Source organism: Pinus tabuliformis, chromosome 9, assembly GCF_031772625.1.
Source record: "Pinus tabuliformis cultivar Carrire ecotype Pingquan chromosome 9, CPIR1, whole genome shotgun sequence".
Classification (NCBI taxonomy): Eukaryota; Viridiplantae; Streptophyta; class Pinopsida; order Pinales; family Pinaceae; genus Pinus; species Pinus tabuliformis.
Window position 1 is genome coordinate 859,551,660 of NC_142307.1, and position 72,089 is coordinate 859,623,748.

The following is a 72,089-nucleotide window of genomic DNA, read 5'->3' on the forward strand; positions in this document are numbered from 1 at the left end:
CTGAAGAATACATAGTGGATCATCAAATCATAGCCATGAAAGAACACAATGGATCTATGTCTCAATATCATGTATAAGGTTGTCTGAACAATGATGTTGCATAATTGATCCTCCTAAAAGTACCAAGTCATATAAGTGGAGTAGTGGTATTGCATAAGCTTGGGTGCCAACATATAAGATGTTGCTGAGAAAGTCAGCAACATATAGAGCTGAGAGATGTCATTGGTAGAAAACTGAAGGATCTATCAAGTGAACCAAGATGCTAACACAACCTAAGGTCTTCACTGACAACAGATGGTACATTTCCACACCATGAGAATAAATGAGTTGAAGTCGACCATGTGAGAAATAGTTTGATTACCGGTCATTGATGTATGTCGTTAACAAACGTGAGACAAATCACTAATAATGATAATGAGTGTCAAGGTACCCCAGTATAATCTAACAAGTGTGAATAGATGCGTTGAAGTTGAACACTTAAAAGAATCTACCAATTAGGAGACATTGATGTATTCTCAATATTGATAATGAAGGAGTCTACCACTAATGACTGCAAACCCTAAGGTACTAAAAAAAGGACTCTAGATCTTGTTCCCAGAACAATGAGTTGGAGTATATGGGAAAAGATTTGCTGGAAGGAAGGAATAAAGGCATCCCAAATCAACTAGCATGAGCGTAACCCGTGGGACAATAATTTGGAAGAACTCAGACAAATAAAGGTGAAGTAACCATTCATAAGTAAATTTATGGTGTGCACAAAATGTAGGTAATGAACAAAAGAAATACTCTGAACCAACCAATAATGAAAGCTGACATGGAGGTGAGGAATCCACCAATAGGGTCAAATGGAAACCAAGGTATTGCATGAATCCCAATGTGTGATAATGTAATATGACGTCGAACACAAGGGAAACCACTCAATCAAAGACCCATGATACTAATCGATGCTAAGAACAAGGTTACATATTAATGATGTAAATAGGTCCAGGGTGCGACTCTAGGTCTACTCTCAGAGCAATTTGTCAAAGTTGATAAGAGCCAACCTGCCAGAAAGAAGTCAATGGGGACCTTCTTAACTGAAGTAAAGGACCATGTAATTGATGTGATACTGAGAATAACTTGACAGACTAGGTATGGCCAATAGAAATGAGTCAAGAGACACCATAAAATGACCGAAAATAGGTTGACTTCCCTTGAACAAAAGCACAACTTTGATATGACTTTATGGTAGTATAAAATAACTTTGTATAAGTTTGAGATGCAGAAGGCATAAAAAAACTCTCCATATTATTTGAAGAGTTAACCATCAGTGGAGGACTGACTCAAGAACAAGGTTTTGGCTTCTGCATAGTCAAGCTAAGTCCCATCTTGATGGAGGAAAGACTCATTTTTTAAGTTCTTTGTTCAAGTGCAGCATGAATGACACCTATTTCAATCAAATGATGAAGAAATTGTCCCTTCCCTGCTCTTTTTTGGGATATATATATATATATATATATATATATATATATATATATATATATATATATATATATATATATATATATATATATATATATATATATATATATGTATATATATATATATATATATATATTATTGTGTTTTTCATATTATAAAACCTAAAAAAGAATAAAAGAATGCCTAAATTACATTGGAGAGAACGAGTGTCAAGGGAAAGTTCACTAGTTCTTGGGTATGGAACATTCCTATGCTCAATTCAAGGTGGAAGATATTGGTCATCAACACTCGGGGACTGTTCCCTGCATGAAAAAATGGTTTTAAGTCACAAAGGCTAATGAATGCATGGCTTGAACTTGGAGAAAATGGACAAAAGTGGCTTATACATGAGTCCAATGAAGTTGACTTAAGGCTAAAATGGTTTCAAGTAGTCAATATGCAATGCAATAGTACAACTTAACACATGGGAGCCTCTAGGGTATAAATTCAGAATAAAAGCATAGGAGAAGAAGAATGTGGCTTCAATGCAAAGTCATGGTGAGACTAAAGAGGACTCCCGAGCCTACACAATTTTTGTAGCATGAACAACATATGCTAGTGAGGTTGTAACTAGGAAGCCCATGGAAGGAAAGGCTCTACCACTACGTTACGATTTTACAAAACAATGAGTGAGAGAGGTTAAAAAAATCATAACATAGTGGGGTCGACTCGATGGATAAGTATCGCAGTATGAGGTCAAGATGCAAAATGAAACAGAAAATGGTGTACCTTAACCTATATGCCATTTTAGAGTGCAATACCTGCCATGATAGGTTAGCAATTGTGGAATCGAAATAGCAGGAAAATATCACTAAGTGATACAAAAGTTTTCATTACCTTGGAAAAAGACCCTTCCCAACACTTCAAGCTAAGGTCAAAAAGTTCATAAAATTAAAATAATAAATTTAAATGAACTTTATAAAGGTTGGTTTTAGTTTTTAATTATAAAACAAAGTTTTGAACTTACTCAATTTCATTCTTACCATTTAAGTGTTGAGGAGAGAGCTTTTGGAGCAAATTTGAGCAAGTGAATCAACCCAATTTCACCAACGAATTCGGAAAACACGAACTCCAGGTAATTATTAACACCATTCCCTTTGTTTTGGATTCAAATTTTTTAATGATTGCATCAATTTTTTGAGTGATTATTTTAAATTTAGAACCGTCTTTGCATATATGCGTGTTTGGTTCTATCGGGCCATGTATAGAGATCTCTATATGTGGGTTATCAGAGGGAAATTTGTGTACATACATCACTGTCTTTTATAGAAGCCGCATACATGCAGAACCAAATTTGCAAACGAATTTCTAATGGTTTAAATTGCTCAAATTTTTTAGAATGTCAATCATTTGGAGAGAAAGGGAACACACTGATGTTGATAATCAAGTCCTGGAAGACCAAGAATCATTGGATGCACTTAAAAAATATGTTTTGCTAAATTTTTTCATGATGCCACATATGAGAACCTAAAATAGATTATTGGAAATGCTAATTAATTATTGGGACCTAGAGCAGGAGCAATTTTTCATAGACACAATGCCATTGAAAATTGAATTGGAAGACATCTAATTCATGATAAATATCTCCAGAAGGAGAGAAGCAGTCAATTTGAAAGGAAAGACTAATGTTTTTTTTTTTTTTGTTTTTTAAGGATAATCTCAAGAAATTAGTTTAATTTAATTACTTTATTTTTTTCATGAAACAAAAATCCTAACAATATATAATGATCATGATGTATATGTGGGACCAGTGAGACCTGAGGGTCTACCAAGGCATCAACATCATGTCAAAGATGCAAAAGTCACAACATCTAAGTCTGAGAGGGTACTTTGAGTAGTATAGAGGAACTCGGAGAGTTTGAATCACCGTGATCCAATGGCAATAGTAGAGGACCTCCTCGAGGCTATACAAATATGGGTGGTTAGAGTACCATGAGAGTGGGTGCGACTCTTTTGATGAGTGGAAAATGCCATCGTATTTTACCGAGATGCTCATCGAGGGCAAGGCCCTTAGCCTTAGATTTTTAGATAGATTGATATTTGTTTATAGAGACATGATCGAGCATAAGCCCTAATTTTGTAGGACATTTGTTCACATTTTGTAATATTTTTGAAACTTATCTATCAATATATACAAGATTTCAGGATGAATTTATCATATATATAGATGATTGTTTGATGTTTTGATTTAATGTGATGAATGATTGATATGCCAATCATATTCTTAGTTAGCTATAGAATTGGAAAATGAATTATATGATTGTGGAATGTGAATGAATGTGATAAATTTAAATGATCTTTGCAATAATATCACTCTTAGAAATTGGCAATGTAATGAAGGATCTCTCACATGATAAATATTATTTAATTGAGACACCACCAGTTGTGAGTCTAAGTACACTACTAATGATTTAATACCATAAGATATGTCCTCAGAAAGTAAATAAATAATGACACTATATTCAACCGTATTATTAGAAGTAGGACCAATACATATCCCTCTTATGACCAACAACTGACCAAATGGATAATGAATTACCCATGTTGCGGAAGCTAGATTCCTCATGTGTCTACTGGCATCGTCTATAATTCCTAAGTACACTAAATCACCCATCAAAACCTACCAAAGTAGATCAAAAACACCCTCATCACCACGATACTCATAGACATAAACTAAAACTATGTACAATATTTACAAAACAAAGAAAATGCTTAGGCAAGAGCCTAAGAATCTTGAGATAAAGCCCATTTCTAGGTTCTAATGACACATTCCCTTCAAAATCAACTAACTCATAAGAAATTTTCTTCAAGACCCTTTTGACAATGAAAGGACCATACGATATAGGTTTGCAAATTCTTGCCCCCAAGGTGTCTTTATCTTGGTCGTAGACTAAGACATGGTCACCTTTAGAGAAAAACCTTAGGCCACATGGAATTATCATATTGATCTTTAACTCTTTTCTTATTAGCCTCGTTCTCTGTGGCATCATCCCAATGTTGTTCATCAAGATGTTCCAAATGAAAAAGGTTCTCTTCTAAACTTGAGGTGTCTGGAAGAAGTTGGACTACCAACTTAAGAGATTGAATCTCACATTCTATATGAAAGATTGATTCCAAACCACAAACTAACTAAAAAGGGGTGAACCCCATGGAAGTCTTAACATACATTCGATATTCCCATAAAGAAGGATAAAGCATGATGTTCCAGTTGGACTTTGCTTGATTAATTTTCCTTTGTAGGTTGGTCTTAAGGGATTCATTAATGACTTCAACTTGTCCATTAGATTGAGGATAATAAGGAGACGAATGCTCGGACCTGCCGAAATCCCAGTTTCAAATCCAACTCAGGCTCCATCATATTATTTTTAAAGTGACTTCCATGGTCAGTGATAATCTCTTTAGGCATACCAAAACAAAATGTAACTTGATTAAAAATGAAAAGTGCGACTGTCTCACCATCATTATTGAAAGTGGGCATATCTTCGATCCACTTTGTAAAGTAGTCTACTACTACGATAATGTACTTGTTCCCCTTAGCCCAAGTGAGGTGACAAGTCGTAAAATAAATTCCCCACTTAGTGAATGGACTAACAGAGATGAAAGGAAATAATGGAGCTGGATGAGCATGCATTTTCCAAGTATATATTTGAACAGGGTGGCATTTTTTGACCAGGTCAATACAATCTTTGAAAATCGAAGGCCAAAAATACCCTGCACGTAATATTTTCTACGTTGTTGCAAGCCCAAACAGATGGCCACAACTATCCCCAGATTGACAGTTATTTAACACCGAATCAACATCTTCTAAGTTAAAACAAAGTTTAAGGATTGAATCAACCCCACGAAAATATAAGGTATCACCAATGGTCAAATAAATAGTAGCAAGGTGACCTAATTTTCAACGTTTGTCCTTAGAAAAAGATCGAGGGAGCTTCAAAGTCTGGAGATATTCAATGATGTCTTTGTACTAAGGATCTTGCAAGGAGACAATAAAAATATGTTCATCTGGAAATGATTCTTCATAAGGGACATCTCCCTCACAAGGAAATTTCGAAATTAATATTGCGAAAACCAAACATTTCTTTAATTTGGCTGACATGAACTCTAAATCGAACTCTTGTAAAATTAAAATCCATTTGTTATATATTCCTCCAATCACTCACCTACTTAGGACAAATTGAAATGGATTGATGTTAGCCACTATAAAGGTTTTCCTTAACAAAATGTAATGACAGAGTCGCTGAATAACATGAATTAATGCTAAATCCAATTGGTTAATGTGGGAATATCAAAGTTCAGGACTAACTAAGCCATGACTTAGATAATAAATCCCATGTTCTCTAAGGGCATCATCTTCCTGAAGTAGAACCATATTGATGGTTGATTATGCTACTGCAAGGTACTGAAGGAAATCTCTGCTATAATTAGGTGGACTCAAAAGGGGAGCATAGGTCAATGTTTTTTTCAAAACATCGAATGAGAGTTAAGTGAATTCATAAAAAACAAATGGCACTAATTTCTTAATTAAACACATAAATCATTTTGTAATCTCAGTGTAGTTCACGATAAACCTATTTAGGAAGTTAGCTTTTCCTTGGATACTTTGAAGTTTATGAATATTATAATGGGGAGGAAACTAAAGTATTTCCTCAACCTAGAAAGGATCAACCGAAATCCCTTCATCAGAAATGATGAACCCTAATAACCGACCAAATGTAACAACGAAAATGGATTTATTAGGGTTCAACTGGATTTTATAGTGACAACATGTTTCAAAAACTAAATGAAGATTCTTTGGAAATTTCATTCTCTTCTGAGATCATGCAGCTAAATCATCCATATAAGCCTTGATTATGTGCTTGATGTCACAGAAAGCATATTACATAGTCCGTTGAAAGGTAGCTCTAGAATTTTTAAGGCTGAAAGGAATTTTCCTATATGAAAATGTACCTTAGGGGAAAATAAACACATTTTATGTTGATCTTTAGTACAAATTTTTATTCTATTATACCCAGAGAATCTGTCCATGAAGGGAAAAATTTCATTTCTAGCACACTCATCGATTATCTAATCTATAAATGGAGTGGGGAAATTGTTGTTTGGATAGGCTTTATTTAAATCCATAAAAGTGATGAATACATAGATTTTTCCTTGTGCTTTGTCCACAGGGATTGAATTCGAAACCCATTCAGTAAGAGGAACAAGGTAGATCAAACCTACTTTAAGCAGTTTCTCAACTTTTGCTTTGATAGCCACAACTTTCCTATGGTTGATTGGTCGAAGATTTTCATGCATAGGCTTTGCATTTGCGTAAGTCTTGATATCATGCTAAAATATACTAGGATCAATCATAGGAATTCCCTCATAAGACCAAGAAAATACATCTCTAAACTCTTTGAAGAGGTTTGCATAAATTTTAATCTCTTCAGGGGAGAAATTACCTATGTTGAAGCTATTTTCAATGATGTTGGGATTCTTGGAAATTTTCACCAAAATAGTTTCTGAAATATTAGAAATATTACATTCAAAAAAGATATGTTCTTGAGCCAAAGGGTTTAAATTTTTATGAACACTTTCATGAGAAGGAGGACTAGACAAACTTGATTCGAATTTTTGCAAGTCAAGGACAAAATAGGACTGATGATGCAAGTCATCCCATGATCTCTCTACACCAGTCACCACTTCTAGAATTTCCTCATTAGAAGGTAAAACAATATCAAGGCAATCCATAGGAAAAGTGAATCAATTTTCCAGATAGGCACCACATCATCATCCACATCCTTTGATGAAACATGGATAATATCATAATATGAAGTATTAACAATGGCTTTATATGCAATTTTTGCTGCAGATATAGGATAAGTCAATCCACCAACTTTCCCATCTTGTAATGTGGCAGCAGGAGGGGCAAGGTCCAAGGATCTGAAAAATAATGTGTTCTAAAAGAAAATTTTCTAGGGACCACCCTAAAGGATGAGATGGCATTGATATAAGAAATAAGAGGTGGAATACCGAAAGTACCCATCAATGAGGAATACATTCCAACTCCTAAATTCTCAGTAGGTTTCTTGGTATTCTTGACTAAAGGGATAATGGAGTCAACAGATGCATTTGGGTCATTGGGAGAATAGGCTAATTGATCACTTGTAACAATTATCCCTTCATGAGGAAAACATAATATGTGAAACAAAGATGAAACTATGGCATCCATCGCATATACCCAGTTCTAACCCAATAAAATATTATAATCAAGATTGACATCGATTATCTCTACTTTGACATTAACAAACTTGCCCCCTACACAAATAGGGAAAGTAGAAAAAATCCCATGAGGCCTATGAGAATGACCATAGAATGAAGTTAAAAGAGTAGGATAGGGAACAAATTAGGGGACTCGATAAATTTCCAACATGAGATAGACATTACACATGTGGAGGCCCCTTCTTCAACTACGGTTCAAAAGATGGTCTTCTTACGAAACGTAGATTTAATTTGAAAATCCATGTGATGAGGGAGTCTCTTTTTGACATTTGACATATCAAATGTAATCACTAGAGAGTTTTTCTAGTGAACTGCTCAATTGCAGTGAGAAAAACACTCATTTGCGCAGGACATGATAGGAGTACCTCTAACACCAACATAGCATAGGGGCTTTGAGCTAGATCTTCAACAATGGAATAGTTCTGAGAAACCCTATTATTTGGATTATAAGTCAACCGTCTTAAGGATCCTTTTAGCATCTTAGGTATATTATCAACTGTGCGCCTCTCTACATTAAGAGGTTCTTGATTATTTGAAGTATCTTTAGCCTTAGAAGATTCTAATTCTCCATATTCATGAGCTCTAGTTGAAATATCAACATGAGACTTAACCATATACACATTCAATGTAGATTCCCCTTCCTAGTTTCCCCCTGTAGGGGATAGAGTATTAGCATTCACACCAAAAAGTAATTGTTTCCCTTGGGGAAAAGGGTTAGTAAGCACAACCTGGGAACTAGAAGAACCTTTCTAGGCTAACAGGGGTTGAGCATCTTGAATCTTGGAGAAAAGATGAGTAAGATGATCACTACTACATAACTTTCATGGGGATTTAACTTTCTTTTTAGACTCCTTTTTTCCCTCACCAATTTCTTCATTAGGGTTATTTGCATTCACCTTCCTCCCTTATCTTTATTTTTCCCACATTATTTCTTCTTCCCATTGGATTATTGATTTCCTTCGGAATTCGAGGACTGAACAACATTAAAAACTAAAGGTTGATAAGGGGGAGACATACATGGTGTAGTCTGCATCATAGAAAAAGATTGTAATGACAAATTTTATAATTGATTCACTAAAAAACTAGCCATATTAATCTCAATTGATCCTACAACTTCATGCAACATGAGGGTCTGGTTTCCATTTGGTGAGACAAATTTTAGATCTAGGAGCATCAGGAAGTATCTTATAGAGGACTCTAGACTAAGAATAAATCAGCTCTAACTGTTGGGCTCTAAAGATAGCTTGTTCTTCTGTGAACACTCTTGAAATGACATATTGTTAGATATTTCAGGCTGTAAATATTTCAAAAACCACTCGAGAAGAAATTCATTATGGATGTAAGCCTTGATTAACCTCTTCCTTTTGCACCAATCTTGAATGTGGTAAAAAATATGGGAGGCCTTGTCCTACTCAAAATGTAACCCTAGTGAAAAATTCTATGTAATAAAAGTTAATAAAGGAAAAATAATAACCATGGTTGATGGGACACTTATTCCAAGCTGAATATTGGGAGAACCATCCTAGTAGGTGTTCATTTAAGTTATTATGGCTAAGGAAATTGACAAAGGCAATGGATAAGGCTTTGGAAAAGAAAAATGGTATTTTTGGCACATTTATTTATGAAAATAATGGAAATTAGGAGAAATGGAAGGTGAAAGGTCATAGGCTGCAAGTGAGGAGGAAAAAGAAGGAAAATAATGAAAATTGAAGAAAATAGAGGCCTCATTGATAAAAAGGCTTATGAGGATTGGTTGGTACCTTTTGTTAGTTCAGTTTTGGAGCTCTCTCATTATTCTCTCTCTCTATCTCTCTCTCTCTCTCTCTCTCTCTCACTCTTGGACACTTAAAGTTTTCTTGGAGAACTTTGTCATTGGATCAAGAATGGTAAAGAAGGCAAGAGGAAGCAAGGAGCAAACGAGGAAGAGTAGGATCAAGCAGATGCAACATGATTCTTTGCAAGTATTGATTCACATGTGTGATTTCCTTGCTATATTTGGCATGCAAGGTATTGCATGTGGTTCTTTGTTGTTATGGCATGGATTTTTCTAGGTGTGACAATGTTTTCAACCTAGCCTTGCCATTTTAGGATAGCCATGGTGTGATGGGTTTCTTATGTTTTGGTTGAGTTGGATTGTCAGATGGATTTGAAGTTGAGTGAGGTGGATCTATGAATAAGAGAACACATGGCCTAGTAACCCCTAAACCAGATTGTGGTTTGTGGTAAAGCCAAATTTTGCGTTGCCTCGGTCGGCCTAGGAATCCTTGCCAGTGAATGGTGGGATATAGGGTAAATCCTAGAGGGTGGAGTCTCGTTTTAGGGCCTAGTGATCCCTATAGAAAACTGTGGATCACGGTAAAGCCTTAAAGACTAGGAGACAGGAAAATTGCTGATGGTGTAGCTGGAGAAATCCAGTGGAATCCATGCTTGTTTTGGCCTAGTGATCTAGTGGAGATCATGGTAAAACCTTCTATTACATGTTCATTTTTTTGGCCTAGTTATCTGGTGTGGATTGCAGTATAGGCTAGATTTTATTAATGAGGGTGATGTGGGTTAGCCTTTGGATTCCTTGGTTGGTTCTTTTGGTTTGAGTCCGACATTCATGCTTGGAATATGGCACAAGGGTGAATGGCTGAAGAGAGAATTGGCTCAACCATTATATGGTTGGGTGGAACGTGGTAGTCCCATCTCGGGTTGGCTTTTGCATTTATTAATAAGAGGTTCTTTCCTTGACATATTATGTGTAAATGTACAAGTGTATATGTGGATTATATGGATGATGTATCCTTGATATTTCTGTTGCTATTATGTTGGTTATAAGCATGTTTTATGACAATGGTGATGTATGGCTCTCCTCATGTTTTTATGTGTAAATGAATGAATAAGTTTTCTATGACCTAATAGATGATAATATAACTAATGATATAAGGGAACAATGCTTCTTAGCGATTCTGAGATAAGTATGAGACCCCTATGCTCAGATCTACTGTTTACACCTGTAGGTTACATATTTCTGACATGTTTGATGAAATGTATGTCATGGCCAGTAGGGGTCCAGTATATGCCTTGTCATTATTTATGCAAATGAGACTACACCTTGAAATATCATTTCAGAGAAGGCTTCACATATCGGATACCAACATCAGATGGGAGACACAAAATCTCGGGAGCCAAAATTAGAAGGAAGTTATATTAGAGCCCGATATCAGAAGGCTGGACATTGGAAATTTTTGGAGGAAATGACATCAGCGCGATGTCATTTTAGAGGTCAGATTTTTGGAGGAAAGAGATTTCATAACCACTGGGTTAAAACGTTTTATAAAAGTTTTGATCCAATGGAGGGGATCCTATGTCGATTAGCACTTGATCATGTAGACTCAAGGGAAAAAGGTCATGAACAGAGCGGAGCACCCAGGCACTAGGTTGAATATTAGAGGTTTGAAATTTCGGACCCCCATTGTAAAGTGTGTTTTGTAAAACTCTGATAGAAGGGCTTCAATATTATATGGCACTAGGTCATGACACTTGGTCCTATGGGGAAACAAAGATAAGAGGGCTAAGATTAAACTATCATGATAGTTTAAATATCGAGCATGTATGAGAGGGGATCATTGTCCATCTCATCCTAACTAGCCCTTGGAAGCATTTCAGGGGGGTAACCTGCACGGGTAATAGACTGGTGCTACCCTCTGGAGTTGAAAATTCAGAGGAGCAGGTCCACCGATCCAACAACCCAGATTGATTCTAGTGGGTAACCACTAGATCCAACCTCCTACTCTTTTACCCACTAGAGGATGGTGGGGACCACCCACCCCGTTACAGGTTCACTGACACCAGTTTCAAGCGATCATGAATTCAAAAGGTAAATGGTAACTTCTCCGACACTTCTCCCATCCGCTTGTCACCTGTCACTTCCAAATCCCATACCACTTGTCACCTGTCACTGATCAATCCCATTCCACCATGTATCCCCCTTATGACATCATCCCATGTTAGATAACCATTGTCCCCTCTCCAACTATAAAAATCCTTCTCACTCCAAATTTTTGAAACCTTGTCTCATTTTCCCTGTACAGTCTCCTTCTGTCATTCCTATGCTTTGAAACATTGTTCGAGTACTCAACTAGTTCAGAACTCCCTCCCAACGTTGTTTTCAGTTGTCGCCACGACTACTAGGTAACCATTCAGTCCCCGCCCCCTAAAAATTATTTGAATTTCTCATTAAAATATAAAAAGTTGACCCCCAAGACCCATAAAACCCAGGAAGCCAAATCTTCATCGAATGTTGATCCTCTCATGGAAACTCAGGTTCAAATTTCATACCCTCTTTGTTATTTCTACTTGTCGTACCTCCAGTTTGACTTGTATGGCCACCACATCTGAGGAGAGGACTCATTCCATGTAATTGACTCAGGGTTGTACTATTATATCGCCCCTTCTATACATCATTTCCTCGATTTCATGTCTTGGTTGAATATGACTTATCTTTAGGAGAAAAACTATTTTGTTTCCCCCACTGGGGCTAAAATCCTAGAGGTGACCTTAGAGCTAATCCAAAAGGTTCTACTTTACCAAAGTCCCCCTAAACCCAAGTAGTTTACAAAAACCATCCTAGTTTACAACTATGATACCCTCCCAACAGTTGAGCAATGATATTTTCTGCAAATGATTTTAGCCCTTGGCTTATAGTTCTTGCCCATTGTTGGTAGTTTCCCAATAAATATATTTTCTAACTTTGTGAAACCTATCTTATTTGTGATTTACCACCTGTTTGGAGATGACAACGCCAATATGACGAACAAATCACACCTAGGATTTCTCAGGAAGATGATGCAGCTAGGTCATCTATTTGATATACATGCTTACCCGAGTTAGTAAAATTCCAGTTGTCCCATTTTTCCACCACTTCCTACTTTAGGTATTATTTCCTGTTGTTCTATCTATTTGTATACACCCAATTGGAAAATTTTGAATGCTTGGGCCTTAGTCTGGTAGCCCCAGAAAAAAAGATGTTGTTGTACAACGAAACCAGAGGGTGATGGCTTCTCAGTGAGGATGATTTCCTAAAAGTTCATTCAGTTTGTAAATGAAAGGCCACTTAGTGGGTTGAGGCCCATAATGTGGTGGATAGAGTATTTGTTATCATGGAGATATCCAAAGTAGTCCACAACAAAAGATAAAGAATGCCTAAATATAGTGCTAAAGGATGTGGTTGAATTCAACTCTAAGTTTGATGAGAGAGTCAGGGAAGGGTTTCCTAGCTACTGGGATATTGTGGGAATGCTAATCCCATGGAAACAATACAATTAGATGTTAGTGGAGACCAAGAGCAAAGTGGATTCCTCTCATGAGAATATTACTTGCATTAAAGGAAAAAAAATGGTTGAGTCTCTCAGAAAGTAATTTCAGCTGTTAGAATCAGTGAAGACCCTATTTCTCCCTAGGTTGAACTAGATAAGGCTCATGAATCTCAAGATTAAATATTAGTGATTATTTCATGCTCCTCTACCAGCTCGAGCACTATGGAAAAGGTGTGAACAATTCTTCAATCCTCCTGTGCTCCATATCATCGACCCAACGACACTGTCTCTTGAGCCTACTTATCATAGCTAAAAATATTGTTGATTGTGTCAAATCATGACACTTTGATATTTTCTATTTCATGTAAATATTCTAGTTTGAAAGAATCAATACTAGTTAGTTAGGATCCGACTAATACAGTTGTGCCACTAGAGCATGCTGATATTTTGTTATGATGATTCACTAGAAAATCAAGAAAGAATATTTTGTAACGAGCTCTCCCTCTAAGGCCCTATAAAAATAGTTCATGATATAGAACCAAGCGTTGGGAATTTTTGTTTTCCAAGAGAGAAGCTCTGCAAGTTGTCAATGAAATTTATGTTCAATGGAAGATTAATGATTTTTTTTGTAATTCTAACTCATATAAATGTGCAGTATGTATTCCATATTTTTTTTTTGTTCCATATGTTCTCACTCTTCTTCTTAGATTACATTTAATATCAGTTTCTGGATATGTTTTCATGGATTTATGGATTCATCTAGGTGTAATGTTGATTAAATATGCCTATAACTAATATGAATTGTTATCCTTAAAATGTGCTCCATGTATATTAGCACTTCATTTAAATATCCTTCTCATACGTTTCATGCTGAACTTCGATGCACTGGATTCTTAAGTTTAAGCCCTGTGCATTGGTTTTCTTTCTTTCTTTATTTTTTTATCCAATATACTACAAATGACCTATAAAATTTCATGTGCATATGATGTTGGCCACTAGAGCCAAATATTAATGCTTCTATGAGTAATATTTGGCATCCGACTTTGTATTTCTCCTCTTAAGGAAGGTTCTGAATCAATTTCATCTCAAATATGCTAAACACAAAGTGTAATAGAAAATATTAGAAGATCCTTAAAACACTTAAGATGTTCTAGGCACTGGTCTCTCTTCAACCTAGTGGTTGTCTTTAGGAGCTACAATATCTTTTGGTGTTATTGTCGGGGACGAATCAAATTTTTTTCCTTAGGTACGACATTTATACACCCTTTAGTAAAGTGAGAAGAAAGGTATGTGGGTTTTATATCTCTCACCTTGATGCCTCCACAGTCTGAATTTCATTTTGAACGTCCTTGATTTCGAAAGGCCACACACTCGCTCTGATACTTCACAACAGAGAAATCCTCTTGTGTTTGACCTTGAAAAGATAATATCTAGGAGAGTTTGGAAAGAAAGAACTCATGTCACTCCAACTCCTATGAACTCTTTTCTAGAAGTATCATCCTCTAGCTCTCAAAAGGTTGTGATAAATTACTTTGAGTCTTCCTCCAAAGTTTTGGAATATCTTGAGGAACGTTGTGCACTGTTTGGCTCATTTTCCTCAAGAGTCAAAATTGAAGAAGCTTCTATTAGCTCTCCTCCCTTCACATTTCATACCTTCCCAGAACCTGAGGAAGTTAAATATATTCTCATAAACAGTCCAACCCAAAGCATCAACAATTTCCCAACTCAACTCTACCAAATGCAATTCATCCAACTCCACAACAAGGCCCTCTTATAAACATCCTCCCACCTCCTTTGCAAAAGATGGTTGTCCCTATTTTTCTTCTAAATAAATATGCTCCACTGGACTAGCCACAACCCCTAAATGGTATGCCATAAGACCACCTTAAACTATTTCCAAGATTCACAAGATAAAATGATATCTCAGCTTAGAGACAAATAGAAGTTTTCTATGCATTTGAAGAAAATATGAATGTAGAACAATTGGATGTAGTGGTAAGACTTTTTGTCCAATCCTTGGATGGGGAGGCAAGGAAATGGTTAAAATCCCTCCCAAACGCCTCAATCACTACTTGGGAAGAGATGGAGAATTCTTTTATGTAGAAATGGGGAGAGAAAAGGGACCATGGGTACATTCCTCGCCGAATTCCAGGGTAGGATTCCATCAAAATTTCCAAGTTTGAATAACTTGTATATACAAGTATAGATAACTATAGCTGTATCGATAGTCGAATAAATAGAAAAGGAACTAAAAATATATATGCATAAACAATATATGCAAAATTCCTATGTAAATAGGTAGCATCTCATCTCTTTTGTCCCTGATTTATGTTTAAGAATAAATGAATGCATATTGTGGAGACATGCTCAAGGTTTTCAAGTTTATCATTCTATTTATAAATATAGAGTTGTGGTCTAGTTAGAACAATATTTTTTTGCATGCTTTCTTGCTAACATACATGACCTTCTTGCTCTTATGCATGGTTTAGAGGTAAGCATCTTTGTTTTTGCACAATTTTTCATACTGGTTTTAATTATTGACATCTTTATTTTTGTAGGTCAGGAACAACTGTGGTGGCTACATTATAAGTTTGACTTCACATGACCCGATCTCCTTGTGATTAAATTAGGTTTTAGGTTTAGACTAGTTAGGGTTTGCTTTTTAGAATAATCATCCAGATATTTTTTTTGTTGTATTTCCATTATTGTAGAAAATTTTGTTCATTTCATAACATTATTCATTTATCTTACATTCATTTTCTCACATTAATCTTGAATGTATCACATGTAGGAATTGTTTGCATAAGCATTGCATGGCCATTTCAATTGCACTTAGTTGATTTTTCTTACATTGAATTACATTGCACCACCTTGTTTTTCCTATATTGAGTGTAGCTTTTTTCACTACATTGCATCATGCATTCATTTTGTTCTTAGCACCATCTTCTCCTTGCATTGCATTCACTTCTTGTTTACCTAACATTTCCTTTGTTCTCTATTCTTCATGGCACTACATTAGTTTTCACAGTTTCATTTAATCTTTGTTCCCTGCATGTTACTTAAAAAACTTTCATGTCGTGATGAGATTCTCTTATTCTTATTTGCACATGTTGAAACCCTATTCAAATGGTTGTGTGTTTCTATGATGACTACTCCAAGAGGAAACCTCTCATAGATCTAGTTATTAAAACTATGTCTTGAACATGCTTCCAATGAGTCTGACCCATTAATGAGGAAAATATGAATAGGTTCTTGTGGGTAACCCTAATCAATTAATATGACCTACACATGTAACCTGAACCCTATGTCTAATAGGGTCTTGAATACTTCAATGGTATGTTTTCATTGTCCACCTTTCAGTTGGAGATATGATGTAGAAATGTGTTGCATGAGGGAAAACCTAAGTCAAAAAATTCCTTTAGTTCCTAAAAACAAGAAAAAACCTCTCTTGCCCGTAAAATAAGTTAGGATCCATCATTTTCCTTTGAAAAATAAACACCCAATAAATCATTCCAATGTGCATGCAAAAGGAGATTAATTAAATAGAGGGTAAGGGATTGAGAAAGGCTTCCTACGTGGAGAGGTAATGCAAGCAACTTTGTTGGGGTATTGAAAAATCTTCCTGGTAGAGAAGTACTGCTTGTGATTTCTTGAGTAACTCCATTAAAGTACTAACAAGCATGTTGGTAGTCAAGTGACACTGAAAACTAACTTTAAATTTATGAATACAAAAAAACCTTTGTCATGTTCCCTACATTATTCTCAAAGACTGACATGTGTGAACTCCTAATTTGGTAATTAAAGGCTAATAGGACCTATCCAATGAGACATATGAATGACATATCTATAAAAGTTCAAGTAACCCAAGTGGTACCCATAATATCTAGTTCAACACCTCCTTTCATTATTACCAAGACTCAACATATTGTAGGGATGTAGGTAGAGATGTTGGATTCTACCAATGGTTTGCCAATTATTGTAGCCACTACAACAACACCCAAAATGTTTAGCCCATATATATAAATTTTAGGTTCTCCTATGCTTTTCAAGGTCTTAATAAGTACCCTTGTGGCTTGAACTAGTCCAAACTATTTATAACCTAGTTATCATTGAGACTACCAGTGCTCATATGTCTATGAGGCCTAAGCTTTCCTATCCCACTTCATCCTTGACATTAGGGCTTATGACATTTTATAAAGGATGTTTTAGTGTTGCCTCTCTATTTGTGTTTATGTAGGTTAAAGGAATTAGTTTTCTAAGAAGGTGTTGAAGCTGTACTCATTTGTGCCTTTTGTATGCCTAGATTTTGGACCAAATTACGATCAACTTAGAAGGCTTATTGCCACCAAAAGTAGTTCTTAATGGGAATTAGTTTCTCTTAAGGTTTGGTAACCAAAAAATTCCTCTTGATCCACTATTGAACAAGACATGAGGTGTATGACATGCATTCCTTCTTGGAACATTTGAAGATTTGTTGAATGGTTATAAAGTTGATGAACAATATTGTCTCGAAGAAGGCCAACATGATAATCCCTCATGCAATTGTTGGATTCATATGCTAAGGAAGCCATAAGAAGAGGAGAGTATGGTGTTCTAGGGTCTTGGGGGAATTTTTGGCTTCAAATGGTTGACATTGTCCCTATTCCAGATTATGGGTTTGATTGGGAATGAGATCTACCTCTGAAACTTCTCTAGAGGGTCCTTTTTATTTATGAAATGTGTGTTCGTGGTTTTATCACCCTGTTGTGCTATACAACAACCCTCCCCATTTCAAAATTTTCATCAAAAACTTTAACAAGAAAATGGGTCCCCTTTCTTTAGATTTAGTTAAAATCAATAATTCAATAATAATCGCAAACTTTGATTTAACTACATAACACATGAAAGTCTTTATGAAAAGGTTCGATTCGATATAGATATACACCAAGAAATTTTTGTAAAACAAATGTAAATAATGTGTTGCATCCTTTATTTAAAGGATAGACTTAAAAGGCTCCCATTGGCAATCTCCGATGCGATAATGCTATCAGAAAGCGCAAATCGCAAGTCATCAAAGAAGCATTCCAATAGTCCACTCAAATATCTCGATGCGATAATCCAATTGCAATCCGCCATCACTGAAGGCATGAGACACATAACTATCTATTGGCAATCGCCAATGCGATTTCATTAAAAGCACACTTTTTCGATAAAAGGTTGTTAAACGAATGTTTGTGGGTTTAAACCTTAAATCAATTATAAACGGAAAAAACAAAGGATTTATTGATTATCCTGCCTTCCCATGATAACTCAATTTTATCGCAATCGGAGCTATGTATGGAAACAACTTAAGATTAACCTTTGTGCCTCCCGATCTGCAATATGCAATTTTCGCTAATCGTTGATCGGGAAAGTCATGTGAAACACTTTAAAAGACTATTAGTAATATGTGTGATGCGACATATCATTATGACATTTAATTATCATGATTGGCAGTTATGGATTTCATTAATTGAGCAGTTAAGGTTGAATCCTTGGAGGATTTCATCCGTGGTAATATTTGAGATCGTATTGCTTATCACGCTTGAACTACCATTTGTTTTTTGTATTCTGCACTGGCTTTGAAAGGGTTTTTCTCTATTACGTTCTTTTGTTTCCTTTGCAAAGAAATTCTGAGTTGATGAATCCAGCTAAAATGACAAAGAAATCAAAGAAACCAAAGGCCCCCGTCGTAGCCAAAGAGGAACCAGTGAAGAAGGTCTTGATATCGGATACTACCTGCCTCAGTCTAGGCAAAGCTTCATGGGAGAGTATATACAATTTGCTGGAAGCTGAAGATCTGGAAGAAATTGAAGAAGTGGCAACAACTGATTCCACTGACAAGTTAGAGAATACTCTTAAGGGCTTGGTCAGATGGGTTATTGAAAGCATCAATATCACTGATAGAACTTTCTTTACGACCGAGGTGAGAATGTTCGGCTCATTCAGAGCAGAAGATATTAAAAGAATGTAACCTTTCTGAACCGCAGAAGCAATATAAAAAATCATTTTTGGAGGCTTTCACCAAAGAAAACACCATCGAATTGGACCCTATCAGACAATGGAGGTATTTTCTAACCAAACACAAGCATGAATCATTGGGTATGTACTCCGTAGACTCATTGGCATCTCCTTATTGTTATGTTGGTGCAATGATGTGCAGACTCTTTGGAGTCCATGATTCTGCCAAATTTTCTATAGAGATGGTGCCGTTAATGGAAGCTGTAGTTAATTCTTATATCATGGATTGGGCGACCATTTTTTCTGATAAAATGGCCAACCAAATACTTGATTATAGGAAAAACAGGTTCGTGACTACCCGAGTAATACCCCCATTTTATATGAGTGCTTATATTGTGGACACTATCTGTTTTAATTCTGAATATCCCATTCTAGGATGGAAATGGACTCCATAGGACTCGAACCCCCTTCATATTTATCATAAGGAGTTGTGGAAAGCCCATTACAAAAATCATCTTTATAGAATCTGTCATGGTTTCATCCTCCCCGTGTATTATGCCATATTCAATAAACCCGCTCCTAGGTTGTCTGAGGAGGCCTATGTGTAACTAATTACAATTGGTAGTTGGTTTGGTGAAGAAAATTTCACCTACATTAGACTTTTCGGCAGCACTACGGACCCACATGTCCTTCCCTTATACATCCCTGATAAGTTACTTGCCAAAGAGTTAGCATATCAGATAATAGTAGAAGGGATGTCTAGGAACCTAAAGGAGTCTAAAAAGCATATGCGGCCTTCATTTCCCCTCCGATGTGGAGATTTCATGCTGCACGACTTCAAACATGCAGAGAAGGAAGCTGAGAAAATAAAAATGTTAAAGTTAGAAGTCATCCCGAAAAGGCAGTATGATCCTAAATTTGTTGCCTACAATGTCACTTCTCAGGCCAAAATCACCAAGTTTGAACATGAGAAGGATAGTTATGATGATTTGTTTGCCTCAGTCGAGGTATTTTCTCAAGTGAAACAACTATAAAAAATCAAATTGGGAGTGGAGGGACTAGAGGAATTTTACAAGTTCAGGACACAGAGATTGGAAACACTACCTCTAGACTTGTTAAATACTACCTCTATGGTGCAACTAGAAGGTCACTTTGAAGAGAAAATTATTGAAAAGACTCCTGAAAAGGAAAAGACCCCAGAAAGGGAGCAGACATAGGAAGGAACTAGTGAGCCCCTTGATATGAATATTAATATTGATCCTAAGTTAATCAAGGAATGGGAGTAGTTCGACTTAATCATCAATAACTCGAATAAATCCCAAGAGCTCACTACACCAAAAATGCCTATAGTGCCAAAGCCAGAAGTTATTATAGTTTTGATTGAAGGAACAAGCGGCCTACCCAAAATTCAGCAGGACATAGAGATTATTCCCGAAAATCCTATTGAGGAGATTGTACTACAAAGTGAAGAAATACCACCTCTCAATGTCTTCTACAGTTCGAAGCACAGGGATGTAGTTAAAAGACAGAGGAAGAAGAGGAAAATTGATCAAAGTCCTCTTTTAATTCCTTAGGCAGAAATGATGAATGTGGTGTGGAAAGTAGAAGTCAATCCCTCCGAGGATTTAACAAAGCTATCTCAGTATGCAGGGGCCTACACAGCGATGAAAATGGATAAAGCCTTAGAGGTTAGTTATCTGATGAGGGAAAAGGATTAGACGATTACGCAACTTGAGGTGCAATCGGCAGAACAACAACAAAAGATAAATCAGCTTGAACAACAATTAATAGAGCAGAGGCAACAAAATGAGCGATTAAAAGAGCAATTGAAACTAGAAAAACAAAGGATTGATATGCAGAACCTCCATAAACAACAGGAGTTGTCCCAGGAATTGAGCAGGCTTCAGATGGTAAGTGAGCAAGAGAAGAAGGCAAAGGAAGACCAAATCACACAAATGCAAGAACATATAGAAAGGTACAAGGGTTATCCACAGGTTGGTGAATTCAGAACAGAAGCCTTGGAAATAACCAAATCCTTGTCCCGAAAATTGGATATTCTTTGCCGTAATATATCATTGGCCAATCCCTTATGTGATATCTCTGCATTAATGATTGAGAAGGCAGTAGACGCCAAACTTGAATTAGAAAAGGCAGATGAAAGGTTAACCAATTTTTTGTCTTGGAAAGATTCCAAAGAAGGAATGGCTACCAACCTGCCAAGAATACAAGAATCGCATAAGGAAATCCTGTTTTCCGAATGGGAGTCCCAGCTAATAAAAGCTGAAAGAGAAACCTCTAGATGCAGAAATGAAACAAATGGTCTGATCGAATTGATAAATAATAGTTTGCATATGTCTAATTTGATCACTGATTGCTCTCCAGGTAAACTCCCAAAAGCAAAGTCATTTGAACAACAATGGAAATAGGGGCTAGCACATAGGGAAAAATAGATTGGAGGAATCCAAAGTGTGACATGGGAAACATTCTGGTGTTTCTTAGTCAAGCCACATAGCTAGCAGATGGCCATGAAATGTCTTTCGGATGCAATCAACTGTATGATCTCCGAACTCTCCGATGCCACCTATACAGCCCAGCTACACTCCAGGATGAGCCAGCCTCTAGAAATCTAGACTATGCTCGCAATATTCCAGCTGCAATCATAGGAAAAGAAGTCGATACAATGAATTCATTCAACCGCTGCTGCACCGCTATTTTCATAATGAATCCCAGATTTTCATGTCTATAGTTAGACCAACGCATAGAGATTTTTATTGATAGTTTGTTTTTATTTTTAGTATTTAAAGACCCTTTCATGTATTTAGCAAGCATCCTCAATTTGTATTAAAAAATTGACTTGGGAGTTTCACTACTGTACTTCTTATATTTTTTTATCAAAAGCTCGACCAAAGTTCTGCATTTTTGTGGAAGAGGCTTTTATAAGATTTGCACTTTTGCATCTTTTGAAGGTGTTCTCAAATAGGAAAGAAGAATCTGAATGTTGTTTACATCAGGAGAATTCAAATGCATACAGTACTATTATCACTGTTTTTGTCTTATTTCTCTATGCAAATGAACATTTCTCAACATTGCTATTATTGATATATATATATATATATATATATATATATATATATATATATATATATATATATATATATTTCAAGCAATTCTTTAACTTGTCATTTTTGAATGTTTTAGAACTGTTATCATTTGGATATATATGTCAGTGATATATATTATGATCAATGCGATAATGTTTTTATTATTACTTTGTTTAACTACTTAAACAAAGATCATCATATGAATGCATATTTCTATTTTATGAATAAGTCATGTTTATGGTTATTTTTTTAATAGAAACAATAAAAAATTGTGTTGTTAAAAGAATACCTGAGATAGATTAGTTATATTTGTATATTTTCGCATTGTAGGATAAAACACATATCATCTTAATTATACACTACAAACCAATCACCCATCAACTCATATATCACTAGGAAACTGGTCCCATTATATCCAGTCGGAGCCACCACACCAAACGGAAAAGGAGCTGCACTAAGGTCCAGACTGGGTGGTTTTCCCCAATGTTGATGCAACAATTTTAGAGGCATCAATATTTTTGGCACTAGAAGGAGGGCATGAACTGTGAATGGCGAGAAAATCCAAATCCATAGCCCATTCTGAGAGTAAATCTCCCTCACCATCTCCTCCAACTTCTCCCTCACATTCTAAATCTCCAATTTTCAAGCGAGAAGTTGAAAAGACAACAACCACTGCTGAAAACTTGAACATATCGGACAAATCCACCCTTGAACCCCCTGAAGTTCAGTCTTTAATTCATAAACTTCAAGGGTTAATTCAATATCTAAAGAAAAGTTTGAGTTATCTCAAGGCAGTGTGACTTCGCAATACATTCCTTCTCATCCTCTTACAAGATTACAGAGTGAAAAGCTTGGTATTGAACCAACAGAATTTCCTCTGCCTAAAAGGAAAAGAGCTAGGAAGACACCTGAAGAGTCTGACAGTGAGACTCTTTCATCATCATCATCCATTTCATCCAATCCATTGCAAAGTCAACCATCCACTCCCCAACTTCATATCATTGTCCAACAGGGTACAAGTACTCCGACATCCTCTACCCAACCACTTGTAACTACATCCTCACTTTCTTCTGCTGTTAGCGCAACAATGGCACACAATCAACCACAACCAAGGCCATGGAAAAATCCAGGGGCAGTCGCAATGCCTACACCCTTGAGTCAATTACCGGCCCACCCTGAAAAGTGGTTGCCAAAGTTTAATCTAGATATCGGCATATTAGCAGAAGAACACATAAATAACTTTATGTTGTCAATAAACCTAAATGGAGTGATTGAAGAAGATGTTGTTGTAAGGTTTTTCCCATATACCTTACAAGGAGCAGCTGGATCATGGTATTTTTCGCTACCACCAGGATCCATTAATAGTTGGAATGCTTTCCAAGAGCAGTTTTTGACTAAGTTCAGAGATGATAGGTCCACAGTGACATTAATCAATGATCTCTCCAATCTTAAAACTGAATCGAAAGAACCTATTAAAGATTTCAACTCGCAATTTAATAAGCTCTTAAATAAAATTCCTGCTACGTCTAAGCCCAGTGAAGAGGTTCGAAGCGAATGGTATATTTCTGCCTTACCTTCGAATATAGCAATCTTTGTTGATAGAGCTGCAAAGCCTACCTTAGCAGAGAATATGAAAGAAGCGATCACCGTTGAGAAACGTATTATCGCTTTAGAAAAGAAAACTGCTCTTGAGGAGAGAAAGTCCAAAAAAGTTACTTTTAAAGATGATTCGAAGAAGAAAGTGGCTAAAGATCCATATGATATGGAGGGTTTGCAAAAAGTTTTAAAGACTATGTCTAATGAAATGGTAGAGATAAAGAAACAAGTAGCAGAAACCTCCACTAAAAAGCCATTTAGGAACTTCAAAAGAGCTGAATCAAAACCACCTAATGCCATATCTAATGCAGAATCAGATCCAGATAATGATGAGGATGAAGACACAGTCTTGTCATCTGAGGAAACAGAAGAAGATGAGGTTGTTGAATGTCATGGTATGTGGGACTTCATTTTGCCCAATTCTGATACTGAAAGCGAACAGGAAGCTCTCCCAGTAAGTACCAGAAGTAAAGTCGCTGTAGATCTTGTTCAACCAACTCAAAAGAAGAAAAATGCAAGCCCTATTGCCAAAGATAAGGCTCCCATGAAGAAATCTACAGGGTTTCCTACTCAAAATCAGCCATCATCTTCAAATCCACCCTCATCATCCAAGACATTGGTAGTCTTTGACTCTATGGATTACAACATTATAGAAGACATGAAGAAGACTAGAGCAAATATCTATTTGTTTGAGCTAAGCAAGCTCAAACATCAACATAAATTGTTGCTCAAAGAGTTAAATGCAGTACCTTCTTCTCCTCTTCCAAATGTTGTATTGTCTAAGGTGGCTAAAGGAACAGGTAAGCCACTATCAGATAGAGTAGATGCTACTAATGTTGTTTTGGTTGGAGATAGATCGAATTCTCATACTCCTTTTCTCTTGACCTATGAAATCTACAATAGGAATCTACAAAACTACTTAATAGATTCAGGGGCTTCATCAAACATAATTCCAGCCTCGGTTTGCTCAAAATTGAACATTGAGCCCCAAAAATCTGCAGTGCATATTGTTCAGTTGGATCGAACTAAGGTTCAAGTCTTAGGAGAGATTAATTCAGTCACCATTAGGTTATCAGTTGATCCTAGAGTAGTCCATAGAATTGATATATTGATTGCTGAGATCCCTGAGTTCTATGGGTTAATTTTAAGTATGGATTGGTCTGAGAAACTCCACGGTTACATTTCTACTGATTGGTCTCATATGTGGCTTGAACCCTATAAAGAAAAACCAAATCAAATAAAGATCGATCGGGAAAAGCACATGAATCATACTGTAATGGAGTTTTAGCAGGAAAATCAACCCATAGCTTTCAATAATAACATTCTCAGAAATTACTCAGTCGAATCATTCTTTGGTAATTTTAACGCTCAATCATCACCTTTCTCTGTTAATAGTTTCACATCGCAGATAGAAAATTTTTCTTATACAGATACATCAAGATGTGTTACGATTGCTGAAGAAATTGTAAATAAAACTATAGATAAGCTTGTAATTTGGTCTTTATATTTCGATGGGTCAAAATCCAATGATGGTGCAGAAGCAAGATGTATTTTAGTTAGTCTTGAAGGGGAAAAACTATGCTTTCATGCAGACTAGAATTTGAGTGTACAAATAATACTGCTGAATATGAGGCATTGATCCAAGGGCTTTATAAATCGATAGGACTAAAGATTCAATATCTAAAAGTATTTGGTGATTCTGAGATTGTCATCAATCAGGTAAGGAATACTATCTATTTCCTTTCTGGACATCTTAAGCATTATTAGTCCTTGGTTCAAGACCTCATATCTCATTTTCTAGCATTTAATATTTCTCCCATCCCTAGATCTCAAAATGCAGTAGCTAATTTATTAGCCAATGTTGCCTCTAAGCTCCTTCCATTGGAGGATTATAGCCCTGATAGGTTTTCAGTCGAATTGATTTTCAGACCATCCATTCTAGACAATGTCACCAATTGCCAGGTATTTAATCATGACGAAGACATTTTGAATTTCTTAACTTCTGAGAAATCCTATGATGACTAGATTATTGATGAGAACGACCATGACCTTCAAATAAATCATAGATCAGAGGAGAACTCCATACCTAAATCCGTGGTCAAACTTGAATATCTTTATGATATCAAGGATAGGTTTAAACAAGTCACTTATTCAAAACTTCAAAGTTCTACTTTGAGATTTGAATTAATAAATCTTGGCACTGAGGCCAAACCACAAAACATTAATTTGGGACTAGGACTCACTCTAGAAAAAAGATTTGCCTTTATTAAATTGTTGAATAAATATAAAAAAAAAAAAATTCGCTTGGAATTATGATGATTTAAAAACGTATGATACTTCTATCATACAACACACAATTCCAATGATTTCTGAGGAGAAACCTGTGCAGCAGAAATTGAGGAAAATTCATCCAAATCTAGAGATTCAGATCAAAGAAGAGTTGAATAAACTCTTGAAAGCTAAGATAATTTTCCCAGTTAGACATTCTAAATGGGTTTCTAACTTAGTACATGTTAGGAAGAAAAACGGTGATATTAGGATCTGTATTGATTTCAGAAATATCAATAAGGTAAGCCAAAAGGATAATTTCCCACTGCCAACAATGGAACAGACTCTTCATTCAGTTGTTGGTTCCGAATTAATGTCTTTTCTGGATATAACCAGATATTGGTGCATCTAGATGACAGACTAAAGACTACCTTTAGAACCAAATGGGGAACATATGCCTATCAGAAAATGCCTTTCGGTTTTATTAATGCTGGAGCTACCTTCCAAAGAGCAATGGATATAGCATTTAAGGGTTTGATTAATAGGTCAATTGTTGTCTACTTAGACGACATAACTGTCTTCTCCAAGAAAAGAGCAAATCATTTACATGATTTGAAACAAATCTTTGAACACTGTAAAAGGTATGGTATTTCATTAAATCCCAAGAAATCATTCTTCGCTCTTGATGAAGGTAAACTCTTAGGGTTTATCGTATCTAAAAATGGCATTTATATTGATCCGAAAGAATCAAGGAGATTTCTGATATTCCTCTGCCATACAATAAAAAATCAATGCAATCATTTTTAGGTCAAATAAATTTTGTAAAAAGATTTGTTCCTGATCTTTCGCAGATTGTTTTACCATTACAAACCATGATTAAGAAAAATCCAGTGTTCAAATGGGGGCATAACGAAAAGGAATCCTTTGATTCAATCAAACAGGTGATCATTAATGCTCATGTATTGAATACCCCAAATTTTTCTAATCATTTTATTTTGTATACTTTAGCATCCAAAACTTCTTATGTAGCTGTGTTGACACAAATCAATGATCAACAAGTTGAAGCAACGATATCATTTTTCAGTTCTAATCTACAAGGTTCTGAACTTAATTATTCTGAAGCAGAAAAGCAAGCTTTCACTGTGTTCAAGTCTATTAAACACTTTAGGCCATTCCTCCTAAAGACTCATACAAAGGTAATAGTCCTATTCTCGACAGTGAGACAATTATTATTCCAAGGGGAAGTGGGAGAGAAGAGAGCCAACTGGGTTACAACATTACAAGAATATGATTTAGATATTAAACCAACGAAAATTGTTAGAGGTCAAGGTTTTTGCAGGTTGTTAGCAGGAGCTTCTAACATTCTAGAACATGAAGATTCAGACAATGCTCTTCAAATAAATGAGATAAGTATTATGAACTTTGAATCTCAATATGCAGATCTGTTCTTTATTTAAAAAATGGATATGCTCCTCCTAATCTCTCTTACAAAAACAAATGTGCCTTAAGATTGAAAGCAAAACACTTCGAAATCATTGATGATGTGTTATTTAGAAGGAATTATGATTCGGTTTTGTTAAGATGCCTTGAAAAAACTAAAGCACAAAAGGTGTTGTAGGAATTACATGATGGTCCAGCAGGTGGACATTTTGGAGGTGATACAACAACTCACAAGATAATACATGCTGGATATTATTGGCCCACTTTATTCAAAGACACCCATGACTATGTAAGGAAATGCAAAATTTGCCAAACTGCTAGTGGAAGACAAAGGAAACTAGCCTTTCCTTTGCAACCAATCAACATTGAACAACCATTCGAACAATGGGGATTGGATATCATAGGAGAGATTGTTCCACATTCTTCCAAGTAGCACAGATATATCCTTATAGCCACGGATTACTTCACAAAGTGGGTAGAAGCAATTCCTTTGAAGGTAGCCAACTCTGATGCAATCATTGAATTCATCGATCAATTCATCATTACCAGGTTTGGCGTACCTAATGCTCTCATTTTTGATAATGCATCTTATTTTTCTGGAAATACCATACTTGAATTTGCTCTCAAGAGAGGATTTAAATTGAAATATTCTACAAACTACTATCCTCAGGGTAATGGTTTAGCAGAATCAACCAACAAAAATATTATCAAAATTATTAAGAGAACTATTGACCAGAATCAAAAGAATTGGCACAAATATTTGATATTTGCATTATGGGTAGATCCCATAACACAGAAGGCCTCAATAGATACTTTTCCATTCAACTTAGTGTATGGGAAAGAAGCTATGATACCAACAAACTTAGCACTCCCATCTCTAGCCCTAGTGCAATTTATTGAAGAAAATCCCTCGTCTTCTATTCAATTAAGATATGATCAAATCCTTAAATTAGAAGAAGAAAGGGAAAAAGCCAGAATTACACATGCAAAACATCAACAGGTTATTAAATCTTCTTTTGATGCAAATTCTACCAGCCCAAAATTTTTACAAATTGGTGATCTTGTTTTGAAATGGGACAAAGTGCATGAAGACAAAGGAAAACATACTAAATTTCAAAAGATGTGGCTAGGACCGTTTCAAATCATTGAGAAGATAGGCTCATCAACATTCATATTGCAAGACCTATCAGGAAAGAGAGATTCTCTTCTTGTCAATGGGCTTATCTTGAAAAAATTCTTTACTTAAGGAGGTAACCCCTTCTTACTTGTAAATATTCATTATGAAGTTTTGTTTATTTTAAATTTTTATTTGTAAAAAATAAGGTTGTAAATAGTCTTCTATTGACCTTTTACTATTGGAAAGTTATTTAAGGAAATATTGTAAATACTTGCTTTTGATAGATGGAAATCTTTAAGGAAAAGACTTGAGTTCTAGAAATTTAGATGAAAATAAAACTCTGAGAACTTCTTTTAAATTTGTAAAATCTTAACAAGCCTTGAAAATACTGTGAATCATTCCAAGTTTAAAGAGCCAAGAGAGGTTATTTGTAAAAAAGTAAAGACTTTTCCAAACTTAGCATCTACAACTCTAAAATTGTCACCCATGAACTCTTAAGGAGAAAGTCATTCACCCCATCCATTAAGTTTATGATTTTTCAGAGTGTAATTCTAAAATATGTCTGATATAAAAGATAAGGGGTCTCATCATGAGCCTGCTTACCATGATCATAGGGAACTAATTAAACTAACATTACCAATACTGCATATCAAAACAGGGTAATGGCTTATAATCATAAGACAAGGGGTCTCATCACGAGCCAACTTGTTCAGTTTAATTACAACCAGTGAATGGAATTGTCAATAGCTGGCCACCAAACCAGGACAATGAATTTTTATCTTTTAAAGAAATTGAAAGAATAAAAAACACAAAAAGAGAAAAATATGTGTAAACATATCTTTTTGAATTTATCTTTCAAAATTTATACTCTTAGATGGATGGGACAATGAATGATTAAATGGTTAAAAGGTAACCCTGTCGAGACTATAAACATCTGCTGGCAGTAGAGGTACTACCTGTGACAATAGAGTAAACTTAAAAGCTAAATTGGAGAAGCCCCCTGCTTTATCTATATCAACCAATCAAAGCTTGAATAAACCCAGGATGTTTTTATTTTTAAGATTGGAAAAGGAATTACAATTTTTTTTATTATATTCAGAGTTAATCTTTATCTAACTATTCTTAGATTATTTTCTTTATCCTCAATGGTTTCCAAATTAAGAAAGTTATAGATATTGCATTACTTTCTCAAAGATAACTGTTTCTACTAGTGAATCGCCAATTGTTGTGCTATACAACAACCCTCCCCATTTCAAAATTTTCATCCAAAAATTTAACAAGAAAATGGGTCCCCTTTCCTTAGGCTTAGTTAAAATCAATAATTCAATAATAATCACAAACTTTGATTTAACTATATAACACATGAAAGTCTTTATGAAAAGGTTCGATCTGATATAGATATCAACCAAGACTTTTTTTTAAAACAAATGTAAATAATGCATCACATCCTTTATTTAAAGGATAAACTTAAAAGGCTCCCATTGACAATCTCTGATGTGATAATGCTATTGGAAAGTGAAAATTGCAAGTCATCAAAGAAGAATTCCAATAGTCCGCTCAAATCTCTCGATGCGATAATCCAATCGCAATTGGCCATCACTGAAGGCATGAGACACATAACTATCTATTAGCAATTGCCGATGCAATTTCATTAAAAGCACACTTTTTCGATAAAAGGTTGTTAAACAAATGTTTGTGTGTTTAAACCTTAAATCAATTATAAACAGTAAAAACAAAGGATTTATTGATTATCTCATCTTCCCATGATAACTCACTTTTACCGCAATCAGAGCTATGTATGGAAATAGCTTAAGCTTAACCTTTGTGCCTCTCGATTTGCGATATGTGATTTTCGCTAATTGCTGATCGGGAAAGTCATGAGATCCACTTTAAAAGACTATTAGTAATATGTGCGATGTGACATATCATTATGACATTTAATTATCACGATTGGAAGTTACATAAGTCATTAATTGAGCAGTTAAGGTTGAATCCTTCGAGGATTTCATCCGTGGTAATATTTGAGATCGTATTGCTTATCACGCTTGAATTACCATTAGTTTTTTATATTCTGCATTGGCTTTGAATGGGTTTTTCTCTGTTATGTTCTTTTGTTTCCTTTGCAGAGCAAGTGTGACTTGATGAATCCAGCTAAAATGACAAAGAAATCAAAGAAACCAAAGGCCCCCATCATAGCCAAAGAGGAACCAGTGAAGAAGGTCTTGATATCAGATAATACCTGCCTCGATCTAAGCAAAGCTTCATGGGAAAGTATATACAATTTGCTGGAAGTTGAAGATTTGGAAGAAATTGAAGAAGTGGAAACAGCCGATTCCACTGACAAGTCAGAGAATACTCTTAATGACTTGGCCAACTCCTTTCTTCATAGAATAGTAGCTTGCGCCAAGGTTTTACCCTATAATGACTTGGTCAGATGGGTTGGGAAGCATCAATATCACAGACAAAACTTTCTTTATGGCTGAGGGGAGAATGTTCAGGTCATCCAGAGTAGAAGATATTAAAAGAATGTACTATTTACCTGAACCACAGAAGTGATATAACAAAGCATTTTTGGAGGCTTTCGCCAAAGAAAACACCATCGAATCGGACCCTATCAGACAATGGAGGAATTTTTCGACCAAACACAAGCATGAATCATGGGGTATGTACTCGGTAGACTCATTGCCTCTCCTTATTGTTACGCTGGTGCAATGATGCGCAGACTCTTTGGAGTCCATGATTCTGCCAAATTTTCTATAGAGATGGTACCGTTAATGGAGGCTGTAGTTAATTCTTATGTCATGGATTGGGCGACCATTTTGTCTGATAAAATGGCCAACCAAATACTTGATTATAGGAAAAACAGGTTCGTGACTACTCGGGTAATACCCCAATTTTATATGAGTGCTTATATTGTGGACACTATCTGTTTTAATTCTGAATATCCCATTCTAGGATGGAAATGGACTCCACAGGACCTGAACCCCATTCATATTTATCATAAGGAGTTGTGGAAAGCCCATTACAAAAATCATCTTTATAGAATCTGTCATGGTTTCATCCTCCCTGTGTATTATGCCATATTCAATAAACCCGCTCCTAGGTTGTCCGAGGAAGCCTTTGTCTACCTAACTACAATTGGTAGTTGGTTTGGTGCAGAAACATTCACCTACATCAGACTTTTCGGTAGCACTACGGACCCACATGTCCTTCCCTTATACATCCATGATAAGTTACTTTCCAGAGAGTTAGCATATTAGATAACAGTAGAAGGGATGTCTAGGAACCTAAAGGAGTCTAAAAAGCATATGTGGCCTTCACTCCCCCTCCGATGTGGAGCTTTCATGTTGCATGACTTCAAACATGCAGAGAAGGATGCTGAGAAAATAAAAATGTTAAATTTAGCAGTCATCTCGAAAAGGCAATATGATCCTAAATCTATTGCCTACAATGTCACTTCTTAGGCCAAAATCGCCAAGTTTTAACATGAGAAGGATAGTTATGATGATTTGTTTGCCTTAGCCGAGGTATTTTCTCAAGTGAAACAACTATAAAAAATAAAATTGGGAGCAGAGGGACTAGAGGAATTTTACAAGTTCAGGACACAGAGATTGGAAAAGCTACCTCTGGACTTGTTAAATACTACCTCTCTGGTGCAACTAGAAGGCCACTTTCAAGATAAAATCATTGAAAAGACTCCTGAAAAGGAAAAGAACCTAGAAAGGGAGCAAACACAGGAAGGAACTAGTGAGCCCCTTGATACAAATATTAATATTGATCCTAAGTTAATAAAGTAATGGGATCAGTTCAACTTAATCATTAATAACCAGAATAAATCCCAAGAGCTCACTACGCAAAAAATGCCTACAGTGCAATGGCCAGAAGTTGTTACAATTCTGATTGAAGGAACAAGCGGTCTACCCAAAATTCAGCAGGACATAGAGATTATTCATGAAAATCCTATTGAGGAGTTTGTAGTACAAACTGAAGAAATACCACCTCTTGATGTCTTCTACAATCCGAAGCACATGGATATAGTTAAAAGACAGAGGAAGAAGAGGAAAATTGATAAAAGTCCTCTTTTAACTCAGGCAGAAATGATGAATGTGGTGCGGAAAGAAGAAGTCAATCCCTCCGAGGATTTAACAAAACTATCTCAGTATGCAGGAGCCTACACAGTGATGACAATGGATAAACCTCAGAGGTCAGTCATCTAATGAGGGAAAATGATCAGAAGATTACCCAACTTGGGGTGCAATCAGAAGAACAACAACAAAAGATAAATCAGCTTGAACAATAGTTAATAGAGCAGAGGCAGCAAAATGAGTGATTAAAAGAGCAGTTGAAACTAGAAAAACAGAGGATTGATATGTAGACCCTCCATAAACAACAGGAGTTGTCCGAGGAATTGAGCAGGCTTCAGATGGTAAGTGAGCAAGAGAAGAAGGCAAAGGAAGACCAAATCGCACAAATGCAAGAACAGATAGAAAGGTACAAGGGTTATCGATAGGTAGGTGAATTCAGAATAGAAGCCTTGGAAATAACCAAATCCTCGTCCCGACAATTGGATATTATTTGCCACAATATATCATTGGCCAATCCCTTATGCGATATCTTTGCATCAATGATTGAGAAGGCAATAGATGCCATACTTGAATTAGAAAAGTTAGATGAAAGGTTAACCAATTTTCTGTCCTGGCAAGATTCCAAAGAAGGAGTGGCTGCCAACTTGCCAAGAATAAAAAAATCGCATAAGAAAATCCTGTTTTCCAAATGGGAGTCCTAGCTAATGAAAGCTGAAAGAGCAACCTCTAGATGCAGAACTGCAACAAATGGTCTGATCGAATTGATAAATAACAGTTTGCATATGTCTAATTTGCTCACTGGTTGCTCTCCAGGTAAACTCCCAAAAGCAAAGTCATTGGAACAACAATGGAAACAAGAGCTAGCACATAGGGAAAAATAGATTGGAGGAATCCAAAGCCTGACATGGGAAACATTCTGGTGTTTCCTAGTCAACCCACATAGCCAGCAAATGGCCATGAAATGTCTTTCAGATGCAATCAACTGCATGATCTTCGAACTCTCTGATGCCACCTATACAACCCAGCTACACTCTAGGATGAGTTAGCCTCCAGAAATCCACACTATGCTCGCAATCTGCCAGCTGCAATCATAGGAAAAGAAGCCAATACAATGAATTCATTCAACCGCTATTGCATTGTTATTTTCATAACGAATCCCAGATTTTCATGTCTACAGGTAGACCAGCGCATAACGATTTTTATTGATAGTTTGTTTTTTATTTTTAGTATTTAAAGACCATTTCATGTATTTAGAAAAGGTCCTCAATTTGTATTAAAAACTTGACTTGGGATTTGCACTACTATACTTCTAATATTTTTTTATCAAAATCTAGACCAAAGTTCTGCATTTTTGTGGAAGAGGCTTTTATAAGATTTTCACTTTTGCATCTTTTGAAGGTGTTCTCAAATAGGAAAGCAGAATTTGAATGTTGATTACATCAGGAGAATTCAAATACATACAATACTATTACGACTATTTTTGTCTTATTTCTCTATGCGAATGAACATTTCTCAACATTGCCATTATATATATATGTGTGTGTGTGTGTGTGTGTTTCAAGCAATTATTTAACTTGTCATTTTTGAATGTTTTAGAACAGTTATCATTTGGATATATATGTCAGTGATATCTATTATGATCAATGCGATAATGTTTTTATTATTACTTTGTTTAACTACTTAAAAAAAGTAATCATCATATGAATGCATATTTCTATTTTATGAATAAGTCATCTTTATAGTTATTTGTTTAATAGAAACAATAAAAAATCGTGTTGTTAAAATAATACCTGGGGTAGATTAGTTATATTTGTATATTTTCGCATTGTAGGATAAAACACATATCATATTTGTTATACATTACAAACCAATTACCCATCAACTCATATATCACTAGGAAACTGGTCCCATTATATCTAGTCAGAGCCACCACACCAAATGGAAAAGGAGCTGCACTGAGGTCCGGACCAGGTGGTTATCCCCAATGTTGATGCAACTATTTTAGAGGCATCAACACAACCATAATTCAAGCAAGGTTAATTATCCAGGGACATATCTTTGCATGGTTGGGAAACTTGAACACTTGAAGGAATTTCGAGTCAATGCTGTTAAGGTTATCCCTTGTTAGAGGTTTAATGAATTGGAATACTACTCATATAATCCTATTTTTGGTGATTTCAAGATGAATTTTTCCAGGTTTTAGGAATTATGGATGAGATGCAATTCACGAAATGAAAATGTTTGTTAGAGAAACACAAAAGCATAGAATTGAGAAAATGAGATGGGTCCAACAATTTATTTTAGAGGTTTGTATAATGGTATCTATTACATGCTTGCACCTAAATATGAGTTCTATAATTATTCTGACCATGGAAAGACATTCAATTGCATTCTTATAGTGGATTACACTATGTTCCCAAGATATGAGGACCCTTGGGTATTTGGTTAGTGAAATTCATATTTATGGTTTCTTCATTGATTTTACTTCCATCATGACAAGAGCTTCAAGTTTTTGGGATGGAACCAATGTTTTGGAATTGACACAGAAATAGATTTCTTGACCACTGGAACCCCTCTATATGCACCTCCTGTAATTGATATGCACTTGCAATGAACATCGATATTACATATCAAACTTGTGACTATAAAGATGTTGTTTTTCTCATAAGTTGCATTTATAATGTGTAGTGAGACTCACTTAGCAAATTGCAACTCACTCCAAAAAGTGTGACTTCTTTGAACCTGTGACCCCCCTTCATATGCAATTATTATCTTTTGGACTCCTAATCTATTCATCTACCCTCACTCTACGTATCTATGCCCCCATATGTTATTCCTCTGTATCTTATTTTTACACAACAATGCCATACTCTCTCTCTTAACCATACCATTGTAAAGTCACTTGATTCACTTCTCGATTCCTAGATTTCACACCTGGGATCTCAATCTCTAACCCATCACTTGCTGATGTAGAAATCCCTTCCTCAAATTTAACCCACAGCCCCACAATTTCAATATCTTAACCACATGAAAGTCACACTCAGGAAATCATACAATTTTTTTGGGTGAAATCACAATCACATTGTGTTATTTTATATATATTCATGTTTGTGAAATTGTGTATGATCATAAGTTGAATTTCATTGGTTTATTGGGTGAGATCACAAAAATACATATGATTATGGTTGTGTCCTCCATTTGGTGTAGTAGTAGGTGTTGCGAGGTGGAATTCATGAGTTGAAATCCTAGTCAAATCACATGATTCATCGCAATGACACATTCCACTTGATCCTCATAACTAGAAAATAAAAAAGTAACTTATCCGAAGTTGCATGGTGTGATTATAATCCTATGTGCTTCCATATATCAAATTTGTGACCAAAAGGGGACACTATTACTCTCAAGTCACAAATTGCATTTGTAGCTTCTAGAAACTAGCAAAGGAAAATGCAAGGCGCTCCCAAAAAAGTGACTTTCTCCAAAAAAATGTGACTATAGCCTTTGACCTTCCAAGTATTTAAATATGCAACTAGAAGATCTCTCACTTGCCAAAATCACAAGTCACATCCCTTAGCTTCTCTGACATTAAAATCATAATTTGTGATTTTTTTATTGATATCAAATATGACTTGCGTTTTCAACATGAAAATGTGTTGGACCAGGCTAGAACTGCAACATATCAGTCACTTTATTCATACCTCTTGTTGATAAGTGTAGCAAGAAAGTCTCAATTTTTACTTTTCCTTGGTCAAATTGAGAAAATTTGAGTTTCCACATCAACGGACAACTTGGAGGTAGTTAACTGAGGTGACATGGTGCTTGTCACTCAGTTAGCTCAATAAATTTGAGTTAGAGGGCTTGGAGTTCAGTTAAGCATGTTTTATTGCAAATTTTAGTAATCCATTTCAACTATTTCTAGCTATATTGAGTTAAACTACTTCCAATTGTTGATAGAACTAATGGAAGGTTAGTTGTGCAGTGTGACAACAATATAACTCAGTGATCATCTAGTTAACTGATCAATCAACTCAAAATAGCTAGTTCATGCAAGAAATTTTATTTCCTGAGCTCTGGTCGGGATTCCAAGGTAGTGTACATTAAACTATATACTAGATCGAGTGTACAGTTTAGAGTATTGGCTAGGTGATTAATCCCGGAGAAGTGCGCAAGGAAATAGGACCAAGTGCAAAGATTACGAGTGGATGAAACACGAGTGCAAGCATGTAAGTGCAAGCTCAATATTTTCCAAAGTAGTCTTAGGAGGCTGGAGGAGGCAGAAATTGGCCAAGTGTTGGCCATAGGTCCTCGGTTAGTAGGGGGAACATTTTTACCTTAGCAGATGGTGCTCAGAGTTGGAGCATGCAATTGTAATAGTTTCTTTATTCATGTGAATAATGCAAAAAGGCTTAAGGGGTTTTTAGTAGTTTCTTTCCCCTAGAAATATATGTGTACATGTGTATTTGATGATGCATATTTTCGAATGTTTTTCTAAATTGTGAATTAATTTCGGCAGAGAAGTAGAGTAGAATTGTGTCTCTTGATTTAGATTAAATTTATTGAGCATTTATAATTCTATCACCATATTTCTACATGGTACCGGAGTAGGATACACATTAGAACAAGTATTCCGCATATGTATTATGTGTTGGATGTCTTTTAGTGGATGTCTAGTTTCCCTAAGTGTTGTGGACAAGTGGCGAACTTGTCACAACAAGTGGGTTATATTTTTATACCCTAAGGATTGACTTTTGGAGCAGCCAAGAGTAGTCAAGTGGGTTGGTTTTTCTTCCCTAATTCACTGGTTTGGTTTTTGAAAAATAAGAGATAAGAGGGCTCATTGCAGAAGTTGTAGACAAGCCAAGGAGTGAATGTATGTGGGCATATATGAAATCCATAAGAAGATTTATAGTAGCATCTGATATGAAACATAGATAGGGAAGATCTAGAAGGTTGATCACTATTCACAAACGTAGTTGTGAACAATTAATTTCATATGAAATATGCAACAACTTGAAGAAATCAAGTAAAATACACATGAAAGGAGCCATGCACTATTAAGAGGAAAATTGATGGAGCCCTAGTTCAAGGGAAATCCAGAAGACCCTATGTGCAAAATTGTTAATGGAGCTAGAAGGTTGCTAGTGGGAAGATCACTGAGCCAATATTTAGTGACACAAAAAGGAGTTTTAATCACTAATATTGGTAGATTGAGGAGCAGTGATATTTCCCATAGGGAGATCGAGACTTAGATGGAGTCTAGTTTCACAAGGAGAAGCCCTATGGAAGCTAATACTTCAGGATTTGGGGAGATCATAATCATTATTGCATTAGTTGCAATAGCATTGTGGAACCACCAACAAAATAGAAACAATATGAGTAGATCAAATTATTCCATGCATGCATTTATACCTCCAGGAGTAAGGTGGGCAGATGTTGATCCCTAACCCCAGAATTTAAGAAATTTGGGAAGGGTCCATTGACGTGTCCTTCTCATGGATCATTCCTTCCTACAGGAGCCCACAGTATTTAGTAGCAGACGGATCAATGTCAGTCGGTGCAGTCAGATCCTTAAGAGCATAGAGGAGTGTTGATAGCAGTGTAGGAGGCAAAGTGCATAATCAACAATAGTACCATTTTCCTAGTAGACAGTTGTAGAGGCACATGTGATTCAATATTTTGGTGACTCCTCAGTTTTAGTTGTTGCAGTAGTAATAACAAGAGTGAGAGGTAGTGTTATAGTGCATTCCAAAGGAGTTGGATAGGGGTGGTTCAAAATCCCTTTCTTGCTAAGAGAGAGCATTGAGAAGTGTAGAAAGAAAGTCTCAATTTGACTTTTTCTTGGTCAAATTGAGAAAAATCGAATTTCAACATCAACAGACAACTTGTAGGTACTAAACTAAGGTGGCATGGATGTTGTGACTCAGTGAGATCACTAAATTCGAGTTATAGGGATTGGAGTTCAGTTAAGCATGTGTGATTGATAAATTTTAGTAATCCATCTCAATTATTTCCAGTTGCATTCAGTTAAACTAGTTCCAACTAATGATAGAACTAGTGGAACATTAGTTGTGAAGTGGGACAACAATCCAACTGAATGATCATCTATTTAACTAATCAATCGACTCAAAATAGCTAGTGCATGTAAGAAATTCGAGTTCCTAAGATGTGGTGGAGATTCCAAGGTAGTGTACAAAGTAGATTGAGTGTATAGTTTAGAGTATTGTTCAGGTGATCAATCCTTGAGAATTACACAAGGAAATAAGAGAGAGTACAGGTAGCACGAGTGTGGACACACAAGTGCAGGATCAATATTGTCTAGAGTAGTTTCAAGGGGTTGAAGGAAGTAGATATTGGCCAAGTGTTGGCCTGAGGTCCTCATTTTGTAGGGAGAAATCTCTTACCTTTGCAGGTGGTGCTCAGAGTTGGAGCATAAAATTGTAATAGTTTCTCTATTCAACTGATTAATGCACAAAGTCTTAAGGGGGTTTTAGCAATTGCCTCCCCTAAAAGCATCTGTGTACCTGTGTATTTGATGATGCATGTTTGCAAATGTTGTTCTAAATTGTGAATTAATTTCCGCAGAGCAGCGGAGTAGAATTGTGTCTCTTGATTTAGATTAAATTTCTTTAGTAGTTGCAATTATATTACCATATTTCTACACCTCTGAAGTTGGATCTTAAAATAAAGGTGATGCATGGTTTTCAAATTTCGAGCTTGAAAGGTATTAATAAGTTTCACTGGTGGGATACAAAATCCAGAACTGTAGATGACACTATCAATACGTTAGTTGTTCAATGGCATTGTAATGCTGACAAATTATGTAATGAACTAAGATTGAATTTGATAACTTTACTTGGTGTTTATGAAGAAGTACACGAGCTATATTTCAATTATTGATGGCAGGAAAAGTTCCCTAAGGCAAGGGTTGAAATCCTCAATAGAGCATAATGAAACAAACAATAAAGAACACTCAATCAAGCATGCCAAATGTTCAAGTTATTAAAGTTGGACTTAGAGACGTACCCAAGGGTCCTACGTTTGAGGATGTTCCCATAGGGTCCAATCCTCTGCTTCTTCCAAGATGTGAAAACCTACAAATCAATCACAAAGTCATATAAAAAATATATAATTCAAAGCTCATGCATAAAAAAATGTTTTATCATCATATATACCAATTTATACTATCATTCATAAGATGAAAACATATATCAGAAACAAGACATGAGCTTCTTTATTGATGAAGAGTGGTAAGTACAAGATTCGATAAAACCTGATTCAGGTCTAAGGTACTGAAGAAGCCTTCCTACGGATCCATCCAGCTTGAGCCACGAAGATAACCTCTCTAATAGATGCAAGAATATGCTAGATAAGGAGATTGAGCATCTTTGCAAAGGAGACCAAGGTTTCCTAGAGATTGGGAGTGTAGGAGGCACATGAAAAGAAAACTTGATCTAGGGTAAATCGAGTATAATTTCTATATCTATCTTATCATATGAATTACGCCTACCCAAGGGGTGCATATATACCACCTCAAATTGGTTATTTCATTTAGTCCACGAGCTCTTGTAGGTAGGTTATCGGTAAAATGCATAAACCCCACCTGAAAAAAGTATCTTATTTGATTTTTTCATATTTAAAAATGTATACGTGGGTAGAGTGTTATGGGACCTGTGTATGTACGCGTTTTTGTATGGGAAGAGTCGTGTATGGAATTTGAAATATATTTTTTTAATATATAGTCATGTATGCATGGGTAAAGGGACTTCCTAGGGCCATAAAAGAGCATTAGGTCTACAAGAGTGTTGAATGATGTTATAACGGATTCCCCCTAATATATGTGGTTATAAGGGAACGTGATGGCCAAAATATATTAAGTATAGAGAGAGGATTCATTCGAAAACCTGAGAGGAGATTACCATATTCCATCCCATCAAATACCTATGGAAGGAGTTAGAAAGAAAACTCATGTATGAGGTGGGCATACTCATGCTCAGAAGTAGTAAAGCATGTCTGTTGATGAAGTATAATGCAGATCCAAAATGTATACATAAGTGTACAAAATGAGTTGAAGAATACATAATGTATCATCATAGCATCGCCACAAAAGAAAATAATAGATCTATGTCTCAATATCACATAGAAGGTTGTCTGAACAATGATTTTGCATAACCGATCCTCCTAAAAGTAATAAGTCATATAAGTGGAGTAGTGGTACTGCATAAGCTTGAGTGCCAACATATAAGATGTTGCTAAGAAATTCAACAACATATAGAGCTTAGAGATGTCATTGGTAGAAAATGGAAGGAGCTGTCAAGTGAACCAAGATGCTAACACAACCCGAGGTCTTCACTGACAACAAATGATATAGTTCTACACCATGAGAATAAATGAGTTGAAGTCAACCATGTGATAAATTATTTGATTATCGATCATTGATGTATGTCGTTAACCAACGTGATTCAACTCACCAATAATGATAATGAGTGTTAAGGTGCCCCAATACAATCTAACAAGTGTGAATAGATGTGTTGAAGTTGAACACTTGAAATAATCTACCAATCAGGAGGCATTGAGGTATTATTAGTGTCGATAAAAAAGGAGTCCACCACTGATGACTGCAAAACCTAAGGTACTAAAAAAAGGACTCTAGGTCTTGTTCCTAGAACAATGAGTTGGAGTCTATGGGAAAAGATATGTCAGTAAGAAGGAATAAAGGCATCCCACATCAACTAGCATGAGCATAATCCACAGCCCAATAATTTGGAAGAACTCAGACAAATAAATATGAAGTAACCATTATGAAGTAAATTTCCGGCGTGCACAAAATGTTGCTAACGCACGAAAGAAATCCTCTGAACCAGCTAATAATGAAAGTTGACATAGAGGTGAGGAATCCACCAATAGGGTCAAATGGAAACCAAGGTACTGCATGAATCCCAATGTGTGATAATGTAAGATGATGTCGAACACAAGGGAAACCACTCAGTCAAAGACCCATGATACTAATCGATGTTGAGCACAATGTTACCTATCAATGATGTAGATAGGGTTAGGGTGCGACTCTAGGTATACTCTCAGAGCAATTTGTCAAAGTCGATAGGAGCCAACCCACGAGAAAGAGGTCAATGGGGACATTCTTAATTGACACAAGTAAAGGACCAAGTAACTGATGTGATACTGAAAATAACTTGACATACTGGGTATGACCAACAGAAATGAGTCAAGAGACACCACAAAATGACCAACAACATGTTGAATTCCCTTGAACAAAAGCACGACTTTGATATGACTTTATAGTAGTATAAAATAACTTTGTATAAGTTTGTGATGCAGAAGGCATCAACAAACTCTCCATATGATTTGAAGAGATAACCACCAGTAGAGGACTGACTCAAGAACAAGGTTTTGGCTTTCATATAGTCAAACTAAGTCCCATATCAATGGAGGAAAGACTCATGTTTTAAGTTCTTTGTTCAATGGTAGCATGAATGACACTTGTTTCCATCAAATGATGAATAAATTGTCCCTTCCCCACTCTTTTTTGGGAATATTTTCTTTTTTGTCTTATTTCATATTATAAAACCGAAAAAATAATAAAATAATGCCTAAAGTATAATGTAGAGAACGAGTGTCAAGGAAAATTGTACTAGTTCCTGGGTATGGAACATTCCTATGCTTAATGCAGGGTTGCGGAGATTGGTCATCAACACTCGGGGAATGTTCCATCCATGAAAAAAGGGTGTTAAGTCACAAAGGGTAATGAATGCATGGTTTGAACCTAGAGAAAATGGCCAAACACGGCTTATACATGAGTCCAATGAAGTCGGCTTAAGGCCAAAAGGGTTGCAAGTGGTCAATATGAAATGCAATAGTGCAACTTAAAACATGGGAGCCTCTAAGTTATAAACTTAGAATAAAAAAGAAGAAGAAGAAGAATGTGTCTTCAACGCAAAGTCATGGTAGGACTAAAGAGGACTCCCGAGCCTACACAATTTTTGTAGCATGAAAAACATATGCTGGTGAGGTTCTAGCTAGGAAGCTCATGAAAGGAAAGGATCTACCACTATGTTATGATTTTATGAAACAACGAGTGAGAGAGGTTAAAAAACTCATAACATAGTGGGGTCGAATCGATTGATAAGTTTTGCAGTATGAGGTCAAGATACAAAATGCAATGAAAAATGGTGTAACGTAACCCTTATTCCAGTTTAGAGTGTAATACCTGCCATGATAGGTCAACAATCGTGGAATCAAAACAATAGGAAAATATCACTAAGTGATGCAAAAGTTTTCATTACCCTGAAAAAAGGCCCTTCCCAACACTTCAAGAAAGGTAAAAAAAATCATAAAATTAAAATAATAAAGTTAAAATGAATTTTATAAAGGTTGGTTTAAGTTTTTTATTATAAAGAAAATTTTTGAACTTGCCCAATTTCATTCTTACCATCAAGTGTTGAGGAGAGAGCTATTGGAACAAATTTGAGCAAGTGAATCCCACCAATTCCACCAACGAATTCAGAAACCGCGAACTCTAGGTGATTCTTAACACCATTCTGTTTAAGTGATTATTTTAAATTTAGAAATATCTCTGCATATATGCAGGTCTGGTTCTATCAGGCCACGTATAGAAATCCATATATGTGGGTTGTTAGAGGAAAATTCGTGTATATACATCACTGTCTTTTACAGAAGCCCCATATATGCAAAACCAAATTCACAAATGACTTTCTAATGGTTGAAATTGCTCATTTTTTTCAAAATGTCAATCGTTTCGAGAGAAAGGGAACATATTGATGTTGATAATCAAGTCCTAGAAGACCAAGAATCATTGGATGCACTTAAAAATTATGTTTTTGTCAAGTTTTTCATGATTCCACATATGAGAGCCTAAACTAGATTATTGGAAATGGTAATTAATTATTGGGACCTAGATTGGGAGAAATTTTTCATAGACACATTTCCATTGAAAATTGAAGTGGAAGACATCTACTTCATGACAGGTCCCACAAGAAGGGGAGAAGCATTCAATTTGAAAGGCAAGACCAATGTTTAAATTTTTTTGTTTTTTTAAGGATAATCTCAAGAAATTTAAATTCTTTTTTTCTGTGAAACAAAAATCCTAACAACATTATAATGATCATGATGTAGATGTGGGACCTATGAGACTTGAGGGTCTACTGAGGCATCAATTCATGGAAGAGATGCAAAAGTCGCAACAACTAAGTTTGAGAGGGTACTTTGAGTAGTACAGAGGAACTCAGAGAGTTTGAATCGCCACGATCCAATGGCAGTAGTAGAGGACCTCCTCGAGGCTATACAAAGATCGGAGGTTGGAGTACCATGAGAGTGTGTGCGACTCTTTTGATGAGTGGAAAATTCCATCATCTTTTACCGAGATGCTCATCGAGGGCAGGGCCCTTAGACTTAGATTTTTAGATAGACTGATATTTTTTAATAGAAACATGATCAGACATAAGCCCTAATTTTGCAGGATATTTGTTCACATTTTGTAATATTTTTAACACATATCTATCTATATATATAGATATTTCAGGATGAATTTATAATATATATAGATGATTGTTTGATGTTTTGATTTAATGTGATGAATGATTGATATGCCAATCCAATTATTAGTTAGCTATAGAATTAGAAAATGAATTATCTAATCGTGGAATGTGAATGAATGTGATAAAATTAAACGATATTTTCAATAATTTCACTCTTAGAAATCGGCAATGTAATTAAGGATCTCTCACACGATAAACATTATTTAATTGAGACACCACCAGTTGTGAGTCTAAGTACACTTCTAATGATTTAATACCATAAGATATTTCCTTAGAAAGTAAATTAATAAAGACACTGTATTCAACCATATTATTAGAAGTAGGACCAATACATATCCCTCTTATGACCAACCACTGACTAGATGGATAATGAATTACCCATGTTGCGGAAGCTAGATTCCTCATGTGTATACTGGCATCGTCTGTAAATCTTAAGTACACTAAATCACCCATCAAAACCTGCCAAAGTAGATAAAAAACACCATCATCACCATGATACTCATAGACATAAACTAAAACTATGTACAATATTTACAAAACAAAGAAAATGCTTAGGCAAGAGCCTAAGAATAATACTTCTTGAGATAAAGCCCATTTCTAGGCTCTAACAACACATTCCCTTCAAAATCAACTAACTCATAAGCACCCTTCTTCAAGACCCTTTTGACAATGAAAGGATCGTACCACATAGGTTTGAACTTTCTTGCCCCCAAGGTGTCTTTATCTTGGTTTTAGACCAAGACAAGGCCACCTTTAGAGAAAACCCTAGGTTCCATGGACTTATCATACTGATATTTAACTCTTTTCTTATTAGCCTTGTTCATTGTGGCATCATCCTAATGTTTTTCATCAAGATGTTCCAAATGAAAAAGGTGCTCTTCTAAATTTGAGGTGTCTAGGAGAGGTTGGACTACGAACTTAAGAGATCGAATCTCACATTCTATAGGAAAGATCTATTCCAAGCCATAAAATAACTAAAAAGGAGTGAAGCCCGTGGAAGTCTTAACATACATTCGATATTCCCATAAAGAAGGATAAAGCATGATGTGTTAGTTGGACTTAGCTTGATTAATTTTCCTTTGCAAGATGGTCTTAAGGGAAACATTAATGACTTCAACTTGTCCATTAGCTTGAGGATAATAAGGAGACGAATTCTCCTGCCAAAATCCTAGTTTCAAATCCAACTCAGACATCATCTTATTCTGAAAGTGATTACCATGGTCAATGATAATCTCTTTAGGAATACCAAAACACAAGATAAATTGATGAAAAAGGAAAAGTGCTACTGTCTCACCATCGTTATTGAAAGTGGGCATAACTTCGACCCACTTTGTAAAGTAGTCTACTGCTACGATAATGTACTTGTGCACCTTAGCCAAATCCAGGTGACAAGTCATAAAATTAATTCCCCACTTAGTGAATGGATTGAAAATCATGACAGGAAAGTATGGAGCTGGATGATCGTGCATTTTCCGAGTATATATTTGAATAGGGTGGAATTTCTTTACCACGCCAATACAATCTTTGAAAATAAAAGGCCAAAAATACCCTGCAGGTAATATTTTCTGAGTTGTTGCAAGCCCAAACAGATGGACACCACAATCCCCAAAGTGATATTCATTTAACACTGACTCAACATCTTATAAGTTAAAACAACATCTAAGGATTGAATCAACCACACGACATTATAAGGTATCACCAATGGTCAAATAACTCTTACCAAGGTGACCTAATTTTTGGCGTTTGTCCTTAGAAAAAGATTGAGGGAACTTCAAAGTCTGGAGATATACAATGATTTCTATGTACCAAGGATATTGCAAGGAGATAAGAAGAATATTTTCATCTAGAAATGCTTCTTCATAAGTGACATCTCATTCACAAGGAAATTTTGAAATTAATATTGTGAAAACCAAAGATTTCTTTGATTGGCTGATATGAACTCTAGATCAAACTCTTGTCAAATTACAATCCATATTTTGCATATTCCCCTAATCACTCAACTACTTAGGACAAATTGAAACGGATTCATGTTAGCCACTATAAAGGTTTTTCTTAACAAAATGTATGACAGAGTCGTTGAACAACATGAACTAATGCTAAAGCCAATTGGTCAATGTGGGAATATCTAAGTTCATGACTAACTAAGAAATGACTTAGATAATAAATCACATGTTCTCTAAGGGAATCATATTCTTGAACTAGAACCATACCGATGGTTGATTCAGCTATCACAAGGTACAAAAGGCAATCTCTGCTATAATTAGGTGGACTCAAAAGGGGAGCAGAGGTCAATGCCTTTTTTAAAACATTGAATGAGCGTTAAGTGAATTCATCACAAACAAATGGCACTTCTTTCTTAGTTAAACACATAAATCCTTTTGTAATCTCAGTGTAGTTCACGATAAACCTATTTAAAATGTTAGCTTTTTCCTTTGAGACTTTGAAGTTTACGAATATTAGACAAGGGAGGAAACTGAAGTATTTCATCAACCTAGAAAGGATCAACCAAAATCCCTTCATTAGAAATAATGAACCCCAATAACCGACCAAATGTAACAACGAAAATGGATTTATTAGGGTTCAACTGGATTTTATAGTGACGACATGTTTCAAAAACTAAATGAAGATTCTTTGGACGTTCCATTCTCTTCCGATATCATGCAGCTAAATCATCTAAATAAGCCTTGATTATGTGCTTGATGTCATGGAAAGCATATGAGATAGCCCGTTGAAAGGTAGCTCTAGAATTGTTAAGGCCAGAAGGAATTTTCTTATATGAAAATGTACCTCGGGGGAAAATAAATTCCATTTTATGTTGATCTTTAGGAAATTTTTTTATTCTATTATACCCACAGAATCCATCCATGAAGGAAAAAAATTCATTTCTAGCACACTCATCGATTATCTGATCTATAAATGGAGTGGGGAAATTGTCGTTTAGACAAGCTTTCTTTAAATCCCTAAAATCGATGAATACACAAATTATTCCTTATTCTTTGTCCACAGGGATTGGATTCAAAACACATTCAATAAGAGGAACAATGTAGATGAAACCTACTTTGAATAGTTTCTCCACTTCTGCCTTGATGGCCACAACTTTCCTAGGGTTGACCGGTCGAAGATTTTCATGCGCAAGCTTTCAATTTTTGTAAGTCTTGATCTCATGCTAAAATATACTAGGATCAGTCCTAGTAATTTCCTCATAAGACCAAGAAAATACATCTATAAAGATTTGAAGAGGTTTGTATAAATTTTAATCTCTTCATGGGAACAATTACCTTTGTTGAAGATATTTTCAATGATGTTGAGATTCTTGGAAATGTTCACCAAAATATTTTTTGAAATGTTAGCAATATTTCCTTTGGAAAAGATATGTGCTTGAGCCAAAGGGTTTAAAATTTTATGAACACTTCCATGAGAAGGGGGACTAGACAAAATTGATTTGACTTTATGCAAGTCAAGGAGAAAATAGTACTGATGATGCAAGTCATCCCACGATCTCTCTACACCAGTCATCGCTTCTAGAATTGCCTCGTCAGAAGGTAAACCAATATCAAGGTAATCCATAGCAAAAGTGGAATAATTTTTTTAGAGAGGCACCACATCATCATCCACATCCTCTGATGAAACATGGATAGGATTAGAATATGCAGTATTAACAATGGCTTGATATACAATTTCTACTGCAGATATAGGATAATTCATTCCACCATTTTTTCCATCTTGTAATGTGGCAGTAGGAGGGCCAAGGTCCAAGGATCCGAAAAATAATGATTTCTAAAAGCACATTGTTGAGGGACCATGTAGAAAATCCTGTAGATTCACAAGCTCATGCAATGTACTAAAGCAAAGGACAAGAATCTACTTCTACTTTCAACCAGCGGAAGCCAATAGATCGATGAAAACAATATGAATAAGAAGATCAAGATAAATCAATGGCACATAACACAATATGTTTCGGGGGAAAGCCATTGCTCAAAACCCTGCTATTTGTATTGCATTAAATCGGAAATCCAATATGATAATACAATGCTTGTTCTCACAAGAACAATCCCAACACTCAGTATGACCAATCTCCCTACTCACAAGGAAGCTCAAGCCAATATCTATCCTCTTCCACTTCTCTCCAAGCTCTTGATTCCTTACACCCTTGGTCAAAGAATTCATATGAATACAATATTCTCTGCTCAACCTTGAGCTCAACCTACACAAGTATTTCCTTTCCTCTGCCTGATGACTTCCTTTGGCCAATACTTAGCCAAATTTTCAAGCCTCCAAGCTTCTAAATCTTTTGCCCAATTCCTGAGAGAATTAGCCCGTATTTAAAGGGAAAATCCTCATCCATAACCATGGAATCTAAAATTAGGCCCTTCTCTGATTTCATGCATGATATTTACAACTTAGTAAATCATACAACTGATAGTACATTGTCCCTGCACTCTAGTCTCAACCAGGTCTTTCTCAGAATCGACGTGCATGATTTTCTGATGAGGGAATCTTCAGTTAACTGGAGTAACACTTGTGGATGCACCCGTGCACCAACTAAATATTAAATCTCCATGGATCCACCAGGCATTTCATTGGGCAAAGGAGGACCCTTAGAGGTATTGTTACAACTACTCCAAGATCAATGAAATGGTTAGTATAGCCACAACATGGAAAGTTGCTTTGCAGGCAGTAGCACCACAAGAAGCAAAAACAACAACAACAATAAGCAACAAACCAGCACAAGACAAGGGCAACAGGAAGATTGTCAACAACCCAGAGGCTGAACAAAGCTAGAATATGAAAGAAGATCATATCAGTGATAAAGTAGCTTTGGCAGTGCAGGCAAAGAGGGAGTAGTGACTAAAGAGAGCATAACGATGGGAGAGAGAAATGAAAAGGCTGGAGGAAGTAGAATGAAAGTTATAGGAAATAAAGTAGAAGTTGAAGGAAGAGCAGGAGCTAAGAAGGAGAGAGAGGGAAGAGATGCAAAAACAGGAGGAAGAACAAAGGCAAGGTGCCCTGATAGAACAAACAATGCCCATACAGGTTGAGGAGTCAGAACATCTGGTAGCTGAAGAAGAGGGTGAGCAAATACAGGATCAAGAGATTTCTCAACAAATTGAGGAACTTATTGAAGTGACGAAGATGGATTTGGGGCAGGAGTCACAAGACCAAGACACTAACCTCATGCTGAGAGCACCCAAGGTCATCTCTTAGTCTCCACCACCTCTAGTGTCAAAACTAGTTCCTAGCGAGCATGGAGAGGATGTTCTCCTTGATAATGATCTAGCGATGGGTGTGTACAATCTATCATTTGATCATCTGCCAGCTGAAGAAGAGGGTGAGCAGATGTAGGATCAGGAGCTTTCTCAGCAGATTGAGCAATTGATTGAAGTGATAGAGATGGATTTGGGGCAGGAATCACAAGAGCAAGACACTGACCTCATGCCGAGAGCACCTGAGGTCACCTCTCAGTCTCCACCACCTCCAGTCAAAACCAGTCCCTAGAGAGCAAGGAGAGGATGTTCTCCTTGACAATGATCTAGTGATGGATGTGTACAATCTATCATTTGATGAGTTGCAGAAGAAGATTATATAGGTGTAGAGAAATCATTTCTCGGATGATCACACATCACCTGAATTCATGAAGTAAAGGGTGATAGTGTCAAATGTCAGAAAGCATCCAGTTTCCATGGCCGATGCCTCTTTGGCTTATGCTAGAGCCACGAGCTCAAATTTCAAGTTCTTGTTAGTTGACAATGAGAAGATGGTAAAGAACTTGTAGGTAGCCAAGTAAGAGGTAGAACAATCCAGAGAGAAGAGTGAAGGTTCTGAAATGACAGAGGTGAGGAAAGTGATACTTTCTAAAGTATCAACACTTGAGACTACCATGTGGAATCTCTATGACGAATTCATCACTGTGCATAAAGCGGTTGTCCATTTTCATGGCTTACAACAGCGGTGCAAAAGGTTTTTCCAAAATATCAGGGACATACATGTTGCCATCGCCCATCTGCAAGAGCGGAAAATGAGGTACAAAGGGGCCCCTCTTTACTTGCCAAAGATGATGAAGCCACAAGCAGAGCTAGAAAAATCAAAGGTCTTGATGTTGATCCAAAACTATGAGCAACTCACCCTGTTCGTTAGCAACGTACAGGCTTCATATGCATGGTTGCATAAGAGTTTGGATGTCATGGTAATAACACATAGGATCTCGTCAATCAGTTCCCTCACCGAAGCTAAGCACAATAACCAATTCTGGATATATATCGACAGGTACATGGAGTAGTTAAGGTGAGAGTCCACCAACGATGACTTGGAGCTGAGCGGACAAAACATGGAGATGTACATTGGTGGTCTTGCCATGGTTAAAACCATGTTTCACATGCTTCAGGATGAGTTGGACAAAGGTTCCAAGACCATATACCTAGAAGCTATGGATGCAAGATTCTATTATCAGAAACACACCATCAAGGAGTTTTGGGACACCATTGCATAGTACCAAGCTTGGTATTAGTTGTGATTGAGAAGTATCAAACAAAAGTTGTCAAGTTGGTGTTCCCCCAAACTTCTGATTCATAGTGTTTTGTCTTGTTAGGATGTCTCTAGCCTATTTTGTCTCACATGGGTACATGTGGAAAATGTATATTATTTGTAAATATGTTTTAAGTGAAATTCCAAGTGTCATTAGTGGAATTTGAACAGTCACTATGTAATGTAAGTTGAAGATTCATGAGGGTAGTAAAAGAGTCACAAAGGGGAATGTCCAGGGTCACCCCACCCTTTGTTATAAATAGAAACTCATAACTCATAGAACGGGCTTTTGGGAGCTAAGATTTTGGCTAGGTTTAGGCTTAAAGAATGCTTGGGAGTATTATGACGAGCCTTGTATTCTCCACAGCATAGAGCGAGTATACTTCTTTGGAGGAGAAGGTGTTGTTGAGTGTAATATTCCACTATTGGAACTAGTGGTTATCTATGGTGTATGTATGGATGGAACTTTCACTTATAATAATAATAATAACTGAGCCAACATGCTTTCATGCATATGTTGTTATTGTAGTTGGACTATTCTGGTTGCTTTAGCAATGTTTGTTGTTTAAATTACACATTTTCTTACTTTGTATGCAATTTTATGAATCTTGTTGAATCTGTGTTATTGGATTAACCCATCACTTTAAGTTGTGGACTACTTTGCATCTTAGCCTGTGATGTCATTTCGCTCGTGTGTTCCTTTCAAGTTTCATACTATTACAGGCTTCTAAGCATACACTTCCTTTTCCCCTCCACATGTTAGAGCCCCCATGCATCTCACTTGACTTGGTGCAAGGTCACAAAATTTATTCCACCCAAATTCATTATACTTATCTCTGCGTGCTACCGCAATTAAGGCACTACATTACCACCCACTGCTGGGACTCCTACTCCAAATGGACAGAGGTCTAGTTGGGATTTCTTACTGGGGAGATCTTGTGAATGTTGGTAGGTCAATCACCATTAACATTTCTAGTGCTAGAAGGAGGGCCAAATGACAAGTTGAGCCCTTGAAGTCTATTTTGAATTTCTGCACATCATTCATGACTTATATCAGAATCACAACCCCGACATGTTTTTCTCACGATGTTGATTTCAATGTGTCGGCGGATGTTATAGATGACTTGTCACAACTCAAATTTGATGGAGAAAATGGAACATCCTTGTTAATTCATGTAGTTTTCGTTCTGGGTTTCTACGATAGGAATGAGTCCCTTCAGATGAGATTGCTTGTGGGTTGTTCACTTTCACATTCAAAGGGCACATCAAGCAATGGTGTCACACATTGTATGCAACCTCTATACACTCTTTCAAGCACATGATCAGAGAATTAGGTCGTTCTTTCATCTTTTATGACAGTAAAGCACTTCATCAAAAAAATTTAAAAATGTGAAAAGCACCTGACGAATCAATTGTGTACTTTTATGATCATTTATGTCATTATTGTTTTGAATTTCCAGAAGATGAAGCTGATTGGAAATTTATGAAAGAAATATTTCAGTAGCTTATTCACATCTCTCAGAATCCACATGAGTTAGAATATTTTGAACCCCTCCCAACATACCTCGATATTAGAGCTTCAAAATCTGAGATAGACAAGGTTGTTGTCCCAAGTGACCCTTCGTCCCCTTCCCATCAAATAGCTCTAGCTCTACATGACAACATGGGAGAAGTTGTGAAACTACCTGTTGAATTTCCAACATCACCTCCTACCCCACATGCTCTGGTTTTCTACCCATATTTGGACTACAAGCCTAATGGTTGTCACGTGATCTCATTCGCTCAGCCTCTATCCACTGGTTCCTTTGATCCTCCATATTTTGGTATGTTGTGTTCATCCATTTCGAATTCCACATGTGATGTTCATGATGATCAAGTTATGGATGGAGTTGGTGTTGAACAACCAACCTGTGCTATAATTTTTTATGAGTATGAGTGGGAATTTGAACAAGAATCTATAGTGAAGGATGGTCTCCTTCTGTCCGTACCTCGTTTGCTTTATCTTGACATCTTTAGCAATTCTTCCACTCCTGATTCCTCTTGTGAAAATATATCTCTAGATGTTTCTACTTCCGATCATTCACAAAAAACGTGGGATGTTAGTTTGTCATCTAATTGCGAAGAGGAAAAATATTTCTTCCCAGATCCACTCGATCTCTCATCTTTCATTTCTTGAAACTCAGAGGGTGAATTTTTTTGTTTCTCATCAACCCCTCTCTATGATTCATCAGACAATAAGGATGTCGTTGTCCATCTTGAATTTTATGATCGTGGTTATCGTGATCTTTTCACTCATTCGTGTGATAACGATTCCAATTCACCTTTTTTTGATCTTTCTAAGCCACCAATATTTGATTATCCATCTTCTGATGAAGTGGAAACTCCTAAAGTTTTCGAGGCACTTCAGCCTGAGCTGATGGTTATGTTAGGTTCTCATAGAATTGAGGTCAGTCCCACTTCCAATCAAAAATCTGTTGAATCTTACCAAGCTCCTCATCAATCTCCTGTTCACATTGAAAATCAATCCAATTCAAAGTTTTTACATCCTCCACTAGAATCACACGATCCTATGCATTGGAGGAGTCATACGTGGCAAGCATTGTTGCGAAATGAAAATTTTCTTATTTCTTACAGTTTTCTCGTTTGTCTAGTTCGAAGGTGTGTACATGCTTGTCGTCCACGTGTAATGTGACATAACACCATGGTACATCTGCAAAGTGTCTTTCATGCACCTTCAATTTTTTATTTTCTGTGGATTTATTCAAAAGACAAAAAAAATTGGTTTGCATTTCTTTATCTTTATTCTCTGTTGGTATTCTTGAATATATTTCTTGTTAACCATGCCATCACCTACATGGGTCAGCCAATGCACCATTGGCTGCATTGGAAATATCACTTCAGGCGAGTTGGCCCATGCTCTTCTTAACTTATGTTGGCTTGTTGGGGCTTGACCCAGGTTCGGAGTTAATTAGCCAAACAAATCCATGTACTACTGGCCCTTTTGGCAACAGTCTGTGGAGCGTGGACTGAGGTCTCACCCAAAGTAGTATGGGAGGGTTCTAGAACCAGGATTTCACACCCTTGAGATGTTTGAGAGGTTCGACTGGTCCTTTGGTTGTTCCTTCACGCAGGTGGCTTCGTGCACCTTTTGTTCCTCGCAGCCTGATACCCTGCCTTTGCGCAACCCTAACTGGGGGCTGTGCCGCACTCTGCGCTATTACCTGAGATCTTATTTATCTTCTAGTATTATTTAAGTACCTTCACCTACTTAAATGCCTTAAGTTATAATTAACAATACAAAACATTCATACAGGTTCGCACAGTAAATAAACAATATATTTGCAAATTATATCCAATCATGCATTAAACAAGGAAAAGATACACATAATTATAACAAAAATTCTCTTTATTGATTCTCCAACAGTTACAGACTTGACCCACCCTGCGCACTCAGCTGCAGGGGTCCGTGCACTCAGCTGCGGACCACTAGGCCTCTGCGCACTTAGCTGCAAAGCCTTCTCCTACTCTACGACCCACAGACACACTTTACCCTTTGACTCAACCACTTACTTCTCATGCTTCTATTCCCTCCGTTATTAGTTATCTTCTACACTTAGAGCCTCACTCTATAGGTCTATCCAGCCGAAATTACATTACAAAAACTAGGGTTGACAACCTTGTGACTCTATCATACTTTCGCGCCCCACGCCCATAATTCACGAGCTTCTACAACAAGATTTGGTCAAAACTTGGGCTTTAAGTCCCAAAACATTCCTTGGGGGGGATTCCATGTCCAACAGGCCCCCAAAAAAAACATCGTGACTCGCCCTCGAGTCACTCAATCGGCGCGGAGATCTTTGCGTGGATTCCCACCAACTGTTCTTGAACTGCGGCAAGGTCAGCAACACACTAAGCTGCTGCTTGTTGGATCTGCTGCATACGTTGTTCCGAGACCTCTATGTCAGGAGTGCTTCTCTGCATTAGTACATGCATCCCTTGCATGTGTGCGAGCTTGCCCTCAATTTCTGCTGTGATGGTGAAGGCCTTGTCGATCCAAGGCTAAACGTGCTCTTTTAGGACTGCTTCCTTGTGTCGTGTCGCATCCACCTGCTCTTTCAACACTTTAGCCTATTGCATTTGCGCAAGCCTTTGAGTGAGGACCATCGTCTGCACAGTTCCTCGGACACTGTCATAATGTTGTTGGAGTTCTCGTGCCTATGTCACTAAATGCTGGATGTTGGGGTCCTCCTGCAGATTTGTGAGGACCTCAAGTGATTCTTCCAACATACTGGTGTAGTCTCGCACTGCACTGCCAATCTCATCTAGTCTTGCTGTGATAGCGCTAGTGCGCTGTTCTTTGACTTCTGGAGGGGTAGACGGCTACGCCTTTAACCGTAGCTCGGTGATCTGAAGGTTTAGCTCCAGTTGAACCTTTGTCATTTCCTCCCGTGCCTCAAGCACCCCTACTGCTAACATGTGGATGTGTGCTACTGCTATTATGTTTGCTGGGATGGCATCTCTGGGATGCTTTGGCAGGCTTCATCTATTACCTGTACCAACTGTTGATTCTGTGACACCAATTCGTCGTGTTGCAAGCTTAATTGTTCCATATTGATTTTCTGCTTGCTGAGAACTTGTAGTGCGCGACTATCCCTAGCTCGCAGCTCTGCATTTATCCCATCCTGCAAAACATATAAGGTCTCTCATGGGAGTGTAGCCATATTAATACCGAGACCCTTCAGTGTACTCATTATAGGCTTGTTGGTCTCATTTGTTGTCACGAGTGCCCCTTCCGGCAACACTTTCGTATTTTTCATCCACGCACACAACATTTGTTCTGCTGGCATTGTTTCGACTGCGAGGTTGGTCAAAAGGGTACCAACCTATAGAGGGCATGCCTGTAATTCCTGCAGCTACGCTCTGAGGGCCCCCAACACAATCTGGTTCTCCTGCATGAAATCTTGTAGAGCCTCAGAGGTGACATCGTGCATGGTCTCGCTGATGTCATGCAGATCGCCCACGGCTAGGGTGATTGGGTCAATGGACAACTTCGATTCCTTGACCTTCTTACGTGACCCTGCCTGCTCTATTGGGTGTTGGCACTTCAACTGCGTTGACACGGTTTGTGGGTCCGCACCTCCCTCTTCCGTCTGTGCTTCCTCTGCTTCCTGCCCCTATAAAGGCATCGTTTGACCCTCGCCCACCTTCACGGGTACCTCCTGTGCTACTACTGCTGTTGCAGATTTTTCCTGCTTAGTTGCTTTCTGTACAGTGTCTCGCGCCACCCGTACTTCTGTTGCCGCTGCTACCTCCCTTCTCTTTTCTGCCAACTATGCGATGTGCAACTTGGCCTCTTCTTTCTTCCTTTGTGCCGCTGACTTCTCAATCTTCGTGATGTCTCGAGCACGCCACTCTGGCGCCCATGTCTCCAGGATGTTAAAGATGACATCATTTGTGGCTACAAAGGATATCTTCCTCCATTGTTTAGTCTGGTCCTTGTGTGCTCTCATATAAATATTATGCATGTTCGCTTTGAATTCCGCAAAACTCTGCAGACTGTTGTAGACAGTGGGTGACAACTGTGGCTTACAGTTGATCCCCATTTTAAGGTTCATCTGCATGAATTCCCAAAATATTTTGCTGTCGTGGATCCTAGTGGCATCCTTTGTGGCCCAAAGCGAAGCGTACTTCGCGGCCTCCGGTAAATCCCTGTCAATTATGGGGAATTGACTATCCTCCGATGATTTCCCAGCCACGAGCACTATGGATAGTAGAAGCCATGCATAGTGGAACGTTTTGCCTTGTTCCTTGGCTTTGTGGCAATTCTCCAAGAATTCCCTGTAAAGGAACATGGACTAGTTAAACTGGACCCCCTCCACGCACTGCTCAGCCAGTGCTACCATTGGCATGGTACTTCGTCTGCGCGGAACTTGCGGATAACCTTTCCTACCAAGATTTGTGTCGCCATGTGTACTGATTTTTCCTTGGTGTTGGAGATGGCGTAGTCCCTCTTATTATTTTCCATCTTGTACTTTTTCTTCATGGCCTCCACGACGGCCAAGTCACTTCTCTTCCCTTCCGATATGGCCGCGGGGTCTTCTCCTTTGCATGGAAGCCAAGAAATGCAGCAAATTAAGTCTGTCATGATGGGGATGGGCTCCTCCAGCCACAAACACCCATCATGCATCAGGTAGAGTAGCTGCCTGATGACAAAAATGGTTATTGGTGCGCGGTGGAAGTGCGGTACCTAGAGCAGATTCAGTAGCCCAGCCTTTTCCACTCCGCACAACCACTTCCGCGGCTCTAATTTTGTCACCACCGCCACGGTGTTCTACTTGGGCTTCATGAGGTGTGGGGTCTCAAGTTGAGGGAACTTCGCATGGTTAGCAAGATCCCAATCCTCGAATTTTAAGCTTGGCACCTATCCCAGGTGCATGCATTCAAAGATAATGTTGTCTGAGAGGAGCGAAGTCTGGAGCAAGCTCTTGATCTCATCAAAGTCCTTGGGTACTCTAGCTTTTCCTTTCCGCGGGGGGACATAGGTGGGCAGCTTTGTCGGGGGGGTGCGCAGGCTCAACTTCTGCCTCCATGCCTTCGTCCTCATCTTCTGCGATGAGTAGGTCCTCCAAGTTTTCTTCTTCTTCATCGGTTTTGATGGTGATGAATTTCCCCTTATCCTCCATTGTCAGCTTGGTGTGCAGCAGGTTCCGCGCAGACACAATTATGGGGACCATTGCTTGTTTTTCCTTCTTGGGTCTTGGCGTGCGCTATGATTTTGGGATTTCTACCACAATCCTGGCGCCTTCTGGAGCATCCCCCACAGTCAGGGCCTACGCGGCCTCTTCGGCGATCATTTCTGTTATGTCCATAACGTCTGCAGTTGTTGTCATCGTGTTTGTCTAGGAATCTAGCACTCTCGAACTTAGGGGCTCAATCGACGCTCGGCTCACAACAATCTAGGCTCTGCTCAATGGCTCAATTTTCAAATGACCAAGTGTTGTTTGTTGGGTAGCCCTTTGTATTTTATAGCGCTTTTTGAATTTGAATTCGACCATTCCCCCCAAATCCGGTTCATTAATGCTCCCTTGGCAGCAGATTTTTCCAAATCTTTCCCATATATCTCGTCTTAAATGCTTGCCGCCCACTCCATTTGGTCTCAAGTCGAGCATCCCATCATGAATAGTGACTTCAATGGTCACATTTTGGTCAACCTGCAAGGCAACAGACCTTGTGACTCTTTGCTTCTGCGCGCAGCTCCAACTCCTAGACATAATAGTTTATAGTCCCGTGCTCCCTTTCAATTGCTTGGAGCACTAAGACTGTACTTCTCTCGGTTAGTCAGGTGGCTGCGCTACTCGGGTATGGTTTCCTCCGGTCATCCATCATTCTCCCTGGGAAATACCCAACTTTCTTCGTTACTGGCAGCGTCACATACCTTATCATCTGCAGTGCGCCATCCTAGTTACTTTGCTTAGTAATATGCGGTCCAAGCCAAGGCATCAGACTGATCAATCCGCAGCAATAGTCCCAAAACTTGTCAGCGTGATCATGCGTACCCTGTCTTATCATCCTGGTCCTTTTATCAAGGAAATCTTCCCTTAGTTCGTCCTCCAGTTTCTTGACTTCCGTGTCCGCCAGAGCACTTTTATTTCTTAATCGTACCCTTTCTTTATCAAGTTACTGGAGCCTAGAGTTTCCTAGTTGGATTTCTTCTTCCAGGGTTCCATGAACTGCTGTATCTACCAATGCTAGTATGCACGGTCCAACATTTCCCTGTATTATAGGATTTATAGTGGTTCCTTGATACTCGAGCCTTGGGGGTGCCTGCGGGGTCATTGTCTTGTACGCAGTCCTATAAGCCCATAGAACCATTCGTATGCGCGGGTCCCAGTCAGTCTGCTTCGTATTGTGGACCTTGTTCATCGCTTCGCATACTTGGTTAAAGGCTTCTGTGTGGATATCCTTCTGTGCACCTGGTCTTTCCATACTTCGTAGTCCCAGCCGGAGGGGTCGCTCGCACCATTGTCCTGCCTGCACCTACTTACCGATCGTGTCTCCTACTGCGAGTATTGTGTGCATTCCAGCAAGTTTCACACCATATGCTTGTATCCACTTGGAAAGGTGGGTGCGCGGGCCATTTCGTCCATCATACTTGTCTTTTAACCGCATCTGAGGCTTCCCAAATCATAGGTGCATCATCCTTCGGTAGTTGCGCCAGTCCTCAAAACTCTTCTGGTGCGTACCCCACCACCTTGCGGGCATAGCACGCAGTACCCATTTCAGAGCGTCGAAACGCTATTCTTTCGACACTTCTCTTTCAAATTTATTCAGGAACTCCTCCACTTCACCTAACCCATCGTATGTAGGCAGATCTCTTCTCTCTGTTGTTACACAGCGTAGTGATCTCATCATCATGTTACAGTTGAGTGTGGTTACCTTGTGTAACCAGTTCTTCCATCGTTCTATCTCTTCATCAGAATTTGATGTACAAGATCTTTCACGCTCCCATGAGATTCGGCCATCCGCGATTAGATTTACCCAGTTTTTCTCCCACGCGGTTATCTTGTAGATGCAGTCCAGATCGTCTTCGCTGTCGTAGTCGCGCATTGGCTCTGTGTAGCATGATCCTTCTGTAGGGTTTAACGATACCACTACGCGCAGAGACTTTTTCTCAAAAATCATCTTGCTCTTCTTTAGATTTATCACTCCATTCAAGTCAGTGGCCCAATCTATTCCCAATAGCGTGGGGTAGGGATTGATGTCATGAACAATCTCTATCACTTCGAAATTCACTAGTGTGCTTGCTCCTTCAATGTCTATTGTGATTCCCTGCAATCTCCCTATAGGTAGGATCTTTTGCTGGTTCACCATTCGCAGTTGGATAGAATACCATTGCAGCGCAAGCCTGCCCATGCGCTCCCATGTCTACTTTAGCAGGACGTTTGCATCTGATCCTAGATCCAGAATCACTTGGTCCACCTCATATTCACCGATCTACGTGGTCAATCTCATCTCCCTTCCTATTCATGTCATGTGCTTCCCAAGCTTCCAAACTATGTGCGGTTTTCCTGGCATTGTCCCAACGCATCTAGTTATGAGTTCTTGTAGCCCTTTTACTACAACTTTGTCACGCAACAACTTCATGCATGTCTTCAAGAACGTAGTGAGCATCGATGGGTCCATTTTTGGCTCTAGTCTGCGTTTGCTTCCTGAGGTGGAGGCATCTGCGAAGCTCCTCTTAGCTTCCATGAAGGTCTCCTTAGCGCACTCCAAATCAAATTCTGGTTCCTTCGTTGAAGCCTTGCAAACCCAGGTAATTTCTTCAGGATGCTTGCCTTTGTCATCCCTTGTCGTACTACCACTCCGGAGAATGATATTCACATTAGAGTCTTCCTCGCATGGCTTAGACATCATCATTTGCAGGTTTTGAGTCGAGGGAGGCTGGAGTGCTCCTTTATCGCGCAACTTCAGTATCAGTGTGGGACAGTCCTCCATCTCATGATCAAACTGCGTACAATATAAGCATGATGGTATCATTGGATTTGTACAATCACAGGCATAATGGCCCGGCCCTTCGCAATTGTAACATATTAGCTATTTGAGACCTCTTCCTGGTCCCATTCTTCCTCGGACTCATCCGCGCCCCTGAAATCTAGTTCGTGCCATTCTTGCATTTTGATCGAGGGGCTATGTTTCGGCCTAAACTCTATAGGTAGGAGTCCGATCCATCAGTTCATAACTTCTATAGGTGTGCTCATCATGGCCTATTGATCTATAGAAATTACAGAACAACTACTGTGAATTCTGCATATACTTCTGTAATAGATGGTAGTTATCTATAGCATGCTTTCCTCCTATCTGAAAAATCATGCACCATAATACAGTCACTACGCTTGGTCCTACTTGTGCCTCCGGTATCAATGGCATTGGTCGTCCTCCCGCGAGGTAATTTGCGAACACCGGGTAGTGGTCCTTGTCATGCCCCTGGCCCTTGCACTTTACGGACCATACCTTGTCGCGCACTTTTGGATGAGCTGTCCTGTCTTGTTTCAAACTCTACATCTCAAGGCACAAGTTTTTCAACTACGTGTGAATCTGCTAGACTCGTAGGTTAGGATCTTGTATCAGAGTCTCGTGCAATCTCATCGCGACCTCTAAAGCCTTAGCCTGAGTAGTTAGACTTTGTTGCGACAACGTGTTTCGTAGATGCAGTGTTAGCGAGGCTACAAACCATTCACTGTGTTGCCCATCTGTTAAGGTCATGTTTGCTTTGTGAATTGTGTACTTCATTCTTTGATCCAACTCCCATGGGGTTTCGCCTGGTGGCATTGTGATTTCCTTGAATCCAATGATCAACTGTGCCTCTGATTTTGGCCTGCTAAATTCCTTGTTTAGCGTATCTTGGATATTCGCTATCCCCGAATTTGGATTTTCATTGGAATGCTTAATGTACCAGGTCAAAGCGCGATCCTACAGAGCGCTGACCAACATTGCCTTCTTTATATTTTCCTTCGTGACACCCTGTGCTTCCAATACAGCTTTTACCACAAACCAAAATTGGTCCGGATCTTCATTCCCTACTCCCTTGAACACTGGTAGCTTTATCGTGCTAGCCATAATGCTTCGCGGTGGTGGTATGGGCGAAGTCGGGGGTGAATATGGTGAAGTTGGTGGTGGTGTGGGTGGGGGTGGCATGGGTGGAATTCTCTGCCTTATCAGATTAATCGCACTTCTTGGTGAAACCTTCGCGAGCTATTCTTTGCCTCCTCGCGGAGGTGAAATCAAGGGGCTAGTTTCTAGTTTGGTTCTACCTTCGTTTCTATATATTATCCCACTTTGCATAGCCTCAAACATTAATTTATTCGCATAACCCGCTTTTCACACAGTAGCATTTTAATCCAAGTGTTCAAAGATTTAACGTACTTACCTCACTGTCCTTTGAGGAAGCGTCGTTCTGCCTTGCTATAGCTGATTGAAGTATCTACCACAAATTTGGTGATGAATCCCCCTATGATTCGATCGATCCAGTGATTGACAACACGCGCAATCTTATCTTGCGATGCTTCCAGTCTGCGCACTAATTCTAGAGTCCACTGTTATAGATATATTTGGGCACTTCAACCCCAATCTTATATGCCGATAAACTAGGGCTCTTTAACCCCTAAAATTGTTGTTTCATACCCTAAAAATTCATGGTCAAATGATTACATCATTCTCCAAAAGTTCCACCTGAAAAACCATCCAGAACTGGCCAAAACAAGACCATACTGACTACTCCACTGTCAGGGTGCAATGCATACTGACTTCTACACTAGCTAGGTGCGATGCATACTGAAGAGGCCTTCTGAGCAAGAATGGACAAATGTTCGAGACAATTTGCTAAGTGGATGCTCATGGAATCTTCTAGAAACTTCTCTTGTGACACTTGCCTCTCTAAATTCACCCAGGGATGAGTAAGAGGTCCAAGAAATCTCCAAGTGGAACCAAAAACAACAAGTGGAATGACACTAATAAAAAACCTAGAGATGACTCACACCCTTGCATACATCTATAAATGGATCCCTCATCTGAGAGATCTAGAGGTTGGAATTTTGTAATTTGTAAGGAAGTGCTGATAGTTTGTGTCTGAGAAAGAGCATTGCATTGTTGGGTGATCTTGCTTTTCATGAGGTGAAGAGGGCTTTGGTGCTAGGAGGATGATGTTGGATTAGACAGCTGGGTTGTAATTCTCCCTTCTATTTAATAAAGTTATTTGAGTTTTCCTCCATACAATTGTGTATTTGTGAATGTTGTTATTTGTGAATGCCATTGTATGTTCATTGTATTTTTGATTATGCAATGCTTATGGTATAATAGATCAAGATGTTTTGATGGTGTTTTGTTACTGTGTTTCTACAGGTACTCTCCAAGCAGGAAAAGTACGGAGAGGAGTTGCAAGCTCTGTCAAGGGGGAGAGAGATCAAGCAACGAGTTAAGCGGAAGATACAGGTTGGTTCCTTTGCCTCTCTCTTATCTATCATACATAGAGGAAATCGTAAAGTGCTTTAACTGTTTGTTTCTAGGGTAGCTGCCAATCCTAGAGGGCTAGTCGATCGAAAAGACACTAGTTTTCCCAGAAACGAAATGGAAACTCTGCTGGGGAATGAATAGATGTTTGTTTCTTACTGTTGTTTGTTTTATAAACTATAGACGGAGCCTGAATTTATCCAGATAGCCTTCGAACTGCTCTTGCTCTACAATTGCATAGTAGATGAATGCTGCTTCAGTCAATCTCCGGTTTAGTTTATGAACTGAAAATCTGACTTAAAAGCATTCTAGATTCCATTTTGGTAGCTCAGTAACCTCTCAAGATCATACCTCTGTATTTTTCTCTTTACTGTCTATCATAGCTCAGCTTAACTCACTGAAATCAGCTGCAAATTTGAGCCAAAACCCATCTCAGTTGCGCTCCCTAGCCCATCGCACTTTCTGTCACTGTCTACCAATATGCATCGCACCTCCCGAGTCTAAAAAGTGTGATGCATCCTTGTTTCTATGAAGCCCAGGTGCAATGACTGACTCAGCCTGTTTCCATTCTTGAAATTTGGGGTTTTCTGTCCTTGTTTTCAGCTCTGTTTAGTTGTTTTGCTGCTTATGAACAATACATCATTACTGAAGCGTCCTTGCATCAGATATATCAGCCTCCATTGATTAGGATTAGTAGATGTTTTTATGTATTTGTCCATCATTTATGATCCTTTGTCGAAAATTTGCTTAAATTGATCTGTCGTTTTTGGTACAAAAACTGTCGTAACTGTCGTTTTGTGTCAAAAAGAGAAGTGTCATTGAGTCTTCCTTCCCTGGATAGTCGATTGAACTTTTTGTCATGTATTTGATTTGATTTATTGATATTTGAAGTGTCGAAAGAATTTTCTATTCGAAAGTGAAAAGTGTCATTTAGTCTTCCTTTTTATTTTGAAAAAGAAATTGTCGAAATGTCGCTTTGAGTAAAAATATTTCAGATCTTTACTACATTTAGTTTTCTTTTTTGGCATTTTCACATTATTATTATTATTATTAATTTTTTTTTTAACTATTTTTATTATTATTATGTGTTAATCCACCTATTAATTAATTTATGAATCTCTAAAATTAATTTTATATTTGATGATATAATAGGATTCAACCATTAATATTAATAATTTTATGAATAATATTTATTAATAGGGTTATAAAGGGGTATAAAAGTTTAATACAAATTAATTATTAATTCAACTTATTATATCTTCTTGTTTTATAATATTACTTTACTTTTTTTTTTTTAATTCTTTATTTAGATTCCTTTACTTCTTTGGTCAAATCCTTTTCTAATTTTATTCCATTAACAATTCTTTTATATTTATTTAGTTTTATTTTTTAAATCCCTTTTGTCCCTCTAGAATTATTTTAATGTTGTTAACCGTAGGACCAAACCATTAGTATTAATATTTTATTCATTAATAGGGAATAAAATGGCTACATAAGTTTTAATTAATTATTTTATTAATCCACTTATTATAACTTCTTAGTTTTTAATAATTTTCAATTAGTTAATTTAATCTAGTTAATTTTTGGGATTTGAATAAGACCAAACCATTAATATTGATATTTTATATGATTCATTAATGGTGTTATAAAGAGCTTTAATAAGATTTTATTAATCAACTTATTGTAACTTATTAGTTTATAATATCAAAAATCTTTTTTAATTTCTTAAGTTAGATTCCGTTATCTTTTTTGGTCAAAACCTTCACTAATTTCTTCCCTTAGTCAAACTAGTTGTTAACCCTAATGGCTAGTTGGAAGCCCTCTACATCTATTTATTGCATTGCCTGGATCTGGTTCCTCATCTTGTCGTGAAGATGAACCACACTAGCTAGTTCGACGAAAATTTTTCTTATGTGATTTTTGCTAAAAAATGCTAATACAATTATTATGGATCACAAAAGTCTTAATTCAAAAATATTAATATTATTAATTATTAATAAATGAATAATTAATATTTATACTAATATTTATTTAACTATACTTATAAATAAAATAAAATAATTATTATTAATATTTACTAATTAATAATATTATTAAATTTAATTAACCATAAAAATAATAATAATAATAATTATAATTATATTTTTTTTAATGTATATTAATCACATTTACTGATTGTATTAGTATATATATTTATAAATCTCTAAAAATAAAGTTAATATCCCATCCTATGATTGAGGAGAGAGGACCTCGGCTAAGTAAAGCCCGAAGTAATCCTAGCCATTGATAGACATTAGTACGGACGTCGGTCGGGTGTGAAGTGGCTCGGTAGTTATTCTTGTTGGAAAGGCCGATGACCTTGTACAAGCTTTAAATATTTTTTGAGTATTTATTTCGTTTGGGGAGTCGAAGCATTTGGAAAGGTGTTCAAGATATTAGTTATTATACCCACCCCCACTTAATCTTAATGTAAAGGGACTGGACTATTGTGAATTCGTATGAAGTGGAGAGTTAAGTTGTGAGGTCTTGAAACAATATGTTACCCTTCACGTGAAGTGTATATTTAAGTGATGTGTGTATGAGGTAAGGTGGGTTTTTAAATATAGTTGGTTTATTTTACTTAATTTTATATTATATTATATTTAATTTGTTTTATATATGATTTATATGTCATATGTTTTATATTTAATTTATATATTTTTAATTGTTATTTAATTTTAATTTTTGTAATTTACAATTATTACTATGATGATTATAATCTAGGTTTATAAGGTTTTTTTGTTATTATTAATTTAGGATTAAAATTTTAAATATTTTATTTAATGTAATAATGATTTTTTTACGAGTTTTAATGTAGGGTAAAGGTAAAGATTCAAGTGAATGATTTTTGGCCATAAAAACATGAGAGGAAGTTATAAGACAAGGGATGTACAAGGCAAAACTTATAGAAAGAGCCAAGTTCTAAAGGGGTCACATCAAGCGCTAACAATGTTGAAGCAACCTACTTTGTTGGGGTTCAGAAACCGTGGCAATGTCGACCACCAGGTATGATGCAAGCCTCTTTCTCCTTTTAATTCTTGGTCTAATATATATAATACTCAACAACCACCTCAACAGTTTCAATATCCAACAATTTCATGGCAGAATCCCAACCCTCCTTATGATCAAAATCATTTGCTTTGGCCTCAATGGTTTGTTCCCATATTGCCTCAACCTTGGCGAGGAGCTACTTTCCCAAAACAATTACCTCTAATGTAGTAACCACTACAACTTCCTTCCAATGTAGTGTCCCTTCATTACACCCTCAGCTCCCTCCACAACCTAATCCTAATCCTAATAATAAGAATGCAATTAATATAATCTTTAGTTTTTCCTACTTACTGCATTTCACTTGTTGAATGTAATGAAATCGAACTTCGCTTAAGTGGGACATTAGCCCCCACTAGTCCCCCTGTTATAATAGAAAATGAGGAAGAAACTTCGTTAGGAGAAGGAGACGAGACTCAAGGTTCTATAGGGAAACAATAGGTTGAAATAGCTAATGATGTGCAAAGTGCTGAAACCGTGGATGTGATTGTAATAGCCAGCACTACTCTTGTAACAACAAAAGCTGCTATAATAGTAGATGTTTCCCACATTATGAAACGTGTCACAACTACTAGAAATGAAACTTCTTTTGGCCCACCTTATCTAGAAAGACTAAATGAGGCTAAAAATGTGCTCCAAGTTGAGTTTGACCATTTAACAGTTGAAAATTTTGCATGTTCACATTCCTTTGCTTCAAGCAATTCGTGATGTGCTAAGACAATTAAAGAGTTGTGTGTTAAAAATCTAGGTGGGAAACCTCGAGTCCCTCCTACTGTGCACGTTATTGGCAAACTATTTGATTTAATATTAGGAAATAATGTGCCTGCTATGTTGAGGACCCTGGAAAGCCACTCTAACTATAACTATTGGTGGAATTATTTTTCCTAATACCTTAATTTATTTAGGAGTTTCCATCAATATAATGACTAGACCAATTTAAGACCAACTCCTACTATTTTAGAATTGTTAGATAGGTCTAAGATATGACCAGAAGGGATATTAGAAGATGTCATTATTGCAATTGACTCTTAGAAATACCCAATCAATTTCATGGTGCTTCAACTTAAAACATGTTTGGGTGGACACCCCTTGATATTAGGGAGACCATGGTTGGAAACTATTGATGCTTATATAGGATGTAGATCTGGGTGTATGACTATTTCAGATGGATATACCACCAAGAATCTTGTCCTATATCCTCCTATTAAACCAAGTGTTAAAACTGAAAACCCTTTGGACATAGAATTTGAATTGGAAGAAATGGATGCTCGTCTAGTACTCACTATCAGTAAATATTTACAATTTAAAAGTGAAACTGAGGATGATGTCATTAATAATTTCATTAGTGATTTATTTTTTGTTACACCTTGTACATCCTAGTTATTAAACGATGCAATAGATGAATCTGACAAGAAGGAGTCTCTTGATGAAATTGTTACACATGATATACCTACTACCTCCAACCTTGAAAGTTTACCAATAGAAATCAAGCATGGAAAAATCCTTAACATCAATCCTAATTTATTTGTTGAACAGAAAGAAAAAATAGTGCTATTACTTAGGAAATATAAGGAAGCCTTCGCCTAGGGTTATAAAGACATGAAGGGAATTCGTCCTACGCTATGTACACATCATATATATTCAAAGGAAGGATACCTACCTAGCAGACAAACTCAATGAAGGATGAATCGAGCTTTGAAGGGTGTTGTGAAAGAATAACTTCAAAAACTTTTAGATGCACATTTCATCTCTCCTATTTCAGACAGTCATTAGGTATCTCAACTAGTTGTTTTACCTAAAAAAAATGGGAAGTGGATAATTTGTGTAGATTACAAGGATTTGAATAAAGTCACTTAAAAGGACCATTTTCCATTACCTTTTATTGATTATGTTCTCGATATCTTATCTAGTAATGTTTTTTTCTTTTCTTGATGGGTTCAATGGTTACAATTAGATTCAAATTTACCCTGAAGACAAAGAAAAAACTATTGTTACTTTCCCTTGGGGTACTTATGCTTATAAAGTTTTACATTTTAAATCATGTAATGCACCGACAACATTTCAAAGGGTAGTATTGGGAATTTTTTTGACATGGTTAATGATTGTCTAGAAATTTTTATGGATGATTTCACACCTTATGGGAGTGATTTTGGTGAAGTCGTAAAAATCTTTGAAAAAGTACTTAATGTTGCATTCAAATGCACATCTATCTCAGTACTAAAAAATGCCATATGATGATGACTGAGGGTATTGTTCTAGGACATTACCTTTCTATTGTAGGTATTCAAGTGGATCTGACAAAGATAGAGGTAATATTAAGAGTTCCCACTCCTAAAACACAAAAAGAGGTACGTAGTTTCCTAGGAAAAGCAGGGTATTATAGATGATTTATAGAAAATTTTGCTAAAATTGCATTGCCATTATTTTCCCTGCTAGCAAAAGATAAATATTTTGAGTGGACTGATAAGTGTGACAGTGCTTTCACAAAATTCAAGAAACATGTAACAATAACTCCTATTTTGAGAGGACCAGACTGGAACCTGACATTCCACATTTCTACTAATGCCTCTAATACAACCATTGGTGCTATGCTTGGTCAACAATAAGAAAACAAACAATATTCCATCTATTACATCAGTAAGAATTTGGATCCTACAGAGGTAAATTATACTGTTATAGAGAAAACAATTCTTACTCATGTACACACTATTAATAATTTAGGCACTATATCACTAGTTACCAAACTTTTGTTCATATAGACCATTTAGCTATCAGGTTCTTAATGAACAAACATGTTACAAATGATAAGGTTACTAGGTCCTTGTTGTTACTCCAAGAATATGATATTATTATTATAGATCAGTATGGAAAAGATAATGTTGTTGCAAATTTTATTTCTATATTAAGCAATGCTACTGACGATCTTCCTATTAAGGATTCTTTTCCAGATTAATATATATTTGCAGTATCCACTTATTCACCCTAGTATGTAGATATTGCTAACTATCTTGCTCTAGGGATGTGACCTCATTACATTTCCCCTAGATAAAAGAAGAAAATTATACAACAAAGTTCAAAATATTTTTGGATGGATGGAAATATCATTCACAAAGGTTTTGATCAGTAAATTAGGAGATGCATTAGGGAGGTTGAGATTCATGAGTTCCTCATGCCCTATCATGATGGACCTTGTGGAGGTAATTTTGCAAATAGGAGGACAGGTCATAAGGTGTTGTAGATGGGCAATTTTTCACCCACCATATTCTGAGATGCAAGAAGGTATGTTCAAGGTTGTGACAATTATCAAAGGATGGGTCGACCAATGCATATAGATGATATGTTGCTATAGCCCCGGTTGGTACTTGAACCTTTTGAGAGATGGGAATTAGAATTTGTGGGACCAATTAATCCCCCTTTCGAAACAGAATATTTACATCCTTTCCTGGACATATTATGTGACCAAGTGGGTGGAAGCTAGAGCACTTACCAAGGAAACTGATCATGTTGTTTCAAATTTTCTATTTGAAGAAATCTTTGCTTGATATGGAGTGCCTGGAGAAATAGTAACAGATGGAGGAGTGTAGTTCACCTCTCGGCTAATATAAGATCTTGTCAAGAAATATGGATTCATCATAGAGTTACCACACCTTATAATCCTCAAGAAAATGGAAAGGTGGAGAGTACCAATAAAGTACTTGAAGCTACTATTAAGAAAAGTGTGGTGGGACATAGGAAAGATTGGGTGGAGAGACTTCCTGAGGTATAGAATACCAAAATCATTTCCCTTTATGAACTAGTTTTTAGTAGGAATCCATTCTTCCCCATTGAGTTTGAGATTAAAACATTAAGGACTACCTTGGAAGTAGAATGAAATTTAACTCTAGCTCAAGAGCATAAGATGAAACAACTAATGGAGTTGGATGGAAAACACCTAGCTATTAGGAAACGAATAAGCATCATTCAAAAACAACGAGATAGGTGGCATGATAAGTTTATTAAAAGGAAATTGTTTCAGAAGGGTGATTGGGATTTACTTTATGATTCAAGATTCAAGGATTTTAAATACAAGTTCCAAACCATGTGGCTAGGTCCTTATCAAGTAGAAGCAGACTTTGACAACAATATTGTAAAATTAAAAACAATTGATAATTCTCAAATATAATTTCTAGTGAATTGACATCGACTCAGGTTGTATCACAACCCTACGTCTAAGGATTCATTTGTGAACGTTTTCTCAACTACAAATACATACCTTGAATTTGTTGGGGCAAAAGGAGGATCCTCCTGTGCTACCAATTACTTAGTTTTTTAAAAATAAAATTAAAAAATGAAAAGGGGGTAAAAATAAAAAATAAAAAGAAAAAATAAAAGATTCAATGGTGAAAACCCATTTGGTGCATTATTGATAATATTGATGATTGAAAACCAGTGTGCTGGCAATCAACACCCTTTCATTTTTCTGTGACAACATCCCAATATTTTTCTTCCTCTAATTGTTGTTGTTTCAAGCTTTGTTGTTACAAATCCTACTTCAAATTTATCTCATTCATATGTAAGTTCATCTTGAGATCTATTTGTATTTTGTTTTCATATATAAACATATAAACAATAATAGGTAACTTCTTGTAGTATAATTATTCATCACGATATATCAATAAATTTTCATAATTGAATTTGAACCATAAAGTAACTCTCATAGCATTCAATTATATAGTCCTATGACATTATAATGGTAAGCTAAGGGTATTTATGCGTCTTTTGTTAATTATTGTAGATTTGGCACTTAAGAGGTGAAATTATAACAATGCATACACATACCGAGGAAGGTTGTTACAATTAGTAGGGGGGAGGAGTGCATCATTGAAATGATTAATGATGATTTCACCCAAAATTATTCGTCCAATCAATACGCATGTCACCCTGTCATAATATTGCATAATTAGATAGTCCTGACATAATTATTTTTTACTTTTAAACAAATGTAATCATCATTGTTAGTATCAAATTTTTTTTATCATTATTGATTTTTCCTGTATTATGCTTTTTGTTACATATGGAAATTAGCACAATCATGCAGAAAATCCTTTTAAATTAAAAGTCTCAAATTGGTAATAAGGAGGAGTAACTACTGATAATTCCAACACCTTGACATTATCCCATAAGAAAAACATCTATGTGCATTGAATAATCTCTGTAACAGGTTCCTAATAGTGTTGAGTAGTGTGGTTGTGAGCAGCTATGGGTGGAGTAGCGGTCAGATTCAAACTTGACTCCATTAATGTGATTTTGCAACATTCAGAAGCACCGGAATTTTTCCAAAAGGTTGGATGGCTGACCTAATTTCAAAAATTATAGGGTTTGAGTGAATTAGTAGCTTTAGAATTTTCCCAAGCCTCACTAAACAAAAATATTTGGTTAGGGGCTTCATAATTTCTATTATAGAAGAAATTATCGCCAAAGTGACGAAGTTTCCTAGGACACAAGAACGATGATTCTCAAGGAAAGTGCCCAATCTTGAAGCCAAGGCCATATTTTTATAGAAATGAGAAAAATCGAGGCCCAAGGGCATGGGTTTTGATAGAACATCTCTTCCTCACCCTTGGGATGTTGTAGCCTTCTTCATCCAAAAATTCATTACCTGTGAAGGTTGTTTGGAGATTGTTGTCAATTATCAATTCTAAATGTTGGCATGCCTAAGGACAAGGTGGTTGATTAATCTACCATAATACTTGTTGAAGTCATTGCAACACATGGCAAAGGCTATTAAAGGGAAAAAACATTTGGAAAATTGCCTCACCAACCATGTTCTCATTAAATTGATTATTGTGCATTCACAGCAAAAACAAGGAAGCTCATGGCATGGTTTGTTAATGACACCCTGTGATGGTGTGAGTGAGGAGTGTGGATAAAGTGTTGAAGCAACACCTTATTGACACAACACTCTCCATTTAAACTACTACATCATCCAAGAGAAAGACAATTACAGCCTCTAAGCGGAGCATGGATAATACACCTTTTACGACTGGTCATCGAAACCTTAAAAGATGGAGTTCCATTAGAATGACTCCTAGTTCATATTCATAATGTAAAAGTGCATAGATAGAAGTATCTATAGAGGTGTCTAGCGAGTCATCAGAGGAAAATCAAGGTGGGTGCTCGATTGAAGAGGAAGTGTTCAAGGAATAAACTGTTGGAACTACAACTGTGCCTGAAATTAGAGCCAAGGAAGTAACGACCCCTGGAGGGACTAGGGTAGT